The sequence below is a fragment of the Hylobates moloch genome, unplaced genomic scaffold (assembly GCF_009828535.3).
Source record: "Hylobates moloch isolate HMO894 unplaced genomic scaffold, HMol_V3 SCAFFOLD_11, whole genome shotgun sequence".
Lineage (NCBI taxonomy): Eukaryota > Metazoa > Chordata > Mammalia > Primates > Hylobatidae > Hylobates > Hylobates moloch.
Window position 1 is genome coordinate 75146013 of NW_026652286.1, and position 50464 is coordinate 75196476.

General features: G+C 41.7%; 1 long non-coding RNA gene across 1 annotated transcript; it reads left to right on the plus strand.

Moving 5' to 3' along the window:
• The first annotated feature begins 3650 nt into the window (after positions 1 to 3650).
• Positions 3651 to 37794, plus strand: LOC116476863 (uncharacterized). The gene is made up of 3 exons (XR_004250299.1): positions 3651 to 3761; positions 32701 to 32785; positions 37500 to 37794. It is a non-coding gene; the product is annotated as an uncharacterized LOC116476863 (long non-coding RNA).
• The last annotated feature ends 12670 nt before the right edge of the window (positions 37795 to 50464 follow it).

Consider the following 50464-nt stretch of genomic DNA (forward strand, 5'->3'; position numbering starts at 1 on the left):
AGGTGCCTAGAATAAGCAAAGTCATAGAAACAAAACAGATTAGAAGTTGTCTGGGACTGGGGGTGGCAATAATTAAAGTTATTGTTTAATGGGTACAGAGCTTCTGTTTGGGGTGACGAAAAATTTTTGGAAATAGCTAGTGGTGGTGGTTGCACAACATTGCGTCTGTAATTAATGCCACTAAATTGTGTACTTAAAATTGGTTAATATAGCAAATTTTATGTTATATATTTTACTACAATAAAAAAATGAGAGATTTAACAAGATATTTCTGAAATATCTTTGAACTCATATATATATACACATACATATATATACATATATATATATACGTATATATATATATATATATATATATATATATACACACATACATATATTATTATTATTGGTAGACACGGGGTTTCACCATGTTGCCCAGGCTGATGAACTCCTGAGCTCAAGCAATCCACCTGACTTTGAATTCTAATATTCTGTAATACCACAGGCAAAGGGCTAGTGTAAGAAGAGGGAATTGACCTGAGTCTTGAAGGATGTGTTAAAATAGGGGTCCGCAATCCCTGGGCCGCAGACCATTACCTGTTCATGGCCTGTCAGGAACCAGGCGGCACAGCAGGAGGTGGCAGTGGGCAAGCCATTACCGCCTGAGCTTTGCCTCCTGTCAGATCAGCTGCAGCATTAGCTTCTCATAGGAGCATGAACCCTATTGTGAACTGCACACATGAGGGATCTAGGTGGTGCACTCCTTATGAGCATCTAATGCCTGATTTGAGGTGGAACAGTTTCATCCTGAAACCATCCCCCACCTCTCCGTGGAAAAATTGTCTTCCACAAAACTGGTCCCTGGTGGCAAAAAGGTTGGGGACTTTCGTGTTAGAATTTGTCCACTAGAACGCTTCAAAGACGGGAAAACCCAAAAATGGCAAACAGGAGGCTGCAGGCCACATCCAGCCGGGAGGTAAGTTTTGTTTGGCTTTCACAGTGTTTATCAACACAGCATTTAGGATTTTAAAAAATTGGTTGCTAAAATTTAAAACCTGAGGGTATCGATATAAAAATTCGGATTCCTGGTTTCTCTGGAAACATTGAACGATCTGGTAATACCAGACCCATCCTCTCAACAGGAATTATGAAATGGCTGCTCCCTTTAGGCAGTATTTGAACTCTCCATACTCTCCGTATTGTTTTATTACCAGCTGGCTTCTTAATTTCTGATACTTGCATTTTAATTTCTGATCCCTAACATAAAACAATAATCAGGTAAATTTTTTCTGAGGGCCCTGTCCCTGGGCTGTCAATTTATATAAAGCATTAAATATTTTGGTTTTTTTTTAGTTTCTTTCTTGCCTCATCTACAATATGGAAACAACTCTTCTAGGCTACCACATAGGGCTTCAGATTTCTGTAACTGACACAAATATGTGTAAATAATTTTGCGAGCATAGAGTTATAAAGAATACGTAGACTACTCATGCGTGCAGTTCCTGAAGTTGGGTCACTGTTGTCTAGAATAGTTAAAACATTTTATAACTACTTTTATGACCACAAATTTTATTGGTTTCATTTTTCATTTCACGGAAAGTCAAAAGTATTACTTTAGTGTTGAACAAAAAATGCACAGAAGTACCTAAAATAAAAAGAAAAAATCCTTCCTGTTTTACTTCCCTAGGGGTAACCACAATTAGCATTTGAGTGTTTTTCTTTCCAGACCTTTGTTTCCATTTGTGTCTTTGTTTTACTTTTAAGTTTTGCACCTACAATTACATAGATATTTGAATATGTATTTATATGAACATAGAAACAGAACATATGGGTTTTTCCCAAAAATACATGCTTTGCAACTTGCTTTTAAAAAATTTAACAATATGTCATAATCATTTTTCCATATGTATACATAAATGTATATGCTTCATTGTGATGGCTATGTAGTATTCAGAGCATGCATGTAATTTATTTTAGCACTTCACTGTTGACAGATATTTCAGTTATTTCTGATTTTTACTAATATAAATGCGATGACACTTTTTGGCAATGTGATGGGCAAATGACGGTGTCTCATTTTGTTTAATTTGAACTTCCCTTCTTAATCACTGAGATGGAACATCTTTGCCTATGTTTATTAGCCATTTTTATTTCCTCTCCTGGGAATTATCTGTTTATATCCTGAGTTGCTTACAGAGCTGTGGACATGAAAATAATGTAACCAGAAAATACATGTATGTGGTTATATACTAAGGGATGTTTCAAAACCTCACCCCTGTCTTGGAGTGTATGTTCTTGTTCCTTCCTAGCATGTCAGCTTCCTCTTATTATGGCTTGTAGATTACCAGATTAGCAACATTTGTTCTTTGTTCAGAACAACTAGCTAGGGGCAACGCGTAATTTACAAAGAAATGCAGAGGTTACAATCTAATGATGCAAAGAGAAGTAATAGATATAAAACATACATGGAGTAAATCTAACAAAAGATAATGAAAATTGCTTTCTTTTGAGCAGTGCTTTGCAGTGTTAAAGAAGATGTGTATATAAATAGCTAAAATATTAAGCAAAAAGGTAAGTGCTATAGCATTGTAATAGGGATTCCAGGGGAAACAGATGGAAGTTGAGAGTGTGGGGACTGGTATTGTGGAACCAGAAAGAATTCCAAGAAAGATGGTAGAGAGATAAAAGATGGGACGGAAAGCCTTCTTCGAAGTGGAAGATAAACAATGTGAAGAGAAAGGACAAAAGAAGGACCAGCACCCATTTAGCACAGCATTTAGAATGCCTGGGAAGTGACACAGGAGTGAAGACTCCCCTATTAACCTTCTTTCTTCTGAGCACCATACTCCTGTTAAGTCAATCTGAAGGCTGTGTGATTTTTATCAGCCGTATCTCACTAGTGGTTTATCTGGGGTTTGAGATGAACTGAAATCTTCTGATGTTTCCACACAGACATTGTCTCTGACCACAGGAGGAATACGCTACATGTGAACCATTCTATCCCTGATTTTTAGTCACCATGACATCCACTAACTCATTGAGTCCTTTATTATCTAATGTGACTGCATTCCAAAGTTAGGTATTGTCCTCCCAGTATGCATTAGGGCTGTGGTAGGTAATAGGGAGACAAAGGTGAACATGGCAGGTTTCCTCCCTTATGTAACCTCAAGTTTATCACAGGTGGCATAAGTGGAGTACTTAGATACTTAGCTAGAACATGTGAGTACCCTAGTCTCAGAGGTAGTATGTCCGGATTTGAATCTGTTTCAAGGCCTGATCTTCACTCTTGTTAATAAAGGTTAGCCTGCAAAGGTTCTCTACCACTTGGATGAGTCTGGTGGGACAGAACACTCATACATACCAAGTTAGGCAAACAGATTTAATACTCACAGATAAGCAGCAAGGATAAACCGAAGCCTAGGATTCCTGACAAGCTGGTCCTCCAGAGCTCAGGAAAGCCGTCCAGGCTGGGTGGAGTCTCATCTGCACAGACCCCATGTCACACTACAGCTAAGGACACCAAAAGCACATCACCCTGGGCTTTTACATCCTGGGTGCCACCGGGCTTGCTGAGCTCAAGTGTTGCAGAATATAGCCTGGTGGTTCCGGGCCTTTTTCCTTATCCCAGGATGTCATATTCTCAGTACATTCTGTAAGAAATCTGGGTGGGTCAAGGTCATCCAGAGACCTGTCCTGCATAGCCTTGTTGGGAAGGACCAACAGGTGGCTTGCTGGTGCCTGAGACACAAGAGACTGGTGAGATGAGCTGAGAATGGGAGGTGATAATTCACATTCTCATTCAGGGAAGCCTTGGCTTTTATTTATATTATATTTTATTGTACCTGTTTACAGAAGATCAGTATGCCTCAGCAGATGGAGGAAGTTTTACTTACACTTAAAATATTTTTTTTTTCTTGTTGAACCAGTTAGTTCACATGGCCCTCTGGCATACTAGAAAGGTGGAGTGGCTCTAATGATGGTGGCATTATAATAGAATCTAACCGGACATCTGTTACTTCTTTCAAGGTTCATATTGTTCAGATTATTTTGTTTTGTATTATCTTGTTTTATTGCTAGCTGTAAATTGTAAATGTTACAATAACAAACTGACCCAGGGTGAGAACAATTTTCAACTTGCTGGATTTCTATATAAATAATACAATCTGTGTATCTCCCACATCAGTTTGCTCAGATAGTTTATAAAACACCAATAAAATGTCTGACTTCAGGATTAAGGAAGCTGTGTAGTACGGTGGTTAGACATTTGGTAAGTGTTGGAAGGTAAGGCTTCTGATCTCATTTCTGCCACTTCTAATTGTGGAGCACAAACCACAAATTTATTTCCTCTTAGGTAAAATAGGGAGAGTTCAATTGAGAAGGGTGTCCTTAGTGTCCCATCCAGCTGCCAAAAACAATAGCCACCCCGGAACCAAACCCATGACTTCAAGAGACACAAGTGTGTGCTGACCCCAGAGATGCGTGGCTGCATATCTTCCTGGTTATACATTTGCTGTGCCACCTGACAGCATGACCTTCAATTTGTCCTCTCCTCTATCTACAAGCTTAAGTCCTTTAGCTTCTTGGAACTTCCATTTCTTCAACTGTAATATAAGGAAAATAATAGTACTGTTACCGGAATGGGGTCCTGATCAAGACTCCAGAGAGGGTTCTCAGATCTCATACGAGAAACAATTTGAGGAAAATTCATATGGCAAAGTGAAAGTAAGTTTATTAAGAAAGTAAAGGAATAGCAAGCAGGCTCTGTGGTGCAATGGATAGCGCATTGGATTTCTAGCCTAAATCAAAAGAGATTCAAAGAAAGTAAAGGAATAGAGAATGGCTACTCCATAGACAGAGCAGCCCTGACGGCCTCTGGTTGCCCATTTTTATGGTTATTTCTTGATTATATGTTAAACAAGGGGTGGATTATTCATGCCTCCTGTTTTTAGACCATATAGGGTAACTTCCTGACATGCCCATGGCATTTGTAAAGTGTCATGGTGCTGGTGGGAGTGTAGCAGTGAGAACGACCAGAGGTCACTCTCATCACCATCTTGATTTTGGTGGGATTTAGCAGGCTTCTTTACTGCAACCTGTTTCATTAGCAAGGTCTTTATGACCTGTATCTTATGCTGACCTCGTGTATCATCCTGTGACTAAGAATGCCTTAACTTACTGGGAATGTAGGCTAGCAGGTCTTAGCGTTATTTTATCAAACCCCTATTTAAGATACAATTGCTCTGGTTCAAGCACCTCTGACAGTACCTCTGTCATAGGGGTGCCTCGCGGTCAGAACAAATTTATAGACAAAAATGTAATGTGATGTACAGAAATTGGAAGTGAGGTACAGAAACAGCTGGATTGGTTACAGCTCAGCATTTGCCTTATTTGAACACAGTTTGAACACTCAGCAGTAAATGACTGGTTGAACCATGGCTGCTGGGATTGGCCAAGACTCAGCGATTATTACAGGCACATACTCCTAAGTTAGGTTTTCAATCTTGCCTACCTATTAAGTTAGGTAGCAGTTCATCCACAAGGACTCAAATATAAAGGTATGGAGTCCTTCTCAGGCCATGTTTAGTTTGCTTTGACACACTAAATAAAGAAGACATTTTTGAAATGAAAACAGTGAAATTCCAGATGAACAGTAAATAGAACTACCAGTCAGTGAGTCATTTTTCTTGGCTGACCCACAGTGAAAATGCATAAAAACACTGGAGAAAGTATAATATAAAATGACATTTAATGAAGAAGTCTTCAATAAATCGATGAGGAAGTTAGGATTTTTCAGAGGCTAAAAAGTAAGTGAAAGCAGAAACACAAAAAGGTCAAAGAGGTTGGCTTTTACCATGGAGACATTTACCAAAGCAAACTCTGGTTTTCTTCCTTGAGGAGCACAAATGACCTAGAGCCAAGGCTTGTTACAGTAGGTAGCCAGGCAGACATGAACAGGGCCGGAGAGGCCCCCCTTCATCAGGAATGTCTGGCAACCATCAGGTGATGGTCAGGCGGTAGTTAAACTGCCTCTGCAAAATAACAATTTGTTGCAGCCAGCGCCAGGGAAAGGCAGTCTCCCAATAGATAGAAACACCTGAAACTGGTGATCAGCATCTTCCCGATGGAGTTGGGCGGGCGGGTTCACGCATGTTCACCAAGCAGCAAAATGGCAGAGTTTAACTGGTATAAGACCTTCTAGGAACACTCGACTGGTAGGGGAAGAATGCCTCAAGTGAGCATGCGTACAACTCCAGTAAACACAGTGCACAAGCGGCCCCTCTCAAGTGCTGGCAGGTCACTGTGCATGTGGAATGCCAACGTATAAGACCTCAAGTTGAAGGTCAAACCACGCACTTGATCTCTCAAGTCACCTGCTTGGCCTCTTCCAAGTATACTTTACTTCCTTTTGTTCCTGCTCTAAAACTTTTAAATACAGTTTCACATCTGCTTTAAAACTTGCCTGGATCTGTCCTTATGCTTTATGCCCCTCAGTCAAATTCTTTGTTCTGGGGAGGCAAGAATTGAGGTTGCTGCAGACCCAAACGGATTCAGATTCACTACTGCTAACAGACTCGCCTGAATTGAGGGTGGAATAGCAGACCCCTGTCAAACCTAGAAGACATAAAAGGTGAAAGTGCTGATGTCTTCTTGGATTTCTTCTTCTCCCTTTTCTTTTGGAAGCAAATTGTTCAGGAAGTCCTCTTCATTCGGTAATCCAGTCATTGCTCCTGATCTTCAACCCTTCAGGCATTGACACCCTCCACCAGCGAAAATCTCACTTACATGTGGAATCTTAAAAAAAAAAGTCAAATATACAGAGAGAAAAAAAAATTGTGGTTGTGGTTACCAGGGGAAGGGCAGGGGTTGGGAGGAGAGAGGAAATGGAGACAGGTAGGTTAGAGTTTACAAAGTAGCAGATGTGTAGGATGAGCAAATCTAGATATCTAATGAACAACATGAAGTCTATAGTTAATAAAATTGTACTTTATTTGGGAATTCTGCTAAATGAGAAGATTTTAGCTCCTCATGACACATACACACACACACACACACAAATGGGTAACTGCATGAGATGATGGATATGTTAATTTGCCTCACTATAGTAACCGTATTACTATCTATATGTATCCCACAACATTATGTTGTATGCCTTAAATACACATACACAATAAAATTTATTTAAGACAATTTAAAAAAATAAAGTCATGGGTATTGGAGTGTATTTAGATTTGCACAATTTATAGCATGTGGTAGGTACTCAAAATATATTAGTTTTCTCCATCTTCAACTAGAAAACAGAGGAGATTGTAATGTTAAAGATGCTTGAGAAAGAATGTTACACATTAAAAGCAGAATTTTAAGAATCTTAATGTAACAGCAGTGTTGGAAAGAAAAGCATTAGAGAATAGGATAGTGTTAGGACACAGTTTAGGACATTGCTTTTCAAACTATTTCTGATGAGGAACCTCTTTCTTTCTCTCTCTTTCTCTCTCCTTCCTTCCTTCTTCCCTTTCTTTCTTTTCTTTCTTTCTCTGTTGCCTGCCTGCCTGCCTGCCCGCCCGCCTGCCTGTCTGCCTGCTTGCCTGCCTTCCCACTCTCTCTCTCTCTCTCTTTCTTTCTTTCTTTCTTGTTGCCCAGGCTGGAATGTAATGGCGCAATCTTGGCTCACCGCAACCTTTGCTTCCCAGGTTCAAGTGATTCTCCTGCCTCAGCCTCCGGAGTAGCTGAGGCTACCACGCCTGGCTATTTTTGTATTTTTTGGAGGTTTCTCCATTTTGGTCAGGCTGGTCTCAAACTCCTGACCTCAGGTGATTCATCTGCCTCAGCCTCCCAAAGTCCTCAGGTGTGAGCCACCACGCCTTACCTCTTTCTTTCTTTTTTAATCTACTGCAGGTCACTTGTAAGATACAATTAAAACTTATTAGCAAAATGAAATTTAAACTAGCATAGGGAAACACAAGCCTAGTGTTCTATTTTTGGATCCAACCAACAGACATAAAATTACTTTGTCAAATTGTTGTCAATTCTTCTGACAACTCCCAATTTCTGTACTTGCCTTGGACTGGGAACTAGCTGTTCATGGAAGGGCACTGCTCTACAGTAGCACTGGCCAGGAGCTGGTGCAATAATCCCTCTGTCAATGCCCTCCAGACAAAGACCAACAGGAGCACACCTATTATTGATCAAGTTGGGTTTGTGAAATCACTTGGCAATAATTTTAAGTGAGAAAATTATGACAGTGAAAGAGATCTGATCTAACCTACTTCCATCTTGCCTTTAACCTTCAAACTGCCCTTAATCACTCCCGGGCTTAGGCCAAGATAACTTTGGGAGACATTTAGTTTACAGTTTAAATGATAATGGCCTTTGACGAAAACTAAACCACTTTGGTAAAGCTTATGAAAGGCCACTAGGTTAGGAGGCTGTGAGGAGCCTAAATTCGGCTAAGGGATAGACGCAAACATTACCAGCCATTATTCCGGAGGTCACAGATTTGCAACTTTTCCAATTACTCCTGCAGATAACATCACCATTGTAGAATTTAAGATTGGCCTTTTGAGATGTCTTTTCAGGTTTTTGCATTTCTGATGACCAATGGGTTCACCTGGACCCACCAAACCTCACCAACAGGGCCTGCCAAACTATACTTGAAAAGCCCTGGCCTCCAAATTTTCATGTCAATTGATTTGAGTAATAACTCTGTCTCCCATGTGTGGTGGCCAGCATCATGTCAAACTCTTTCTTTATTGCAACGTCATGGTCACAGTGAATTGGTTTTGTCTGTGCAGTGGGCGGGAAGAACCTGTTAGCAGCAGAATGTATCCTAGTGACACGGCACTGAGGTATGTTAGCTGCGGCAAATCCACATGGGTCTGCAGCAACCTCAATTCTTGCCTCTTCAGAAGAAAGAATTCCATGGAGGGGCATAAGGCAGAGTGAGAGACCAAGGAAAGTTTTAGAGTAGGAGTGAAAGTTTATTAAAAAGCTTAAGAGCAGGAAAGAAAGGAAATAAAGTACACTTGGAAGAGGGCCAAACAGGTGACTTGAGAGATTGTAACCGCCCAAGGGGTTCACCTTGCCCGCTGCCTAGACAGAGCTGATCCATCAAGACAGTGGAATTGCAATAGAGAAAGACTAATTCACACAGAGCTGCCTGTGCAGGAGACGAGAGTTTTGTTTTTGTTTTTTGTTTTTTTTTTGAGACAGAGTTTCACTCTTGTTGCCCAGGCTGGAGTGCACTGGCGTGATCTTGGCTCACCACAATGTCCGCCTCCCGGGTTCAAGCGATTCTCCTGCCTCAGCCCCCCGAGTAGCTGGGATTACAGGCACGCACCACTACGTCCATCTAATTTTGTATTTTTAGTAGAAATGGAGTTTCTCCATGTTAGTCAGGCTGGTCTCGAAATCCTGACCTCAGATGATCTTCCCGCCTCGACCTCTCAAAGTGCTGGGATTACAGGCATGAGCCACCGCACCCGGCCAAGACCAGAGTTTTATTATTACTCAAATCAGTCTCTCGAAGCATTGGAGGAGCAGAGTTTTTAAGGATAACTTGGTGGGTGGGGAGAAGCCAGTGAGCCAGGAGTGCTGATTGGTCAGAGATGAAAAATAATAGGGAGTCGAAGCCATCTTCTTGTACTGAGTCCATTCCTGGGTGGGGCCACAAGATCAGAAGAGCCAGTTTATTGATCTGGGTGGTGCCGGCTGATCCATCAAGTGCAGGGTCTGCAAAACATCTCAATCGCTGATCTTAGGAGCAGTTTAGGGAGGGTCAGAATGTTGTAGCGTCCAGCTGCATGACTCCTAAACCATAATTTATAAACTCGTGGCTAATGTTAGTCCTACAAAGGCAGTCTAGTCCCCAGGCAAGAAGGAGGTCTGCTTTAGGAAAGGGCTGTTACTATCTTTGTTTAAACTATAAACTAAGTTTCTCTCAAAGTTAGTTCAGTCCATGCCCAGGAATGAACAAGGACAGTTTGGAGGTTAGAAGCAAGATGGAGTCTGTTAAGTTAGATCTCTTTCACTGGCTCAGTCATAATTTTACAAAGGCAGTTTCAAGATCAAGTGCAGGATTTGACCTCTTGACTTGGTTTTATATGTTGGCATACTTCCAGGGCCTTGCATTACTTCTGCCCTGATTCTTCCCTTGGGGCGTGCTGTCTACATGCGCAGTGCCCTGCCGATGCCTGGGAGAGGCTGCATACATAGTGTGTTTACTGGAGTTGTACGCATGCTCACTTAAGTCGTTCTTCCCTTACCAGTAGAGTGTTCCTAGACGAAGGTCCTATAGCAGTTAAGCTCCACCATTTTGCCTCTTAGTGCACATGCTTGGACCCATTTGCTCAGTTCCTAAGATCTTATTGGAAAGTTGCTGATCACCAGTTTCAGATTTTTTTCTACCTGTTGGGGAACTGCCTTTCCCCTGGCACTGGCTGTGAACAATTATCATTTTAGAGAGATAGTTAACAACCACCTGACCATCACCTGATGATTGCCTGACATCCCCGGTGGTGTTGGGGGTGGGGGTCCTCTGTTGCCCTGCTCATGTCTGACTAGTTACCTACTGTAACAAGCCCATTAGGTGGTTACGTTCATAGCAAGGCAGATTGCACATCCTGGGACATCTTAGCAGAAGCCAGTGAGAAAGGCTTATTTTAGGATTTGGGCTTGTATTAGGTGATACTGAGAAGTGGAGCTTTGCCTGGATTGGTTGCTGTCAAGGGAGCAGAGGCAATTTTATGACTGGGTGTTTTAACAAATCTTATTGAAGGGAGCAGGAATAAACTGAGTCTAAAGCTTTAATTGGCAGAGGCAAGATCCTCTCATATTAGCTAGGATGGGGGATATTTTGGTTATTTTTGTGGTTTGGATATGTTTGTTTTTCTGTTCAGACATGATGATGGAGTGCTCTTGTTTTTGTCATGATCACGGAGTGCTCTGATCTGATGTTGATGTTCAGTGAAACTGTTTATGTTCTACACCAAGGCCTAAATGTGAGTGCCAGGCCAACTTCCAGTTGTCAGGGGCTGCTTTTTCCTTTCTTACCTCTGTGTGGTCATATAGTTCTTGCAAGGGTAAAACCATTGGAAGGATAAAGGAACAAAATGTGGTGGATTGCTATAGAGGACTAGCAATGATCCTCAAACTTTGACGTGCATCAGAATCTCCTGGCAGAAACCTATGAAGAACAAGAGTTTCTGATGCAGTAGGTCTAATGTGAGACTTGAAAATTTGCATTTCTAACCAGTCCTCAGGTGTTGTCTATGCCACCAGACCACACTTTGAAAACCACTGAAGTAGATGGAAGTATCAAAAGTGAGGATGATTACAGTGTAAGAAAACTGACCCAATAGAGTTATCTGCAATTCCCAAGATAAAAATCTAGAGCGGGCGAGGTGCAGTGTCTCATGCCTGTAATCCCAACACACTGGGAGGCCGAAGCGGGTGGATCATCTGAGGTCAGGAGTTCGAGACCAGCCTGGCCAAAATGGTGAAACCCTGTCCCTACTAAAAATACAAAAATTAGCTGGGCATGGTGGCACATGCCTGTAATCCCAGCTACTTGGGAGGCCGAGGCAGAAGAATTGCTTGAACCCAGGAGGCAGAGGTTGTAGTGAGCCGAGATCACACCACTGCACTCCAGCCTGGGTCACAAGAGTGAGACTGCATCTCAGAAACAAACAAAAAAAAATGTAGAGTGGTCTCTATGTTACTCTCTAATGCAATTCTAACACTGTATGATTGTGCATTTTCCTATTTTAAATTACCAGTCTTTCAGAGGGAATAGCATATAAGAAGATTCTTCCCAAAATAATTTGTGCAAATTGTTGACAGCCGAAGTTTGTAATGCACATAAAAGTAAAACTTTTATGTGTTTATTGTTCATTTTCCAGGAAGTTCTCAGTTACAAATGGGCAGATTTATTTTATGGAAATGGATTAGTAAAACCAGTTTTCCACTAGATTATTTACAAGTTGTCTTACTATACATTATACATATTACATGCAAAAGAGGCCTTATAATCCTTTTTTAACTATTCTCTCATCAATATTAAGATAGAATTCTTTAAAAGGAACGTGACTGCTCACCCTTTAGAAGTGTTTAAATGTCTTCACTAAAAATTTGACATTTTCTACTTGATTTGGTTTACTTTTTCCTGAAAAAAGTGAACACAGTGAAAGGAAGTGATAAATAGGGATGCAAATGGGTTGTCCTTTCTTGTTCTGAAAAATTAGTTTTAAGTTTATTTTTCTCTCTATAGGAGATAAAAGAAGTGTGACATGGACCACTTACGGTTTAAGCTGAATTGCCTCTGTCTTATAATTTTTACTGAGATTCAGTTTATGTTTGACCTAAAAAATTTAAGTATCATACAAAGAGTTTATATAAGAACTTAATATAATTTTCTATAGCTCTTTTAACAAGTTGTAAACTATTTTATTAACCCTTTCTTTTAAAGGCTACCAAAAAGCTGATAATTCATGAGAAACAGATAAAATGACTATAAATTATTCCTCTCAAATAGGACACTTGGCCCTCTTTCTAAAATAATTTCATCATCTCTTTAGAAAGAAGAAATAGTCTTTGGCAGGGAGCTAGATCTTGCAAATCTAACAGGGGGTTTTCCGTGTTGCATCAGAATAAGAATTCAAATAGAATAAGATAATTAACTTGAAATTCTAGGCTTGGGTCCACTCCTGACTATCTACTGGACCAGGAGCCGGTCTTGTGCCTTGCTCTGATGAGTAATTCACTTCAGTTTCTTCATTTGTGAAGTAAAGGGCGTAGACTAGATCATCTTTTGGGATTCCCTGAGCTCTGAAATGTTTACACTGTTAGAATAGGCCTAAGGCTATCAGTTTCAATTATGTTGTACTCATCTGTTTCACAGCTCTTCTTGAATATTTTGTTCAATATCAGAAGGATATTGAGAACAGGGCATGTAAGGAGATGGTGAAAGGTCTAGGAACATATTAGTAAGAATTGGAGGAATGGAGCTTGGAAAAGTGGTTCAGGGTGGGAGACATATGAGATCTTTTTCTCTGAAAAATATGGAATCTCTCATGTGAAGAAGGCAAACATGTATTCCAAGAACAATGGGTGAAACTTGCAAGGAGAAAATTTCAATTCCTATATACCCCTTTATCTCCAACTTCCAGTCCCTGATCCTCCAGAAGATCTTTTGATCTCTGGGCCACTGGCTTAAATTCTCCTCCTCAAAATCCAGTCCCACCTCCTCAACAAATTTTTATGTAAGTTCTAAAACTCCAACTTCCCTAGAAAATCCTTTAAACATCAACTGCCTGCTTTATCTTTCCTTTCCTTGCAAAATTTTCAGAGAGCACTCCAGCCTGATCTCTAGGCTCAGAGTACACAGGTCACTTGTGTCAATGCTGACAGCCAGGAAATAAACCTGGCACAGGCCCTGGTACGTGCAGCTAGTCTTGCTTTGCTGTACCTTACAACTCCTCCTACTTCCTGGTGTTCTGTAATCAGACCCTCAGCCACAGACCTTCCTATACAATGCCTCCTGTGAATATATCCTGGATCCCTACTGCAAAGAATTCATGTCCCTTGGACAGAAACAGATCTTGTAAATTACAAAGCCCTTTTGTCTCCACTTTTGAAAGAGCCTATCAAATTTAGAGAGGAGTTAGAAAGATTAGTGGCCATTTATAACCCCATTCATAAGAACCTCCAGTGGCTACTAAGGGGTGTTCTTTCCACCCATGATTATACTGTGGTTATCAGACGTTCCAGAAAGCCCCCAAATGAATGTCTTACCTCTAGAGGGAACAAGTGGCCAGAACTTCTCCCAGGTCCTCCTACAATTGACCAGGAAATGGCTGAGTTATGGGGCCTGATAGGGACAATATTAGAGGCCTTTTCCTCTAAGGTGAAGTGGTCTAGGGTTGAATTATGTACTCAGAAGAAAGGGGAACATCTTAAGGCCTATATGGAATGATTTATACAAACTTTTGAAAGGTTCACTGCATTAAATCCTGAAGTCCTAGGACATAAAAAATTTTTAAATTCTGCCTTGGTTAGAAATCACCCTGATACAAAGAGGCAAATCCAAAACAGTGTCATTGGCTGGACAGGTCATTCTCTGAATGTTATTATAGAAGGAGCTGTGCAATTCTTTAAAAATAACTTGCAGGAAAATAAGAGGAAAAAGGGATTAAAGTCAGTAGTACTTGCTTTGAAAATTGATTCCCCTTCCTTCCTTCCTTCCTTCCTTCCTTCCTTCCTTCCTTCCTTCCTCTGTGGCCCAGGCTGGAGTAAACTCGGCTCGCTGCAGACTCCCTGCGTCCGGCTCCCGTGATTCTCCTGCCCTGGCCTGCGGGCTGCCTGGGATTGCCGCCGCGCGCCACCACCCCTCCCTGGTTTTTCTCCTGGCCATGTCGGCCAGGCTGGTCTCCAGCTCCTGACCTCCAGTGCTCTGCCCACCTCGGCCTCCCGAGGTGCTGGGACTGCAGACAGAGGCTCGCTCATTCAGTGCTCGGTGTTGCCCGGGCTGGAGTGCGGTGGCGTGGTCTTGGCTCGCTGCAGCCTCCGCCTCCCAGCCGCCTGCCTTGGCCTCCCAGGGTGCTGGGATTGCAGCGTCTGCCCGGCTGCCGCCCCGTCTGGGAGGTGGGGAGCGCCTCTGCCTGGCCGCCCATCATCTAGGTTATGAGGAGCTCCTCTGCCCGGCCGCCCCGTCTGGGAGGTGAGGAGCGCCTCTGCCCAGCCGCCACCCCGTCTGGGAAGTGAGGAACGTCTCTGCCCGGCCGCCCATCGTCTGGGATGTGAGGAGCGCCTCTGCCTGGCCGCCCCGTCTGGGAAGTGAGGAGCCCCTCTGCGCGGCCGCCCCGTCTGGGAAGTGAGGAGCGGCTCTGCCCAGCCGCCCCGTCTGGGAAGTGAGGAGCGCCTCTGCCCGGCCGCCCCGTCTGGGAAGTCAGGAGCCCCTCTGCCCGGCCGCCACCCCGTCTAGGAAGTGAGGAGCATCTCTGCCCGGCCGCCCCGTCTGGGAAGTGAGGAGCGCCTCTGCCCGGCTGCCCCTTCTGGGATGTGTGGAGCACCTCTGCGCGGCCGCCCTTTCTGGGAAGTGAGGAGCGCCTCTGCCCGGCCGCCCCGTCTGGGAAGTGAGGAGTGCCTCTGCCCGGCCACCCCGTCTGGGAAGTGAGGAGCGCCTCTGCCCAGCCGCCCCGTCTGGGAAGTGAGGAGCCCCTCTGCCTGGCCGCCACCCGGTCTAGGAAGTGAGGAGCGTCTCTGCCCGGCCGCCCCGTCTGGGAAGAAGTGAGGAGCGCCTCTGCCCGGCCACCCATCGTCTGGGATGTGAGGAGAGCCTCTGCCCGGCAACCCCATCTGGGAAGTGAGGAACCCCTCTGCCCGGCTGCCACCCCATCTAGGAAGTGAGGAGCGCCTCTGCCCGGCCGCCCCATCTGGGAAGTGAGGAACCCCTCTGCCCGGCCGCCACCCCATGTAGGAAGTGAGGAGCGCCTCTGCACGGCCACCCCGTCTGGGAAGTGAGGAGCGCCTCTGCCCGGCCGCCCGTCTGGGAAGTGAGGAGCGCCTCTGCCTGGCCACCCCGTCTGGGAAGTGAGGAGCGCCTCTGCCTGGCTGCCCCGTCTGGGAAGTGAGGAGCCCCTCTGCCCGGCCGCCACCCCGTCTAGGAAGTGAGGAGCGTCTCTGCCCGGCCGCCCCATCTGGGAAGAAGTGAGGAGCACCTCTGCCTGGCCACCCCGTCTGGGATGTGGGGAGCACCTCTGCCCTGCCGCCCCGTCTGGGAGGTCTGCCACGGAGGCCAGAAGCAATGTGGGGGCCGGATGTGGTGGCTCACGCCTGTAGTCCCAGTACTCTGGGAGGCTGAGGCGGGTTGATCACTTGAGGCTAGGAGCTCGAGACCAGCCTGGCCAACATGGCGAAACATATGAAAAATACAACTGTCAAACCAACCAACGAACCAAGCGACAACAAAACAGGTCTACCCTGGAGTCATACTCTAATTTTTTCTATTTTCCTCCCTTTCTGATCCTTTATCCCACTTTCTTTTTCTTCCTCTTCTTTCTCCTTCTTCTTTGTCAAATAGAGGATTGAGTTATTATCATTGATCCATACAAAGTCCCTCTCTCATTTATTTTCTTTAATTCCCACCCCCCATTTCTATTCCCCGTCTTCCCATGTACAACCTTCCTAATATGTTTGATACGCATCTTTTTGTTCATATGTATTTTTAGAAAATGTTTATTGTTTTGTGTGCAAAAAAAAAAAATAAAATAAAAAGAAAATTGATTCTTTATAAAAACAAAATCATAACTCCAGGGAAAACTCAAAACCCACTCACCTTTCTCCCCACCCACAGAGCTTTGTCTTCAGATGTTTGCAGATATCGTAAAAAAACAAGGGCATTGGAAAAACAACTGTCCTAGACTTATGAGAAAGGAAAGCTTAAATAACAATCTCCCTAGACCCCAGCACCTTCACAAGGTCAGCTTTCTCTCTTCTGCGGGACAATACCCCATCGATTGATGGGGTCAGCTAATTTTCAGTTACACCCTAGATCCCACTATTAAACTTACAGTAGAGGATTGGGAACCGAAATTCTGTTTCTTTTTTTTTTTTTATAAGAGACAAACTCTAGCTATGTTGCACAGACTGGACTCCTGGGCTCAAGCAATCCTCCTGTCTCAGCCTCAGACTATAGACATGGGCCACAGGGCCAGCTGGGAACTGTAATACTTAATTGCCACTGGTGCAACTGTCCCTACCATCTGCTGAGAGGATCTCTCTCCCTGTCACCTCTGCTTCTATTCAAGCTATTGGAGTTTCTGGGCAACGTATTTCATTGCCCATGTATCAGGCCACTGCAATACCCTTAGGCCTTCTTAACACCCATCATGGAACTCTAACAGATTCATTGCCCAATGTTCACAGCAAATCAATATGCAGAGACATATATTGGGGGCAGAAGAGAAAGAGGTTTAATTGTAGGGCCACCAAACGAGGAGATGAGAGGAAACCTCAAATCCACCTCCCTGAGGAATTTGGGGTTAGGGTTTTTAAGGATTTCGGAGTAGGCCAAAGTGTGGAGATTGTTGATTGGTTGAAGGGTACAGGGTAAACTAATGACATGGGAGGTGAAGACGCTGTATTTTCATGCTGATCCCATTCCTCTATGCTGGTCTTTAAACTGGTTGCTGGAATTCAGGGTATGAAACAAAACGTATGATTCTCATGTCAGAGATCCTGTTTGTAGGAATAATGGGGATGCAAATCAATTCTTAAACAGTCTTACAACCCTAATGTCAGCAATCCTATCCAGAGGAACAATGTGGTTACATCTGCAGATGCTCAGTTTCTAGTGCTATGTGCCTTTCAGCAACAAAGAAATGGGCCAAAGTGCAGCCTGATTAATGCTGAATTATAATTATATTTCTCTAGAAACAAATATGCAATGCTTGTCAACCCTGTGGGAGCGTTTTCAGTCAAGATTTTCTAGTTTCTGAGTCCTCACCAACAAACTTTTTAGGTGGAGATGTGTTATACAATGTAAAGAGAGAGGCATTTTTATTTCCCTGGCCTTAGACTTCCTCCTTTCCCTAATGGAAATTCATCTTGATTTTAAATCCTCTGAAGAGCAAGCAACCTTTAAAGATGTCTCAACTCATCTCCCAGCCTCACATGCCAATGAGGTTGAATTGCTACTGTGTGCGGAGCCTGTAGGTATTGCCTGGAAAAGAATAAATCTTTTCTGTTAGTAGCTCAGTATGCCCTCTTACAAAATGCAGAGCAAGAAATTAAACCTGAGAAAGAAAGAAAAAAACCCCTTTTTATCTAAGGAATGCAAACCCCTTTAAATTATCAGGCCCAGAGGGGTATTTATAATATAACAGCAGTCAGGTTTCATTCACCCTTGAGCTAAAGAATTACCTCTTGAAGGTATATGTGCTATATGAGCTATAGACTAACTGATGCCATGTAGCCATAAGATGTCATATACCCTATAGTTCAACAACGTATAGCCAATCACTAACCAATGTATTTCTGTAAATCAGTGAGAATTCTTGGTGAACGTATTTTGTAATCACTCCCTCTCCTGATTTGTCATTTTTCTTTAAAACCTTGAGCCTTTCCTTTGTTCTCCCAAAGGCTTGCGGAGGCAACCTGGAATCAGGCTGCAATCCTCAGCCTTGGTGCAGATAAACTCTTTAATTTTGCCTCAGCTTCATCCTTTTAGATCAACAAACTTATAATAGACTGTCTTTTATAGAGGGTGTTCTTATCTTTATTTCCTTTCTTACTCTGTAATACCTTAATCTTGCCAGTAAAGAAAGAAGGAACATTTGATTCAGACAGGAATAAAATCCATTGATTTGTACAAGATCTAAGAGCCCATAAACTCCTTTGTGATTTTTCACCATCCCTTAGTCCCTAATCCAGCTGACATTTCTACTTCAATTTCTGCTGATACAGCCTGATTTACAATGATTGACATCTGCTCAATTTTCTTTTCAATTCCATTGCGCCCTGACTCAAAATTTCTCTTTACATTTACATTTAGAGGGAGAAAATTAACATGAACTCATATACCTCAGGGATACCGTGAGTCCTTTTCAATGTTTTCCCGAGTCCTTAAAGTCAGCTTAGAATCTGTGTCCTTTACCCAAGGCTCCACTCTCGTTCATTATTCTGATATGATCCTTTAGTTTGTTACTGAACTAAGCAACCCGCTCTTCTAGACTCCCTCATTTTCCTAAAGGCACTAGCTCAACAGAGGCCATAAAGCCTTCCGACCTAAACTTCAGTGGGTGCAAATAACTGTTACTTATGTAGGATTGAATTGCTAGGTTGTCATATCTCAGAGCACTCAAAAGCTCACCCCAAAATGCCTAGAGCCAATTTTGTGCATTCCCCTCCCAAAAAAACTTCTACGTAAATTTCTAGGGGCAGCTAGTTATTGCCACCAATATATTCCTAATTTTGTTGCCCTTGCTAAGCTCCTATATACCCTCTTCCCAGATACTAATTCTGAGCCCATTTTCTTGGCCTGCAGATCCATAAATCTCCTCTGGAGCCTTAAAATTAACATCCACATCCCCTGCTCTCAGCTAACCTGATTTTGACAGACCTTTTCGCCCATCTTGCCATGAAATAATGAGATTGCTGCAGATACTCGGAACCATTTTTTGCCTCTCTGATACACCCTGTAGCATATTTCTCATGTCAATTGGACCCCCATGCCAATGTGTAGTAGCCACAGCTACCACCCTAATAATTGACAAAGCCACTATATTCTGATATTACACTCCTTCATTCATCAATATGTTCCCCATGCTGTCTGTTCGCTTACAAGTTCGTAAGATACAGCACCTTTCTCCAGGTGGCAGGCCACCTACGAACAGGCCCTGTTCACCAGCTCCTCCATCACGTTGCATTGTTGTAACACTTTAAACCCGGCTGTTCTACTGCCCCTGCCTGATGATGGAGAGCCTCACTCCATTTGATGATTGCCTTGCAACTATAGAAAAGGTCTCAAAGCCACAAGAAGACCTCCTAGATACTCCTTTAGACAATCCAGACTTATTTCTATTTTGTAATGGCTTCTGTGAATGACATTTCCAGGAAACAGAGCTCTGAAGCCATGGTTTTCCCTTGTGAAACACTTCAGGCATCCTCTTTGTCCTCTGTAAAGTCAGCCCAAGCTGCTGAATGTATAGATATTGCTAGAGCTGGTGTAATGGCAAAAGGAAAAATTGCCACTATTTACCCTGACTCCAGATATGCCTTGGGCGTCTGCCACACTATTGGCAATCGGAAGTCCAGCAGATTCTTAACTTCTGCTGATAATCCTATTTCCAATGAGCATATAATTGCTGCTCTATTACAGGCTATTCACCTCCCTATTCAAATTGCTATTGCTCATTGTTCAGCTCATCCTAAGGAGACTGATACTATATCTCTAGGGAATGAGAGGGTGGAGAAGGCTACTAAGAATGCAGCCCCAAAGAACCCTCCTATTCTTTTCCACCCTTTGTTAACCTGCCTTTATTGCTTACTGGTGTTATTGATTACCAGAGAATGCCCCACAATGCCAAAAACAAACAAACAAACAAAAAAAACCAGCCCACAAATGAATACAAAAGAATGTCAGATAATTATCTGGTGTATTATACATGGGGCCAATGGAGTTCCCGTGGCCCCCCTTTTTTTGACTTTTTGGCTTGAAGCACTTATCTCCCTTCAGATGGGACATATGTACAGACAGAGGATAGTTAAGGAATGAAAAGATAATTGGTTTTGCCTTGGTATTTACAAAATTTCTAACTGAATTATTCTCAGTGCACTTCTAATAAATCCCATCAAATTTTTGGAGGAGACCAACATGCCTCAGCAAGTCCTCTAAGACATTAGGCTTTAGGCTCTTCTTACTGTTTGGTTGTTGTCTGTATGTTTAGTGGATGGATTGAATGCTATCTGACTAGATGTGCGGACACCATGACAGTGGTAAAGAAATTAATAACAGGTCAGGCGTGGTGGCTCACGCCTGTAATCCCAGCACTTCGGGAGGCTGAGGCAGGTGGATCATTTAGGGTCAGGAGTTTGATACCAGCCTGGCCAACATGGTAGAACCCCATCTGTACAAAAACTACAAAAATTACCCTGGTCTGGCGGTGCATGCCTGTAATCCCAACACTTTGGGAGGCTGAGGCAGGTGGATCATCTGGGTCAGGAGTTCAATACCAGCCTGGCCAACATGGCAGAACCCCATCTCTACAAAAAATACGAAAATTAGCCTGGCGTGGTGGCACACACCTGTAGTCCTAGCTACTCGGGAGGGTGAGGCAGGAAACTTGAACCTGGGAGATGGAGGTTGCAGTGAGCTGAGATCGTGCCATTGCATTCCAGCCTGGGAGACAGAGCAAGACTCTGTTTCAAAAATAAATTAATCAATTAATAAATAACAAATAACAGATCATTCGTCATTTGGACATTCCATTATAGATTGCATCGGACCACTGGAACTTATTTTACAGCAGAAATAAAACAGTTGTTTGTAAAAATTCTAGGATATTCATTGAAATATCCTAGAATGATACCCTATATCATTCTTAATCCTCAGAGCAAGTGGAATGCAACACTGAGACACAAAAGTAACTTTAGGACAAGTCTGTCAAGAAATTGGACTTAATTGGCTGAAAGCCTTACACCTTATAAAAAAAAATGGGCAGGGTGCACTGGCTCAACACTGTAATCCCAGCACTTTGGGAGGCTGAGCTAGGTGGATCACTTGAGGTCAGGAGTTTGAGACCAGCCTGGCCAGCATGGTGAAACCCCATCTCTACTAAAAATATAAAAATTAGCTGGGCGAGGTGGTGGGCACCTGAAATCCCAGCTGCTTGGGAGGCTGAGGCAGGAGAATTGCTTGAACCCGGCAGGTGGAGGTTGCAGTGAGCTGAGATCTTGCCACTGCATTCCAGACAAGGCGAGACTCCATAAAAAAAAAAAAAAAGCATTACCCCTTATAAAAATCTAGAATACTCCAAATAGAAGACATGGATTAACCTCTTTTGAAATAGTGTTTGTTGCCCCATGCCTACTGGCAGCTCTAAACCTTCCACTTCTGGATTGAATGAACATTACAAGGACTTCAGTGAACAATTTGATGCTATGACTAGCTATACACAGACCCTATTATATTTAGAGCATATCATCAACAGGTAAAACGGGGATGGCTTCTGCTGACTGACAAACCTTACCATAAACCTTTTGATTGGGAAATCAGAGTACATCAAGGCTTGTAGAAGAAAACATACATTGTCACCTAACTGGGAATGCCCTTGCAAAGTACCACTGATCACCTACACTGCTATCAAAATAAAAGAAAAATCCTCCTGGATTCGTGCAAGTCATGCCAAACCAGACCCAGATGACCACTCCCAGGGCAATTGGAAGACCGTCCCTACAGGTGACCTTTAAGTAAGGATTTCCAGAGTCAAGACCCAGGCCCAAGAAGCAAACAACATCATGAAGTAGACAGTTTTTCCCAAGATCACAGATCAAGAAACTTTGCTTGCACCTATTAATATTTTCTTCCTCTTTTCAGCCTCTCAAATTCAATAAATATAAAAACAACAAGAGATCAGAAAACAACAAACAAACCCTCTTCCTTCGTCACAGACTACCTATGAACAGACCTGTTCACCAATCCCTCCATCGTGTTGACTTATTGGCCTTTTATTTAAGGACTGACTGTGGAGATTATTGTCTCAGTCTCTTCGATTGGCCCGCTGATCCTCCACTATGACCTTTTTTTGAAACTGTGTCTCTCTTTTATTAACCCGGACAGTTTTCTCAACAGGTTAAGTGCAGACCTAACTCCCCTTACACCAGTTTTCCAAACTTGGCCACATTAACTAATCTGATTGCTGGTTATGCCAGTGCCGTCCAGATTATGCAAAATAACCTAACTCATTTCTGCCAGTGCAAGTACCTGGTGGACCAACTTGGCAAATGGATGTATGACAGGGTATGGTATCCATGACCAAGAAAATAATATCACAGGGCACAGTGGCTCACAACTGTAATCCCAGCACTTTGGGAGGTTTAAGCGAGTGGAGTTCAAGACCAGCCTGGGCAACCTGGTGAGACCCCATCTCTACAAAAAAACGTAAAAAGTGGCCAGGCACGGTGGCTCACGCTTGTAATCCCAGCACTTTGGGAGGCCGAGGCGGGCGGATCACGAGGTCAGGAGATCAAGACCATGGTGAAACCCCGTCTCTACTAAAAATACAAAAAAATTAGCCGGGCGTGGTGGCAGGCGCCTGTAGTCCCAGCTACTCGGAGAGGCTGAGGCAGGAGAATGGCGTGAACCCGGGAGGCGGAGCTTGCAGTGAGCCGAGATTGCGCCACTGCACTCCAGCCTGGGCGACAGAGCGAGACTCCGTCTCAAAAAAAAAAAAAAAAAAAAAAATAGTCCCAGCTACTCGGGAGGCTGAGGTGGGAAGATGCTTGAGCCCAGGAGGCTGAGGCTGTCATGAGCTGTGATTATGCCACTGCGCTCCAGCCTGGGTGACAGAGTGAGACCCTGTCTCAAAGAAAAGAAGAAAAAAGAAAATAATATCTTTCCACTTCTTTTGGTGAGTTAATTTGACACAGAAAAATCTCTATGAAAGCTTAGTAAAGTCATTAAAGGGAAATTTTTTCCTTTGTATGGAAAATAATCATGGTGCTGGACCCTTCCTGGGTGACATACCAAGGGTATGCTGGAACCAAACCTTGTGGTTTGTTCTATAGGTGGCATCTTCAACCTCTCATGAAGGTCATAGATGGTCCTGACACTGACTCTTATGATACAAGGACTTGCTAAATCACCGGATGTCATAGCTGGCCTATAAGCCAGCCCTGTGCAACCCGGGGTAGTTCAGCTATTACCCTAACTGGGCTTCCAAAAACCAAAGATTATATATGGATAGACCAAAGATGTAGATTAACTTGGTCAGATGACAAAACCACACCTTATAGCTGCCAAAGCCAAACTGCAGGACTCCTATATCAGGTATTTTGTAGCAGTTCTGCTCCTACAGACTAACAGGGACATAGGAAGATGGAGATGTGCAGATGCCAACATGACATGTGTCAAAACATAACAAACCCCAGACTGGTGGGTCACAAGTTCCACTCTAACCTCATCCATGAACAACACTGATCTTTTTATCTTATGTGGCAACAAAATATATAAAATATTCCCATCTATATGGCCAGGATGATGCAGACTTGAATACCTGATGCCTCCCATCGCCAGATACTCCACTTTAAATGCCAGTCAGATTACAAGTGTGGGCTCAATTGTTCGCAAAGTAGTGCCACACAAATGTATCAGAAGTGACATTATGGAAAACCCATTTGCGTATCACAATTCTAAGTTCTCTTCAGTATTGGGATCTTGTTCCTGGGCTTTGGAACTTACTTTTTGGAAAAGGCAGTTCTAAGTCTTTCCATAGTAACGGACATGAGAATGTGGAGTTCAGTATTACTATGCAAACATTGGAAGCACTCCAGTCAGAAGTTAAATTTATGCTAGAGCCCAGGAGTTCAAGGCTGCAGTGAGCTGTGATCATGCTATTTCACTCCAAAATTGTCACGGACTAGATTCACTAACAGTCAAACTAGGAGGAACTTGCTCGATCATTGGTGAAGAAAGCTGCTTCTATATAAAGAACTTAGGACAAACAGTGTTTAAATGGCACCATTTAAAGGGCAAGATCAATATTAATCCTCTCCATCAGATAAATGAGGCTCATGATTTTAATGGACTGACCTATTTCTAGGGATGGGAGACTGGCTTAATGGGATATGATGAAATGTGCTTAGATTTGTTCTTTTCTGATGATTCATACTTGTAATCTATGTTCTTCTCTCCCTTTGCAGATCTCTTGCCACTCAGCTACTAACCCAGTTTTTCTCTCCACTGCCACCTGCTCAGCTTTTAATGTATGAAACTTCTAGGGAAGTTTCAGATGGGAGAAATAAAGGAGTTAAAAACATGCTGCCTCAAAATATGCTCCTCTGGCATATTGACTATTGTGAAATAAAGGTGCTTGAAAAACAGCAGGTGCAAGATCACTCTTTCTTTCTACCTTTGAAAGCAGGAGATGAAATTCCCATGTGAAAGGTGTCTTCCCTATACCAGAAGGAAACATTATTCTTATCATTGAGGAAGAGAAGTTGAAGCAAAATATAGGGAGGGAAATCTGTACAATCAAACCTTGTTAAACTAACCCTTATCTTCCTAGTTTCTTTTCTACCCGTTAAATACCCTAGATCAAGCCCTTTAACTTTGTCACATTTTCATAAGTTTTTGAATTTTTTTGTTAAATTCAGAATATAAGTGTTCAACTCTAACTGTGACTTTGGGTGCTCACTTCCTTATGAAGACTCCTGTGCTACATAACACTTGTATTAAACAAATGTGTATGCTTTTCTTCTGTTGATCTGTCTTATGTCAACTTAATTCTCAGACCCAGCTGAAAAACCCCAGGGAGTAGAGGTAAAATTTTGCTCCCTTATAGCTCTATGGCTCTAGTTTGATTCTAATTTAGTATGGATAAAAATGGGACCCCATGGTCACTTGGGGTCTATAAGTATCTATGTACTTTAAGAATGGATCCCAGGATGTGGTAAGGTTTACTGATCATACATATTCATTTATTCATAAATTTCTTTCAACAGTCATTGAGGATATATTATGTGTATACTCAACTACACTGACTAGGTTACAGAGACAAATTAGACCAAGTCTTTGTCCTCAATGAGATTCTAGCCTAATGGAGGAAAACAGACACAATGAACTAGGTATAATACTGTCATAGGTGCTATGATAGATATTTTCATAGGGGCACTGAGGCTACTAAGACTAAATGAGGAGAAGAGATGGGAGATTATGAGAGGAATGTAACCCAGAACCCCCATTTTTCTAAGAGATAGTTTAATTATTTTCTCTCTCTCTTATTTTCTCTTTCTTCCTTTCCCCTACTTCCTACTTAGCTCTTCAGAAATGCAATTATAGCCTCTCACCCACCAGGAGGCTGCCTTGAGAGATAACAGTTGAATTATAACCCAAAGTCCCTCCAGGAAATGCTCTCCCACCTGGAGAGTTTTCAGCCACCTTTACAATCTATTTCTGCCTATGAAGATGCCAACTCAACTGCCTGATAGATCAGGTACCAAGTTATCACACGGACCCTCCCTGCCTGCTTACTTCCTCCTCTGGCTTTTAAAGTGCCCACTTTTTTCTCGAAAAGCAAAGCAATACCATTAAGACAGGAAGCCTACACTTCTTCCCCTAAACTAGCTTTGGAATAAAAGTTACTTTTTTTATACCAGAACTTGCTCTTGTTCTTTGGACTCTGCAAGCAGTGAGCAACTGAACCTGCATTTCAGTTACAAAAGAGTAGGAAAGGCTTCATGGAGAAGTTAACCTTTGAGTTGAGTCTTGAAGAAGATTCTACTAGGAGAATGGGCAATGAAAGGAAGGCCAGTAGGTGGGAGCTGATAAAACAGCACGGTGTATGAAGAGTCAGTCTGGTTCACACTTGTCTTGAGTGCAGTGTCCACAAGTACTATATCATGAAGAACCTTAGCTACCATGCAAGGGAATTTTAAAGTATTGCATCCTAAGCAGGCTTGTTGTAACACTTGTGAGGTTCAGGGCAAGAGCAGAAGTACAGGTTTTTGGCTGTCTTCCTGTTTCCTCTCCTCCAACTTAAAGATCCTCACACACATCTGTGAGTAGCCCAGCCTGCATGTCTAAGCATGTCCTATCCTCATGAAAACATCTGCCTTTTGGCCTCCTCTAAGGCTTAAGAATGAGCCTTGGCAGCCTGGTTGCTTCATGGGTCTGGAAGCAGACTCAGATCCTTTGGGCTGGGTGTTCCAGGAGTGTTGTCTATAAGTAGGGAGGACACAGGCTCTGGGAAGAACAGCCCTTTGGACCCATAGAGACTCCTGTCCTGAGTGAGGGGGGAAGTGGTTATAGGAGGGCCAGAGTGGGGCTATCTAAATTTTAGTGGGGTAGCAAACTTTTTCCGTGAAGGAGTAGCTAGTAAATAATTTAGGCTTTGAAGGACAGATATGGCCACCATTGGATGTTCCTGTTTTGTTTTGGTTGCAGGCATTAAAAAATACAAAATCCATTCTTAGCTTGAGGGCCGTACAATATCAGGCTGCAGGTTGGATTTGGCCAGGGGTCATAATTTGTATGACATGCAACAAGAGTAGTAGGGCATCTCTGAAGAGTGTGAAAAGGGGACTGACCGTCACTTTGTGTTTTAGAACGATCAGTTTGGCTTTGTGGAGCATATATAGAAACTGGACAAACTGGAGGCTGTTGTAATAATTCAAACAGGAGATGATGAGGTCCTGACCTAACTCAGCAGGAATGGGACTGGAGAAGATAGTGAATTAAGAACATTTTAAAGGAATTAGTGACTTAAGAACATTTTAAAGGAATTAGTGACTTTGGGTTTTTGATCAAAGCAACTGGGTCATGATTCTAATCACTGAGATGGTGACATCAAAGGGCAGGGTAGCATGAGCTAATAGGTTCTGTTTTTAGTATCTGGTTCTTGATTTTTATGTAGGAGACTCAAGGGGATGTCCAGTAGATTCTCATACATACAAGTTGCTATTCTGTAGTGAGGACAGGGCTGAAGATACAGATTTGAGAGTCACAAGAAGACACACAGCCACCCCAGAGCATTTGAAAGGTGAAACTGAAGAGGTGAAACTCCTTGTGTCCTACAAGTGTCTTGTTCTTGAGATGAACCAGATCAAGACAGGGCAAGAGAGGAGATACTGAAGCCCAACCCTGAAAACCTGGCCCAGCTTCTGGGGCTGACAGTCAAGGCTGAGGCTGGTGAGCAGTGTGGTGTGAGAGGCTGAAGCATGGTTGGAGTGTGGCCAAAATAAATCTGGAAGGGTGACCAAGGAATGGTCAGCAGAGAAATCTTTCCTCCGGGGGTAGTCTCTCAACTACTAGATCTACGCCCTGAATTAGGAGTCTCGTGTATTATAATGTTTGACTCTAAGTCTGAAAGCTCAAGTGTGAGAGAAGCATAACGTTTATGACTTATGAATCCACCTAATTTTGACTCTAAGCTGCCATGCATTAGGCTGGTAGGAAGGTGAACGTAAATCACTCCAGTAGGTTTGGGTCCCACCTCAGTCACACTCCCTTACTCTGCCAAGGCTCCAGAGGCCTTCCTTAGTCATTGGTCATCTCCCACATCAGTCAATGCTGATGTGCCCATTGTCTGTGTCTGCACAATACTGGCAGGTCTGGCAGCATCTGGCAGTTTCTGTGACATATTTAGGACACTGGACTATTGGGCATAGCTCTGCAACCCATTGCCTAGGGCTTTGTTTTCCTAGATGAACTGAGTACCTCCTGCCCGGAGTCTTGCTTCCTGTAGTAATGACCCAAGCAGAGAATCTACAGATTCTCTTGCTTCTAGATCTACAGATCTCTTCTCTTCAGGACCTCTAGATCTACAAAGATCTTGCTTCTAGATCTACAGATCTCTTCTCTTCAGGACCTCTAGATCTACAAAGATCTTGCTTCTAGATCTACAGATCTCTTCTCTTCGGGACCGCTAAAGTAATCTCTAGTTTGCATGGATATTTCTCCCTCTTGTTCTTTTACCATATGCTTTTATAGTTTGTCAGATTCATAACTTGAAAAACATGTTCCTCTTTCCTCCAGGAAAGGGAGGGATTACTAATTCAAAGTGAGGGAAAATATTTGCATTTCACTTTCTAGTCCATCAAAAAAAGGGAAGAAAAGCAAAAACAGTGAAGATTTTGTACTGAAATAGTGAGCATTTACACCCTGCCACATATTTGTGGAGAGGAGGATCAGCAAGTGCAAGGAAATACCCAGGAGAAGGACTTGATGAATGAGACAATTGGCAGGACATATGATGGGTCCGAGGAGTGGCTGAAGGTGATGTCTTTAAACTTGGGCTTCCCTGATTTTCAGAATGGAGCATTGCAATGAGCCTGCATTCAGGGTCCATAGATCAAACCTGAATATCCCCAGTTACCTAGTAGATAGGGCTGCAGGTGGCAGGGGTGGGGGCTGGGCATTGGTGGTATAACCTCGTATGAACTTTCCTGCTTCTAGTCAAGAAGGCTTTGGAATTCTGTTGGGGGTTGAATCTGGGTGCTGAATTTTTGCTTTAATCTGTGAATTGTTGTGGATGCCCATGGCTGAAATTAACTAACTTTAAAAAATAATTAGTCAGTTTACTTGCTTTATTTCATTTGTTCTTCAAACTACCCAGGAAGGTAAATGTCACAGTTTCCATTCTGCTGTTGGGAAATCTGAAACTCAGAGAGGCCAGGGGAATTTATCACAGTAATACAGCTAGTATGTGACATCAAATCCATGTCAGTTATTGTAGGTTTATCCTAGTGGATAATTTATTTCCCAATAGTGATATTTTGAGAATGAAAGGGGCAGCTATTAATAATTATCTCAGGACTATAAGTGAAACTGGAGTTTTCCTGTGTGGTCAGTCAACTTGGCTATTTCTTTATTTGTATTAACTTTTTAAAGAACAAACTGTAATCTTCGTAATCATTTCAACTTTTAAAAATTCGCCAGGATGGCCAACGTGGCAAAACCCTGTGTCTACTAAAAATACAAAAATTAGTCATGCATTGTGGTGCATGCTGGTAGTCCCAGCTACTCAGGAGGCTGAGGCAGGAGGATTGCTTGAACCCAGGAGGTGGAGGTTGCAATGAACTGAGATCATGCCACTGCACTCTAGCCTGGGCAACAGAGCGAGACTCTGCCAAAAAAAAAAAAAAAAAAAAAGACTTCTAACTCCTTTTATGAAGCCAATATAACCCTAATATCAAAACTTGATAAGAGTAGTGCAATAAAGTAGATTACAGATCGTTCTCACTTCTGAACATAAATGCAAGAATACTAATATGCATTAGGTAACTGAATTTGGTAATTACTAAAATAATACATCATGATTTAAAAATATAGCATACCACAACCAGTTATAGTTAATTCTTAGGACTGCAAAGAGATAATTCTACATTTGAAAAATTTATTAATGTGATTTCCCATACTAAGAAACTAAAGAAAGAAATACTTAGAACATTTCAACACAGCATAAAAAGCATTCCATAAGGTGCTATATTTATTTACAGTTTAAATTAGCAGAAAACTAGGAACAGAAAGAAATTTCCTTAATGTGATAAAAAGGTATTTACTGTTTACCTGGAAAATCTTGAAAAATGTTTGCTTTAAAATTAGGGATAATTCAAGAATACTGGCTGTGATAATGTTCTGCCTCACACCGGAGGCTCAGGCCAATGTAATAACAGAGCATAGAACACTAAGAAATATAACGATTGGATTGGAGGAAATAAAATTGTCATTTGCAAGTGTTATGACTGCTATGACCATTTACACAGAAAATTAAAGTAAATCAACAAACTCTTCAAAGTAATAAGAAGCTTGCGGATTGCAAGATCAATATACACAAGTCAGTAACATTTTTCAGTACTAGACATAATAAAATTAAAAAGATAATAGAAAAGAAGATACTGTCTAAAACAACCACAAATCCCTGTAAAATATCAAGGATTTAATAGACAAAAACTCACAAGACTACCACAGAAGAACATTTTGAAACTCTACCAAAGGGTAAAAAGAAACGTGAATTAATAATCAGAAAAATCATCTTCATGAATGAGGCAGCAGTATTCAAGGATAACCATTTTCCCTCAATTTAGGGCAATTCCAAGCAAAATTATAGCCACCTTTAGGGAGAATGTGCCTTCTCATATTTTGAACGAACCCTCCATTGAGTAAGTCTTGATAGAGGGCAGAGCCCTGCCTCTCTCTGTGGAAGTGGGAGAAGAATCAGAACCTTCTTTCTCTCTGGAGACTAGGATATGAGTATGTAATCCTAACTTGGACATAACATTCTCCTTGCTGGAACTCTGAAGCTTGTGTGAGTGGCAGGGTGATGCAGGGATGGCAGCATCCTGGTGGTGTCCTAACCAGGCTCTCTGCGGCAGTGTAGCCTTCTCTGTTGTCAGGCCTCCCATGATTCCTGCCCATTTTCTGAGCCTGTTTCTCTAAACTTCTTTCTGATTTTGTGAGCTCTCTGATATCTTTCCCAATAAAATTCATTTCTGTATTAATTTGGAATCAGTTTCTGTTCCTTACAATCGTAACTTGGAACTGGGAATGTCTACAAAATGATTCTGAAATTCATATAAAAGTATACATGTCCATGAGTAAATTAAGACCAGGGATTGGTCAACTTTTTCTACAAAAGACCAGATATTAAACATTTTAATCTTTGGTGGCTGGATGCAACTACCCAATTTGGCTGTTGCAGTGTTCAAAAGAAGCAAATGAGAGTAGTTGTGTTTTAATAAAACTTACTAAAATAGTTAGTGAATAGGGTTGGGTCCATGAACCCTAATTCCCTAACCCCTGCCTAAGACAATCAGAAAAAAAAAAAAAAGAGAAAAAGAGGGGACAGCCCCTTCCCACCAGATATTCAAACACATTACTCAGCCATAGTAGGTAAACCAATGTGGTACAGGTACAGGAACATACGAATAGACCAGGGAACAGAGTAGAACCCAGAAACAGGCACATGAGAATTTGGTCTATTTTGGAGAAAAAATTAGTTTTTATGGAAAAATAAAATTAGGTTCCTACCTAAGGGAGAAATATAAAAATAAGTAAGGACTTAAATATTAAAGATTGTAACTGCTAGAAAAAAATATATAGGTCAGGCACGGTGGCCCATGCCTGTAATCCTAGCACTTTGGGAGGCTAGGTGAGAGGATTGCTTGAGCCCGGGAGTTCAAGACCAACCTGGGCAACATAATAAGACCCTGTCTCTAAAGAAAATACAAAAATTTGTTGGGTGTTGTGGCATGTGGCTGTGGTCCCAGCTACTCAGGAGACTGAGATGGGAAGATCACTTGAGCCTGGGAAGTTGAGGCAACAGTGAGCCTACACTGCACTCCAGACTGGGTGACAGAGCAAGACCCTGTCTCAACGACTAAAAATAAAACATAGAATATCTTTAGGATTTTGGAGTAGAGAAGAATTATGATCATCAGGCCAGTATTAAAATATTTTTCATTCTCTGAGGACACATCAGAGAAAGTGATTGGGTTATAAGGACGAATTCGCCTAGAGCTCAATTCTGTGTTGTTAGTTCGGGTAATCACAGTCTTTCTTCAAAGAACCAAGGACTAGCCGAGTGTGGTTTCGTCTCTACTAAAAACAAAACAAAACAAAAAAAAGAAAGACTGGTTATTTGTTGGTGGCTGAATGATTTGTTTGTGCAAAGACAGGAAAGCCAGGCTGAATAGGGAATGGTGGTCTGGTCTTTGTGTTGACAACAATTAATAGGAAAACCCCAAGAGGCAGATTTTGGAGCCAAAAGGCAGTACAGGGCCCTGATGGATGATTCTATATGAAAATAGATTGTCCCTGAACATGGCTATCAGGGACAATCATGAGGCAAAGGACTAAGTCCAGACACAAAGTCAGATATCCAGTAATTGTTGTTTGTTTTTGTTTTCTGTATGTATACGTCCTTAAGGTTATCTTATTGGAGAGGCAATTATTATTATTATTTTATTTTTTCGGGACGGAATCTGGCTGTGTTGCCCAGGTTAGAGTGCAGTGGCACGATCTTGGCTCACTGCAACCTCCGCCTCCTGGGTTCAGGCGATTCTCCTGCCTCAGACTCCTGAGTAGCTGGGGTTAGAGGCACATGCCACCACCTAATTTTTTAGGCTAATTTATTTTAGTATTTTTTTTCTTTTTTAATAAAGATGGGGTTTCACCATGTTGGTCAAGCTGGTCTCGAACTCCTGACCTCAGGTGATCCACCCACCTCGGCTTCCCAAAGTTTTCGGATTACAGGCATGAGCCACTGCGCCTGGAGAGGCAATTAAAAAGACTTTGGGAACTTACAAATATAGCTTCAAATGCAAGTGCTGTCACATCCCAGCCATGGGAATTTCCTAATTTATGAAATGAATAAAATAATACCTACTTTTCAGGGTTGCTGTAATGATCAGAATGTAGGTATGTAGGGTGGATTGGGGATGGCTGCACATTCTTTGTTATGTACTCACATTGAGAAACGGAGTTTAATACTTAATTGCCTTATTCAACAGGTATTTAATGGGTGCTTACTCTGTGTCATGTGCCCTTCTTGCTGCTGAACAAAGTGAATAAATTCCTTGCCTGAAAGTAATTAAGGTAATACCTTTTAATCATTGTTGGTGACGTAATGGTTATTAAGATAACCAGAATATCAGGGTTTAGCTAAAAAGACCTAATTGTCTAATATGGACACGTAAGAAATGAAGTTCAAAGGAAATCTGTCCTAACTAAATTATAATTAACATCTAAGTATTAATTGTTAACAAGCTGAATAGACACCATATAGCGATTTCAAATTTAAATTAGCCTCTATCTTACCTATTATTTTTAATTTATACCACTACCTTCTGGAAGATGTGTAAATGAAAATCCTAAGTTAACACAAATAAGTACCACTCATCCATTCATTCATTCAACCATTCAACAAATATTTTATTTTATTTCATTTATTTATTTTTTGAGGCAGAGTAGTCTCACTCTATCACCCAGGCTGGAGTACAGTGTGATGATTTCAGCGCACTGCAACCTCCGCCTCCCAGATCCAAGCAATTCTCCTGCCTCAGCCTCCCAAGTACCTGGGACCACAGGTGTGCATCACCACGCCTGGCTAATTTTTTTTTGTATTTTTAGTACAGACGGGCTTTCGCTATGTTGGCCAGGCTGGTCTCGAACTCCTGGTCTTAAGTGATCCACCCACCTTGACCAAAGTGCTGGAATTACAGGCGTGAGCCACAGCACCTGGCTTCAACAAATATTTGTTGGACAACTTTTATGTCCTAAACCGTGCTAACCATTGTTTCTCTGAACGATTCAGACATAGACTCTGCTTTTTCTGCCAAAAACTCCACTTTTCATATCAAAATTATGGTAGAGGAGGAAAAACTTGAAAAAAAGTGCTAGGTTAATCATATTTTTTATAACTGAATGATTTCTTAGATTAAGATATTTTAATCTATTTACTTTGAGGTAGATAGATCCCTGAATGACATGGTCTGGTTACTGATAACTAAAAAAGTACAATTAGGTGTTAAGTTTGAATAGAATTTCAATCCGTTATTTAGGGTTCCTAAATTTTTCTATATACTGTAGTTGCTTGGTTTTATTCAGGGCTAGGGAAATTTGCTAATTTGAGAGGCAAGACAAAAAAGCCTGTCAAATGCATTTGTATTATGCCAAAGTAGTACTCAAGGTATCTTTCAAGTGAATGTTTAGCACATACACGTGCACACAAAACAAACTTGACATTCACCATCATCAGTGACTAGGATGGCGAATCCACTCTTGCTTTGTAACCAAGGAAAGTCACTGCTGCATGGTCCTAACGTGCTTAATCTTTATGAAGATGCCTCAGCAAAAGATGACAGGGATATGACTGTGTTATTCCTTTGAAGTTTAACTCATCATCCTTTGGTAATCATAACTCCGTGTTTTTTACCTCCCCAATTAAAGTTCCAAAAGGCAACAGTAGGTCACAGCAGCCCCTTAGTTGGAGATTACGCTCAGGTGCAATTTACTCTCCTCCGTATGCTTGCTAGTAACCAAAGGAGTAACAGTTTCACACACCAAGAATGATCAGTGAGTCAGTGGCCAGGGTTCACGTTGCATACAGCCTTCTATACTTGTAGGAAATACAGACTTTACCTTTAAATAAACTACTGTGGTCACCAGGGTCATGGTCTTTAGATTCACGTCATCTGGAGTGTAAAGCACTAGATCTGAATTCCCTTTTTGTTGATTGGGGCATTGACAATTGAACTGTAATGACAAAGTAGGGTATAAACTAGAACGTATCTTTGCTGATCCATACAGCATTTTTGTGGTAGCAAGTATTCTTTTGGTTAGAATTAATACATCTCTTCTGGTTTGAATGATCGTCTCCTGAAGTTGATGAAACTTAGTGGTTTCATAAGAGAAAGGGTGCCCTCATGTGGCGATTTAGAAACATAACAGCAAATTCTTTGGCATTCCCGGCTTCAAGGAGGAGGTGTATATTGCCTCATTTTAACTGTGGTTGTGTTTCCGGTTACTTTTATCAGTAGAGTATGGCAGAAGTGAGGCTATATGACTTCTATGGCTAGATCTTAAAAGTCATACAGCCTCCATGGTGGAGAAGATGCCATGAGCAGGCAATATGGTTGACAGTCCCAGCTGAGCCCAGATTTCCAATTATCTCCAGTAACGCAGCAGAAGTGTGATTGAAGCCATCCCAGCCCCTCCCAACCAGCCCGTGGGCCCCACAGAACAAAAGGATCACCTAGGGCAGCCTTGCCTGAACTCCTGGTCTACAAAATCATGAGATATAATGAAATGATTGTTGTTTTGAGCTACGGTTTCGGGTTCTTTTTATGCAGTGTTAGATAACTGGACACTCCTTCTGTTAATTCAAGTTCTCTAAAAGCTGATACCAAGAGGATCGGATTCGACATAAAAGAGGTTTTTGGGGAAACACCTGTGAAGGATAACGGGTGAAGGAGTGGACTAGGTAGGGAGAGCTTTCAGACTCTGATGCAGGTCTGGAATCTGAAGGAAGAAAGATTAGGCAAGAAGAGTCTTAGGCTATCTCACAAGAAAATAAAGTTTTTCCAGGCTGTGGTGCTGGAGGGGAGGTTCTCAAACCTGTTGGAAAAGTCTGCTCATCCCAAACACTTTATATCAAACTGGAGTTTTGGACCTGTGTGCGGCATGCTGGAATTGATAGAATGTAGCTTAGAAACCCATAAAAACAACTTACAGAATCCCACGCCGGGCGCGGTGGCTCACGCCTGTAGTCCCAGCACTTTGGGAGGCTGAGGTAGGCATTATCACCTGAGGTTGGGAGTTTGAGACCAGCCTGACCAACATGGAGAAAACCCGCCTCTACTAAAAATACAAAATTAGCCGGGTGTGGTGGCACGTGCTTTTAATCCCAGCTACTCAGGAGGCTGAAGCAGGAAAATAGCTTGAACCTGGGAGGCAGAGGTTGCAGTGAGCTGAGATCGCGCCATTGCACTCCAGCCTGGGCAACAAGAGCGAAACTCCGTCTCAAAAAACAAACAAACAAAAAAACAACTTATAGAATCCCAGTGTTAGGACTTTCTCCCTCTCACATTGTATATCATCTATTATGACTCTGAAAATGTATTATAGTTTTTTTTTGTTTTTTTTTTTGAGACGGAGTGTTGTTCTGTCACCCAGGCTGGAATGCAGTGGTGGTGCAATCTTGGCTCACTGCAACTTCCGCCTTCTGGGTTCAAGCAATTCTCCTGCCTCAGCCTCCCAAGTATCTGTGATTACAGGTGTGCCCCACCATGCCTGGCTAATTTTTGTATTTTTAGTAGAGTTGGGGTTTTGCCATGTTGGCCAGGCTGGTCTCGAACTCCTGACCGCAAGTGATTCACCCCCCCCCACTTGGCCTCCCAAAGTGAGGTGATTACAGGTGTGAGCCACTGCGCCCAGCCAAAATGTGTTATAGTTATTTTTTACATAGCCATGTTATTCATCAGACTTTGATATTTGAAGGCAGGATCTGTGTGTTTTGTATCTTTGTATCCTTCTTCACTCCCCAAGTTCCTGGCTCAATGAATGCTTGTTGAATGACTAAGAATAATAGTGAAATCACATTCCCTGTGTGGTTCTCAGAACAAATTGTAATTCTCTGGATTTATTTATAAGGACTTCATTGTTGATGAAATATCTGAATATTAATTACGTCTTCTAAAAATATGTTGTAAACAGACTTGTAAATAATAGTGAAGAAAATCACATGAAAGGAGGAATTTCTCTTTGATGGTACTTTGCTGTCTTAGTAAATAGTTTTTATAGTCTTGTCTGCTAGCACTGCTCTCCCACCATTTTCTGACAGGATTATGGATAGGAGAATTCATAACTCACTAGACTGACATTTGAGTTGACTTCCTAGAGAATACATTTAATCTTGAAAGTTCTGTACCTAAAGCCTTCCTTGTCACTGTATCCTATTGTGATGGTTCCCAGGTTTTTGGATTTCATGGATTAATATCATTTTTTAAAAACTGGGATGCTGACACTTATTTTATAAAGCAAGAACATCAAAAATAATCTATGGCCTGTTATTACCATCATTTTACAAAAGAAAGGCTATGTTCGTAACAAAAGGAGGATATCTCAGAATTTTAAAATGGAACGGACAGAGACAGATTACAGAGTTAGTACATTATCCTTATTGTTTCTCATTCCTTTACAGTTTGGTACCAGCTTGTGTACCTGAACTATTGGCTGTAAATTAAAATTTCAACTTATTTAAGGCTTTCCTAGTTGTCCAGCAGCTGCCATTTTCCAGGGGCTGGGAAGGAGGAATGAGAATGTCCTGGGGACAATGCTTTTTTTTTTTTTTTGAGATGAAGTTTCATTCTTGTTGCCTAGGCTGGTGGGCTGTAGTGCAACAGCGTGATCTCAGCTCACTGCAACCTCCGCCTCACAGGTTCCAGCCATCCTCCTGCCTCAGCCTCCCAATTACCTGGGATTACAGGTGCCTGCCACCATGCCTGGCTAATTTTTGTCTTTTTAGTAGAGACGGGGTTTTGCCATGTTGGTCAGTCTGGTCTCAAACTCCTGACCTCAGGTGATCTGCCTGCCTTGGCCTCCCAAAGTGCTGGGATTACAGGCGTGAGCCACCGCGTCCAGCCAATGCTTCATTTTTACAGAGGCAACAGAGGAGTTGCACACTTCATGTCTGCTTACATTCTGTTGGCCTGGACTTGGTTGGAGGAACAGACCAGTGAGGCTGGGGAATTCTGGTCTGTAGCTTTTGGCCATGTATTTAGCTAAAACTTGGCGTTTCTATTTTTGAAAGGAAGAGGAGAATGGATACTGGAGAAAATAGTGATCCATCACAGCCCACTCCTTTGGCCCTCCATGTAGCCAGGCTCACCTTTTTTTCTCAGCAGTGGAGCATAATCACCACATACCAACAACCCGAAGTCCTGTCTGGGTGCTGCATCCATCCCCAAGTCCAGGATCTCTGGGTGACGTGCTGTCCTCTCCGTCAAGTGACAGGGTGACTCTTGCCTCCCACACCTGCATCCAGTACGTAATGATGTTGTAGAATGGTTTATCTGCAATAAAATCTCTCTTTCACAAATGGAAAATTGGGAAATGGGAAATGAGCAGGACTCAATGGTTTATAACAATGCCGAAATTCTAATGGGCAGAAAAACAGACTCCTTACCCTGGCAATGGAATACATTCTTGGTTAGAACTTGTTCCATTTTCTGTGAGCAATTCTTTGTCTATTGTCTTTTACTCATTATTCTCTACCTTTTGCAAGTATTAGAAATATGTGCTTGTAGAAGGCTGTTCAGATTTCATAGCCTTCTTCCTGCTGGTGCAAGATAGGTGTGCCTGATCTATTTGCTATATGCATTATTTAGAATAGGCTACAGACCCCAGAACATAATGATTTAAAGAAAAGATAGTTCATTTCGTTTTTACAGAAGAGCTCTGTGCCGGAGTTTCATACCAGCAGTGGCCCTGCTCCATGCAGTCCTTTGAGGACTAATATCAGTAGAGAATGAGCTAAGCTTCTTGACAAGAAGAGATATACAGTGGCTTAAAAAATAGAATTTCATTTCTCTCTATATTTCTGACTGCTGGCTGGAAATCAGAGACAAGCAGAGCAAGCTTGGGAGCCTCATATTGAGGAGAGCTCCTGCACCTGCCCAGGTCTGTGCGCTGCTGGACTGTTAGATAAAAGAGAAATAAAATTCAATCTTGTTTGAGCTCCTCTCCTGCTAGCTTTTCAGGCTGCAAAATGTAAGAAAAGCAGAAAAGCATAAGACCAACAGAATCCCTTTAAGCTTTCCTAGATATCCCACATCACATTTCTGTATACTTGCTGTTAAGAAAGTTTGAGAAATGGTCTTTGATTTGCAATGGCAATGTTCTTAGTTAAAAATTGGGGCTCTCCAAAAAAAAAAAAAAAATCAGAGAATGAATGTTTGAGTAGGCATCTAGTAGTCTATGCCATCCTATCTAAACACCAGGAGAAAATGAGTTGGCCTTTACAGTGGCTGTCTTAGTCTGTTTTGTGCTGCTATAACAAGATACCACAGACTGGGTAATATATAAAGAACAAAAATTGACATCTGCAGAGTCTGGAGGATGGGAAGTTCAAAATCAAGGGACTGGCATCCGGTGAGGGCTTTCTTGCTGTATCATTCTATGGTGGAAAGCAAGAGGGAGAGAGAGAGAGCGAGAGAGAGTGAGAGAGCGAGCCAAACTTGTTTTTTTTTATAATTCCCATGATAACAAACTCCCTCCTGCAATAATGGCATTAATCCACTCATGAAGACAGAGCCCCCACAGCTTTGTCACTTCTTAAAGTTTCCATCTCTTAATACTATTAGAGTGACATTTAAGTTTCAACACGAGTTTGGGAAGAGACAAACATTCAAGCCCTAGCAATGGCTTAGTTTGTTCAACTATAGTCACATGAAGTGCATTGCCATGTGTGGTTAAATATAGTTTAATTATTGTCAAGAACATTCTAGAAGACATGAAGTTGAAGAAAAGAAGTTCTACAACGGTGATGTGTTATTAAAAATGATTTCTTTCAGCCTAATAAAACTAAACCTGGAATAGCTATAATTTCTTCACTAAATTATTAACTCTGCAATGATAAATAGCTGGTTCCTTTTTAACACAAACAAAAATTTTAAAAAGACACTTTTATTCCATGGTAACTTGTGTTATTGTTTCTTCCTAACAGTCACACTTCATTTTTCAGATGAGATATCCTGTTTCTAACTTTCTCTTCCTTATTAAGGAAACTTTTTGCCTGAAGAAACTTTGTGATAATTATTTTTTATGTGCTTTTGAAAAATATTTTATGGTGTTATTATTACAAAATAAATTCCTGTCCATTATAAAAACACATATAAGGAAAACCTGGATATGACCATGCATACTATTTTGTTCTTTATCATTCCACACCTAAACATATGTTTATACTATATTTATACATTTTAAAAATGTTTAAAATATACTAAAAAATACAACTGATAATTCAATACATAGTATTTTACAAATTGAATTTTAACTTATGATCTTTTTTCATTGTAAATTTTTCTCTTTATTTGGGGAAAAATACATATAACATAAAATTTAATGTCTTAATCATTTTTAAGTGTACAGTTCAGTGGTATTAAGTACATTCGTATGGTTGTACAACCATCACCACCATCAATCTCCAGAACACTTTCCTTCTTGCAAAACTGAAGCTGTATGCCCATTAAACAATAATTCCCTATTGCCCCTTCCCCCAAAGGCCCTGGAAACTATCATTCTACTTTCCATCTCTATGAATGTTATTACTCTAAGTACCTCATGTAAGTGGAGTCATGAAGTGTTTGTCTTTTTGCAACTGGCTTATTTCACTGAGCCTAAGGTCCTCAAGTTTTATCCAGAATTTTCTTCCTTTTTATGGCTAACATTCCATTGTGTATATATACCACATTTTGTTTATCTGTTCTTCTGTCAGTGGACACTTGTGTGCCTCCACATTTTAGCTCCTGGGAATAATGCTGCTATGAACATGAGTGTACAACTGTGTCTTTGAGATCCTGCTTTCAATTCTTTCGCGTACTTTCCCAGAAGTGGAATCGCTGGATCATATGATAATTCTGCTTTTATTTCTTGGAGAACCACTGTACTGTTTTCCACAACTGCTATACAATTTTCCCTTGAAGAGTGCACAGAGGTTCCAATTTCTTCATATATTCGCCCACACTTATTCTCAGCTTTTAAAAACAGAAGCCATCTTAGGGGATGTGAGGTGGTATCTCGTGGTTTTGATTTGCATTTCTCTAATGATTAGTGATGTTGAACATGTTTTAATGTGCTTATCGATCATTTGTATATATTCTTCGTAGAAACTTCTATTTAAGTTCTTTGCACAATTTTAAATCAAAATTTTTTTGTTGTCAAATTTTAGGAGGTCTCTATCTATGCTCTATATTAATTCCTTATCATATATATGATTTACAAATATTTTCTCCCATTCTTTAGGTTACCTTTTTATTCTGTTGAGAGTGTTTTTTGATGCACAAAATTCTTAACATTTTCATGAAGTCCAACATGTGCATTTTGTTGTTGTTGTCTGTGCTTTTGGTGTCATATCCAATAAAAATCATTGTCAAATCCAATATCATGAAGCACTTGCCCTGTGCTTTCTTCTCAGAATTTTTTTTTGTTTGGTTTTCCGTTCCTGTGTTAGTTTGCTAAGAATGATAGTTTCTAGCTTCATCCATGTCCCTGCAAAGACATGAACTCATTCGTTTTTTTTTTTCTTTTTCAAATTTTTTTTTCTAATTTTTTTAATTTTTTTATTAATATTTTTTTGCACACAAAACAATAAACATTTTCTAAAAATACATACAAACCAAAAGGTGCATATCAAACATATTAGGAAGGTTGCACATGGGAAGTCGGGGAATAGAAATGGGGGGTGGGAATTAAAATAAATGAGAGAGGGACTTTATATGGATCACTGATAATAACTCAATCCTCTATTTGACAAAGAAGAAGGAGAAGGAAGAGGAAGAAAAAGAAAGTGGGATAAAGGATCAGAAAGGGAGGAAAATAGAAAAAATTAGAGTATGACTCCAGGGTAGACCTGTTTTGTTGTCACTGAGTTGGTTGGTTGGTTTGTCTGTTGTATTTTTCATATGTTTCGCCATGTTGGCCAGACTGGTCTCGAACTCTTAGCCTGAAGTGATCAACCCGCCTCGGCCCCCCAGAGTGCCGGGACCACAGGCGTGAGCCACCACGTCCAGCCCCCACATTGCTTCTGGCCTCCGTGGTAGACCTCCCAGACGGGGCGGTCGGGCAGAGGCGCTCCCCACATCCCAGACGTGGTGGCCGGGCAGAGGCGCTCCTCACTTCCCAGACGATGGGTGGCCGGGCAGAGGCGCTCCTCACTTCCCAGATGATGGGTGGCCGGGCAGAGGCGCTCCTCACTTCCGAACTCATTCGTTTTTATGGCTGCATAGTATTCCATGGTGTATCTGTGCCACATTTTCTTTATCCAGTCTATCATTGATGGACATTTGGGTTGGCTCCAAGTCTTTGCTATTGTAAATAGTGCTGCAGTAAACATACGTGTGCATGTGTCTTTATAGTAGAGTGATTTTTTTTTGTTTGTTTTGAGACGGAGTCTTCCTCTGTTGCCCAGGCTGAAGTGCAGTGGTGTGATCTCGGCTCACTGTAACTTCCACCTCCCAGGTTAAAGTGATTCTCCTGCCGCAGCCTCCCAAGTAGCTGGGATTACAGGTGCCTGCCACCATGCCTAGCTAATTTTTGTATTTTTGGTAGAGATGTGGTTTCACCATGTTGGTCAGGCTGGTTTTGTACTGCTGGCCTGAGGTGATCCGCCTGCCTTGGCCTCTCAAAGTGCTGGGATTATAGGTGTGAGCCACCACATGTGACAGTAGAATGATTTATAATCCTTTGGGTATATAACCAGTAATGGGCTTGCTGGGTCAAATGGTGTTTCTGGTTCTAGATCCTTGAGGAATCACCACACTGTCTTTCACAATGGTTGAACTAATTTACACTCCCACCAACAGCGTAAAGCATTCCTATTTCTCCACATGCTCTCCAGCATCTGTTGTATCCTGACTTTTTAATGATCGCCATTCTAACTGGCATGAGATGGTATCTCATTGTGGTTTTGATCTGCATTTCTCTAATGACCAGTGATGATGAGATTTTTTTTCCTATGTTTGTTGGCCACATAAATGTCTTCTTTTGAGTAGTGTCTGTTCACATCATTTGCCCACTTTTTGATGGGGTTGTTTTTTTCCTGTAACTTTAAGTTCCTTGTAGATTCCGGATACCAGACCTTTGTCAGATGGATAGAATTGCAAAAATTTTCTCCCATCTGTAGGTTGCCTGTTTACTCTAATGATAGTTTCTTTTGCCGTGCAGAAACTCTTTAGTGTAATTCGATCCCATTTGTCAATTTTGGCTTTTGTTGCATGCAATTGCTTTTGGTGTTTTAGTCATGAAGTCTTTGTTCATGTCTGTGTCCTGAATGGTATTGCCTAGGTTTTCTTCTAGGGTTTTTATGGTTTTAGGTCTTACATTTAAATCTTTAATCTATCTTGAGTTAATTTTTGTGTAAGGTGTAAGGAAGGGGTCCAGTTTTAGTTTTCTGCATATAGCCAGCCAGTTTTCCCAACACTATTATTAAATAGGGAATCCTTTCCCCATTGCTTGTTTTTGTCTGGTGTGTCAAAGATCAGATGGTTATAGATGTGTGGTGTTATTTCTGAGACTTCTGTTCTGTTTTGTTGGTCTATATATCTGTTTTGGTACCACTACTATGCTGTTTTGGTTACTACAGCCTTGTAGTATAGTTTGAAGTCAGGTAGTGTGATACCTCCAGCTTTGTTCTTATTCTTAGGATTGTCTTAGCTATGTGGGCTTTTTTTTTTTTTTTGGTTCCATATGAAATTTAAAGTAGTTTTTTCTAATTCTGTGGAGAAAGTCAATGGTAGCTTGATGGGAATAGCATTGAATCTATAAATTACTTTGGGCAGTATGGCCATTTTCATGATGTTGATTCTTCCTACTCATGAGCATGGAATGTTTTTCCATTTGTTTGTGTCCTCTCTTATTTCCTTGAGCAGTGGTTTGTAGAGTTCTCCTTGAAGCAGTCCTTCACATCCCTTGTAAGTTGTATTCCTAGGTATTTTATTCCCTTTGTGGCAATTGTGAATGGGAGTTCACTCATGATTTGGCTCTCTGTTTGTCTGTTATTGGTGTAAAGGAATGCTTGCGATTTTTGCACATTGATTTTGTATCCTGACACTTTGCTGAAGTTGCTTATCAGCTTAAGTAGTTTTTGGGCTGAGACAATGGGGTTTTCTAAATACACAATCATGTCATCTGCAAACAAAGACAATTTGACTTTCTGCCTTCCTATTTGAATACCTTTATTTCTTTCTCTTGCTTGATTGCCCTGGCTGGAACTTTCTTTTTTTTTTTTTTTTTTTTTTGAGACAGAGTCTCGCTCTGTCGCCCAGGCTGGAGTGCAGTGGCGCGATCTCGGCTCACTGCAAGCTCCGCATCCCGGGTTCACGCCATTCTCCTGCCTCAGCCTCTCCGAGTAGCTGGGACTACAGGCGCCCGCCACCACGCCCGGCTAATTTTTTTTTGTATTTTTAGTAGAGACGGGGTTTCACTGTGGTCTCGATTTCCTGACCTCGTGATCCGCCCGCCTCGGCCTCCCAAAGTGCTGGGATTACAAGCGTGAGCCACCGCGCCCGGCCCCTGGCTGGAACTTTCAATACTATATTGAATAGGAGTGGTGACAGAGGGCATCGTTGTCTTGTGCTGGTTTTCAAAGGGAATGCTTCCAGCTTTTGCCCATTCAGTATGATATTGGCTATGAGTTTGTCATAAATAGCTATTATTATTTTGAGATATGTTCCATCATTACCTAGTTAACTGGGTATTTTTAGCATGAAAAGTTGTTGAATTTTATCGGAGGACATTTCTGCATCTATTGAGATAATCATGTGATTTTTGTCATTAGTTCTGTTTATGTGATGGATTACATTTATTGATATGCATATGTTGAACCAGACTTGCATCCCAGGGATGAAGCTGACTTGATTGTGGTGGATAAGCTTTTTGATGTGCTGCTGGATTCAGTTTGCCAGTATTTTATTGAGGATTTTCACATTGATGTTCATCAGGGATATTGGCCGGAAATTTTCTTTTTTTGTTGTGTCTCCGCCAGGCTTTGGTATCAGGATGATGCTGGCCTCATAAAATGAGTCAGGGAGGAGTCGCTCTTTTTCTATTGTTTGGAATAATTTCAGAAGGAATGGTACCGGCTCCTCTTTGTACCTCTGGTAGAATTTGGCTGTGAATCTGTCTGGTCCTGGGCTTTTTTTGGTTGGTAGGCTATTAATTACTGCCTCAATTTCAGAACTTGTTATTAGACTATTGAGGGATTCAACTTCTTCCTGGTTTAGTCTTGGGAGGGTGTATGTGTCCAGGAATTTATCCATTTCTTCTAGATATTCTAGTTTATTTGCATAGAGGTGTTTATCGTATTCTCGGATGGTAGTTTGTATTTCTGTGGGCTCAGTGGTGGTATCCCCTTTATCATTTTTTTCTTTTGTCTATTTGATTCTTCTCTCTTTTCTTTTTTATTAGTCTGACTAGTGGTCTATTTTGTTAATCTTTTCAAAAAACTAGCTCCTGGATTCATTGATTTTTTTGAAGGGTTTCTCGTGTCTCTATCTCCTTTAGTTCTTCTCTGATCTTAGTTATTTCTTGCCTTCTGCTAGCTTTTGAATTTGTTTGCTCTATGCTTCTCTAGTTCTTTTAATTGTGATGTTAGGGTGTTGATTTCAGATCTTTTCTGTGTTCTGATGTGGGCATTTAGTGCTATAAATTTCCTTCTAAATACTACTTTATCTATGTCCCTGAGATTCTGGTACATATTGTCTTTGTTCTCATTGGTTTCAAATAACTTATTTATTTCTGCCTTAATTTCCTTATTTACCCAGTAGTCATTCAGGAGCAGGTTGTTCAGTTTTCATGTAGTTGTGCTGTTCTGAGTGAGTTTCTTAATCCTGAGTTCTAATTTGATTGCACTGTGGTCTGAGAGGCTGTTATGATTTGTGTTCTTTTGCATTTGCTGAGGACTGTTTTTTGTTTTTTGTTTTGTTTTTTTTTTTTGATACGGAGTCTCCCTCTGTCGCCCAGGCTGGAGTGCAGTGGTGCAATCTCGGCTCACTGTAAGCTCCGCCTCCCAGGTTCACGCCATTCTCCTGCCTCAGCCTCTCCGAGTAGCTGGGACTACAGGTGCCCGCCACTACGCCCGGCTAACTTTTTTTTTGTATTTTTAGTAGAGACGGGATTTCACCATGGTCTCGATCTCCTGACCTTGTGATCCGCCCGCCTCGGCCTCCCAAAGTGCTGGGATTATAAGCGTGAGCCACTGCGCCCGGCTGCTGAGGACTGTTTTACTTTCAATTAAGTGGTCCATTTTAGAATAAGTGCTGTGTGGTGCTGAGAAGAATGTATATTCTGTTGATTTGGGGTGGAGAGCCCTGTAGATGTCTATTAGGTCTATTAGGTCCACTTGGTCCAGAGCTGAGTTCAAGTCGTGCATATCTTGTTAATTTTCTGTCTCGTTGATCTGTCTAATATTGACAGTGGGGTGTTAAAGTCTCCCACCATTATTGTGTGGGAGTCTAAGTCTCTTTGTAGGTCTCTAAAAACTTGCTTTATGAATCTGGGTGCTCCTGAGTTGGGTGCATATATACTTAGGATAGTTAGCTCTTTTTGTTGCATTGTTCCCTTTACCATCATGTAATGTTTTTCTTTGTCTTTTTTGATCTTAGTTGGTTTAAAGTCTGTTTTATCAGAGACTAGGAATGCAATCCCTGCTTTTTTTTTTTTTATTTGCTTTCCATTTGCTTGGTAAATCTTCCTCCATCTCTTTATTTTGAGCCTATGTGTGTCTTTGCACGTGAGATGGGCCTCCTGAATACAGCACAGCCATGGGTCTTGACTCTTTTTGCAATTTGCCAGTCTGTGTCTTTTAATTGGGGCATTTAGCCCATTTACATTTAAGGTTAATATTGCTATGTGTGAATTTCATCCTGTCATCATGATGCCAGCTAGTTATTTTGCACATTAGTTGATGCAGTTTATTCAAAGTGTCATTGGTCTTTATATTTTGATACATTTTTGCAGTGCCTGGTACTGGTTTTTCCTTTTCATACTTAGTGCTTTCTTCAGGAGCTCTTGTAAGGCAGGCCTGGTGTTGACAAAATCCCTCAGCATTTGCTCGTCTGTGAAGGAATTTATTTCTCCTTCGCTTGTGAAACTTAGTTTGGCTGGATGTGAAATTCTGGGTTGAAAATTCCTTTCTTAAAGAATGTTGAATATTGGGCCCCACTCTCTTCTGGCTTGCTGGGTTTCTGCAGAGATCTGCTGTTAGTCTGATGGGCTTCCCTTTGTGGGTAACCTGACCTTTCTCTCTGGCTGCCCTTAACATTTTTTCCTTCATTTCAACCTTGGTGAATCTGATGATTATGTGTCTTGGGGTTGCTCTTCTCGAGGAGTATCTTAGTGATGTTCTCTGTATTTCCTGAATTTGAATGTTGGCCTGTCTTACTAGCTTGGGGAAGTTCTCCTGCATAATATCCTGAAGTACGTTTTCCAACTTGGTTCCATTATCCCTGTCACTTTCAGGTACACCAATCAATCGTAGGTTTGGTCTTTTTACATAGTCCCATATTTCTTAGAGGCTTTGTTCATTCTTTTTCATTATTTTTACTCTAATCTTGTCTTCACATTTTATTTCATTAAGTTGATCTTCAATCTCTGATATTCTTTCTTCCACTTGATTGATTCGGCTATTGATACTTGTGTATGCTTCATGAAGTTCTTGTGCTGTGTTTTTCAGCTCCACCAGGTCATTTATGTTCTTCTCTAAAGTGGTTATTCTAATTGGCAGTTTCTATAACCTTTTGTCAAGGTTCTTAGCTTCCTTGCATTGGGTTAGAACACTCTCCTTCAGCTCAGAGGAGTTTGTTATTATTCGCCTTCTGAAGCCTACTTGTCTCGATTCATCAAACTCATTCTCCATCCAGTTTTGTGCCCTTGCTGGTGAGGAGTTGTGATCCTTTGGAGGAGAAGAGGCATTCCGGTTTTTGGAATTTTCAGCATTTTTTTGTGCTGGTTTTTCTTCATCTTTGTGGATTCGTCATGATGCTGATGACCTTTGGATGAAGTTTTTGCATGGGCGTCATTTTTGTTGATGTTGATGTTGATGTTATTGCTTTCTGTTTGTTAGTTTTCTCTCTAACAGTCAGGCCTCTCTTCTGCAGGTTTGCTGGAGTTTTCTGGAGATCTGCTCCATACCCTGTTTGCCTAGGTATCACCAGCAGAGGCTGCAGAACAGCAAAGATGGCTGCCTGCTCCTTCCTCTGCAAGCTTCCTCAAGCCATCTGCCTGCCTCAGCCTCCCAAAGTGCTGGGATTACAGGTGTGAGCCACTGTGCCTGGCCTCTTTTAGTACTTTTTATTTTTGTAAAATTGGTGGTAATGTTTTCAATTTCAGTTCTGGTTTAGAAATTTGAGCCCTTTTTCCTTTTCCTTAGTCCATATAGATAAAGTTTGTTAATTTTGTTGATCTTTTCAAAGAGCCAATTTTTGGCTTCATTGACTTTCTGTACTATTTTCCTATTTTTGATTTCATTTATCTCTGTTCTAATTTTTACTCTTTCTTCTGCTAGCTTTGGGTTTAGTTTGTTCTTCAATTTCTAGTTACTTGAGATGTAAAGTTAGGTTGCCTATTTGAGATCTTTCTTACTTAGATGTTTATAGCTATGAATTTCCACTTCAGCACTGCTTTTCCTGTGTCTCATAAGTTTTGGTATATTGTGATTTCATTTTCATTCATCTTTAAGTATTCTCCAGTTTCCCTTGTGATTTCTTCTATGATCTGTTGGTTAAGACTGTGTTGTTTACACTCCACAAATTTGTGAATTTTCCAATTTTCCTTCTATTATGGGTTTCTAACTTTATCCCAGTGTGCGCAGAGAAGATACTTTGTGTCATATCAGTCTTTTCAAATGTAGTGAGGCTTATTATGTCTGTATGGTCTATCCTGAAAAATGTTCCATGTGCACTTGAGAATAACGTGTATTCTGTTGTTGTTGGGTAAAGTGCTCTGTATATGTCTGTTAAATCTCGTTGGTTGCCGGGTGTGGTGGCTCACGCCTGTAATCCCAGCACTTTGGGAGGCTGAGGCGGGTGGATCACGAGGTCAGGAGATCGAGACCACAGTGAAACCCCATCTCTACTAAAAATACAAAAAATTAGCCGGGCGTGGTGGCGGGCACCTGTAGTCCCAGCTACTCGGAGAGGCTGAGGCAGGAGAATGGCGTGAACCCGGGAGGTGGAGCTTGCCTTTCAAGCAGCTGGGAGCACAGGTACATACAACCACGCCTGGCTAATTGTCAAATTTTTTGTAGAGATAGGGTTTTGCTATGTTGCCCAGGCTGGTCTTTAATATCTGGGCTCACACGATCTGCTCACCTTAGCCTTAGCCTCCCACAATGCTGGGATCATAGGCATGAGCCACTGTGCCTGGCCTAGTATTCTTAATACATAGGACACAACAAAGAATTATATAGTCAAAAATGCAAATAGTGCTGAGGTTAAGGACTTTTTCTCTTGTGCAGCAATGTGAATATACTTAACAATACTGAACTGTACACTTAATGGTTGAGATGGCAAATTTTATGTTACACGCATTTTACCACAATTAAAAAAAGGGTCCTTATTTGCTAGGAAAAATTTCTGTTTACCAGTTAGTTTTATGCTATTTGATCAGAAAAAGAACATTTTATTTACTTCTACGCTCTGTTAGAGCTTGCTTCATTGTTAAGATTGAAGTATAATGTGGTGAAACACAGAACGGAGCCTGTATGTGCAGATACCCTGGGAAAGCCAACTAAGCTACTGTGCCAGGAATTTGCAAACCACAGGCATGAACTAACGATGGATAACTTAAGCAATAGACAAAATGTACTGGAAGGCAGTGCAGTCAGTTGTCAACCTGGAAGAGAAGCCCTACACCTAAGCTATGAGAAGGACAGGGCCCAGGGCAGCTTCAGGGAATCGGTCTGGGTGCAGGGTTCAATAGGTCCAGAGCCCCATGGCCAGGATGAATCCACCTATAATCCCTCCAGTGTTTCTGGGAGAGTGTCTGATAGGCCAAGCTTGGGTCCTGTACTCTTCTCTCAGCCCAGGCAGCTTGTGGCAACCTATGTGACATCTCATGAAGATTGTACACAAAGGGAAGAGGCAGTTTCTTGTCCCCAGAAGTAGGGTGATGGGGATGCTGGGCAGGTAAGAACAATAGATATCCACTTTAGCTGCAAGGCAGATACTGCCTCCTGCTGTCTAAAATCAAAACACAAAGAGCTAAACAAGCAACAACATGCTTAAGTCACCACTTTTGCTTACTGTGAACCTTAGGAAAATCATTTAATCTCTGTTTTGTCTTCTACAAAATGAAGAACTTGAATTTAATGACATAACTTCCTTTTCATTCTAGCATCATATAGATACATTTCCTTATGTTTTAAAAGGGTCTTTGAACTCTTGTTCACATATACTTTATATTTTGCCTGGATTGTGGATTCTCCTCTCATTTGATCTATTCTTGGAATGGCTTCCTAAGGCTGCAGGATAGTTCTGAATTTTGGGATATTGATTTGCTTTTAGGGTATGTGTGAGAAGGATAATTTTTATCAGTAAGAAAGTAAATTTCAGTTGTTCATCTCCCTATAGAGAAAGCCATGCATGGGTGTTGGGAGTGTGGAGAAGGAGGAAGAAAGAGAAGGCTGAAACAGCAAAGCCCTTGCCAGCTCTGTGTTCTGCTAAAAGATTAAACCCTGCATAGAGAGTGCTTCACCCAGAGAAACACAGTGGGTTTCTGTGTGGAAAGGGAAGACCTGAGCTGAAGGACATCAGGAAAATGAGTTTCTGGGGAAGTGAGAAGGAGTGGGGTTTAAAGAAAGAGGAGCTGGGAGACAGGTGGTAGGCGGCTGCAGCCTGCAAAAGTAGGTGGCCAGTGAGAAATTCCTGATCTGGGATAAGTAAAGGATTTGGGCTGAGCGCGGTGGCTCACATGTGCAATCCTAGCACTTTGGGAGGCTGAGGCCGGTGGATCACTTGAGGTCAGGAGTTCAAGACCAGCCTGGCTAATATGGTGAAACCT